General features: G+C 43.1%; 1 protein-coding gene across 1 annotated transcript; it reads left to right on the forward strand.

Moving 5' to 3' along the window:
• Positions 1–2,608: 2,608 nt before the first annotated feature.
• Positions 2,609–39,969, forward strand: SULT4A1 (sulfotransferase family 4A member 1). The gene is given in 8 exon segments (XM_032181460.1): positions 2,609–2,905; positions 27,579–27,709; positions 29,179–29,223; positions 29,225–29,260; positions 29,377–29,503; positions 32,011–32,105; positions 33,116–33,254; positions 38,275–39,969. Coding segments are annotated over 8 exon segments (855 nt in total). The 5' UTR covers positions 2,609–2,736; the 3' UTR covers positions 38,388–39,969.
• Positions 39,970–72,089: the final 32,120 nt, after the last annotated feature.

Raw genomic sequence — 72,089 nt, forward strand, 5'->3', positions numbered from 1 at the left:
CATTGCTCTCACTCAGATATGGGCTGGGACTGTAAGAAACATTACTGGAAGTTCATGTGTATTCCCTGAACAAGCAAACATCTCTCAGAAAGCAAGGTATTATAAACATCACATGCTTGTGATAGCATTTATAGGTTTCAGGTCTAAAACTAAACAGTAGTTGGCACCTCAACATGTGGGAGTGGTCTAGCTTCCTCTGAACCCTTTCCTTCTGAATAAGCTTGTCTCTCCAACCCTGATGCAGGTTGCTATTACAATGCTTTAATAAAAAGGTAAGGCAGAACATTGCCAAGTTTATCTTTTCATCAGATAGATTTTTGAAAGAACTATTTGTGTCTGCAACAGTACACATACACATCTCAAGACAGGAATGTTCTTTACCATAGCTTCATCTGATAAGCAGGCAAATCTGGTAGCAAAGACAAGGACATCTAACTCTTCAGGAGCACAAAGGTTATAGAAGTGCTTTTTGTAGTGACAGAATACAAAAATACAGACATACCTAAACAGCATAGGAACAGTTAATCTGTTTCCAGGCTTGAATCCTGCTTCCACTGATCTTAAAATGAAAACTTTTCCCCAAAGTCAATATTTCATTTTTTCTTCTAGGATCTCCTTTTCCGAGTCTTATCCAAGTTTTATACAGAGGGTGGTCCAGTGGCTTCTAGTAACAGTCTTTCAAACATCCTGTAGTCCAGCAGTCTGAATTCCCAGCAAGTATGGTGCACATCTCATACATCAGACCTTGGTAAGTGCTGGGCAGGTGATCTGTATACCTGCAGCAAATCCAGTATGTTGAATATTCACATGCATACATCAGCTGTGCAATTGGTGCACTATAGGTCCAATGTGCTTATATTAGGATTCACCATACCTGATCTTTCCAAGGACAGTTAATCCATGACAGCCAATTTCTCATCTCCATTGGGCTCCAACTGCTCTTTCATTCAAAACAGAAGGTAAATGAAAGCATTCACTGCTAGAAGGATGCTCCAATTATTACTGTACCCCTTGTGCTAATGTCTGCCTGGCTTTTTTCCCTATATAAAGAAATTCCAACCCAAGACACGTTTGGACAACTCCTATTAACTTAAAAGGAAAATAGAAATAGAGTTTTCCTATTGTCAGGATGGCTCCCTCCTCATGATATACGCAGCAAGGTCTGTGTGCACACCTGAGGGCTAAGTTAGGAATTCTAGAAGCAAAATTAAATCAATAAATAGCAGCTGAGACTAGAATTCAAGTCTTTGTCTATTTTGTTGTGGTTTGAAGTTATCACTGATACAATTTAATGATTTTAAGCATCAGAAAACATTAACAAATCTTGTCTTGATGGTTATCTAGAAAACCCCACAATTCAGCTTCCCATAGAAAATCGCAGCTTTGAACTATTTTTTTATTTTTATTTTTTTTTAAGCAATGGAAGAATAAAAAGAAAACAGACCTCTTGAAACACCAATGGGAAGAAAATAAGAAGCACCAGCCCCAGAATACCAGTCATTTCTAAGTTCACAATATTATCTTGAAATATAGAATGCCAACCACACAGATCCTTGGATTCTCCAATCTTGTTAACCCACCTTTCAGAAATATGTATTTCTTTATTTAAGCTGCAAAAGTTCTTCTAGATTTCTAGAGAGAATTTTGACTTTGGTATCTTGAAGGAACAGGTTCAAAACTAACCCTGGCATCACAGGGATTTAAACACGTATTCTCAACTTCTACAGCAGTTCTTACTAGTCAAAACACTCCAGGGTGAATTGCTCTAAGTGTATATGTGTGTGTATATATATACATATTAAGCTGACCCACTTCTACAAATTATTTTCATTCAAGGGAGATATATATATTAATATATATATATATAGTAGCTTTTGGTGAACTCTTCCTACCTGTTCCAACTACAGTTTTAATGCCTGTAGTTTAGTAGTGGACCAAGAACAAGTAAACTACAGTAAAGATACTGATTTCTACTAAATAACAGATAGAACTGTAAAGGCTCAAAGTTGTTACTGCTCTGAGCTGTTTGTATTGTTGTTTTCCTTGAGGTTGCTGAGGTTGTAGTAGGGACAGTTTGACAACTTCCATCTGGTCGTTCTTCACAATTTAATACATTAACCTGAAGTTAGCTATATTTTACTCCCTCAGAACTGCATTTGTTTATGCAATTGCCCCCTCCTCCCCAAATTTCCTGTTTATGTGTTGTTGTTTTTTTTTTTTTTTTGAAGTTTATATTTATTGTAGACACCTTGTATTTGAAACTTTCAAAGAATGTTATACTTTAATATCACTTTAGAAGCATACACACAGCCAAACAACCATTAAAAGAAGCAAATAAAAATTCTTTTCTAACCTTCCTGGAACTAACAGAGGCCTAAGTGTATTGAACTGCTGGCTTTTCATCTATAACAGACGAAACAGCTAAAATTATCCTGATTTCTTTAATATAGAGTTTAACCGATGGGTAGACCTTTCATACTTTTCTGTCAGGTGCCAGCAGGCCTTAAATACCCTGAACAGCAGCGCCTGGGTGCTCACCCACAGGCGTTTGGCGGCTGTTGGCGGCGCCGCGCATGACATCACCGCGCGCGCTCCCTCTTCGCCGGGCGGGCGCGCGGGCGGAGGCGTGTTGGGGGTCCGAGGCTGATCCTCGCTTCACCCGCTGCAACCGGGCGCTCCCGCACCTCCCCCCTCCCCCCCCTCCGGTCTCTTCCCTCTCCGTCGGCTAGGCCGAGGATGGCGGAGAGTGAGGCCGAGACCCCCAGCACGCCGGGGGAGTTCGAGAGCAAGTACTTCGAATACAATGGGGTGCGGCTGCCGCCCTTCTGCCGGGGGAAGATGGAGGAGATCGCTAACTTCCCGGTGAGGGACAGCGACGTCTGGATCGTCACCTATCCTAAGTCAGGTAGGCGGGCGGCAGTCCCCCGGGGACGTGTGCCCGGGCACTCTGCGCTGCCGCCGGCACGGCCTTACGCCGCCGGGGTGTCTGCTGCCAGCTCCGGGATTCCTGTGCAGAAACGCCTAAAAGTGGCGCGGGGGGATGCGGTGCTGACCGCACGGAGACGGCAGTATGGTAGCTCGGCGAGGCGGCCAAGCAAACCAGCAGCAAACACAAAGGATTCTTGCGGAAGCCCTTTCTGGAGTGAGGTTCTTTCCAGGTAACAGGATGATCGCTTTCTAGAAAATTCAAAGTCCAGTGGAGATCACAGATATTAGCTCTGTAATTGCCCTTGTGAAATGTTTCAGTATCACAGCTTACTGACTAGCTCTTATTTCGCTGTATTAAGGGTTCTTTGCTCTTTCTCCTCAGTCTGCACAAATACATTTTCAAAAAAGCAGCATCTGTTGTGACGCCATTTCTCAAGGAGTTTTAAATATATATATATATATATATATATATATATTTTAACATTTAGTTAAAAATTATGCTATTAAAGACAACCTAGAGCTTGACAAATGCATGTATTAGGGAGGATAGGGCTAGTTTGTAAGCTGGCAAATGGCCCCGAGAATGCTAGGATTAGGACCAGGCAGCTGCATTCTTATTGTTCTTGTAAAGACTTATATAGCATACAGGAAGCACACAATTTAATTATTTCAGTTTTAAGGTTTTATTTTTGTGAATCTGGGCACCTCTGTTAGTACAGCACCCCAGCCTTGCACTGACAGATTGCTAAATATCCTCACCTAACCTTAGTTTCTAGCAGCCAGGCACAAAATAGCTGTTAATACGTCACCTGGGAATAGTTTAGTTTTGGTGGCTATACAGTTGGCCATGGAAAGCCAACTTGCATAATCATATGTAATTTGCTATTATTTTGTGAATATAGGTCTCTCATAGCCCCAGCTAAGGTCAGTGACAAGTAACTGCTCACTTAACAAAGCTAGTGGTGGTGCTTTACTATAGGAGGGTTTACTAACAGTGTGAAAGCTGACAAAAAGGGAGATGCAGAACTGGACCACCAAAGCTGGAGGTACAGGGTTGTGTGGAGGAACTGGAGGGGCAGCCTCACCTCACAATAAAATAGGTGCCGTAGTATTTTACTTGCTAGGACAGATTATATTTAGGATGGGTCTTGAGTCTGTTCTTGTCACGGCAATAGACTTTAAAACACAGTCATAATGTCTGCAAGCTCCAGGAGACAACAGACCACCTTTGGGTGGCCTGAGGTCTTCTGAAACCCTTGGAACTTGCTTTGTCCACTGATCCTACCTGGCTTATGGCTTGGTGCCTTATTTAGGGTTTCTGAATCAACTGTGAAAGGGTCTGCTAACTAGGGACAGGCCTTTCACTAGAAATTAGACAACCTGAATATGGTTTCCATTGATTTACCCAAGGTCACAGAGGAAGTCTACATCAAAGCCAGAAATTGAATCCAGAACCACATGCTCTTCTCCATTACCTTAACTACAGCTTCATCCTCCTGTCTCTCAGCAGCATTGACAGATTTTTCTGTTAACTGGAGCTGATCAGAATTCTCATAATGGAAAAAAGTAGTTTTACAAAACGTGTTTTGTGCACAAAATGTAGTTAACAGGGATGAAATACCTTGGCATTCTTGGGGAATCTTCAGATGTAAAACATGCTTGGGACCTAGTTTCCTAGTTTCTGTTAATAAACTACATTTGAACAAAATTTCAAGAGTATTTTCAACAACAGAAATTTAGGAAGAGAAAAATACACTAATTTCAGATAGGTCTAATGGAAAACTTTTATGAAAGGAAATCATGTTCATTGTTTCACCACCTTTCCATCTGTACAAATTGTGGAAGAAATATACAAACAAGCCCTTCTGCTAGATGTGAGAGGCAAGTGTTTCTAGCTCCTACTGAGACCTGTACCATATTTTAGTATCAGAAGGCTCCATCAGTAGCTTTTGACCATGTGTTGGTTTATCTGGCAAAGAAAATACACAAGTGGCTTACGGTCTGTGTTTCCGGGAGGTGGGGGTATCACAACTGCTTCAGTATTCCTAGTGACTGATGTAGAAGTATGTATGCCATTTTGAAGACATGCTCTGCACTAGGTGATGCTTCTTCTCTAAACATGAGATGGAGACATTGCTTGGAAATAGTTATGGATATTTACAAATTGGGAGCGATCCAGGAAAAGGCTGGTCCATTAATGGTTGAAAACTGAATGTACCAGTGGCCTTACTGGGAGTAAAGCCTAATGGAAGATGACTCTGCTTTAATGTGATTTCCACTGATAGATGCTTAAATAATGATACTCCTTACATCTTTAATCCTAACTCCTGCATCCAATCAATGGTAACAACTTTGGTAGCTGCTGGACTAGGATGAGTTTGTGCCTAAAACCCAGAGACTCATTTAAACAGATATGTAAATATGTCAGTGTGCATGTATGCTTTTATGTATGTATATTATTAGGACTAATTACAGAAACCCTTTTTGTCATGGTACATAATTTAAAATCAGGTGGGCTTCTGCTCTGTTGAAAAGATCAAGTCATTGATCAAGTCAAAGACCAAGATCATTTCATCTTTCATGCAAGTTTGTAGTGTAAAATGGGCAGGCTGAGCAGAATCACAGAATTGTCTAGGTTGGAAGAGACCTCAAGATCATCGAGTACAACCTCTGACTTAATACTAACAAGTCCTCCACTAAACCATATTGTTAAGGTCAACATCTAAACGTCTTTTAAAGACCTGCAGGGATGGTGACTCCACCATTTCCCTGGGCAGCCCATTCCAATGCCTCACAACCCTCTCAGTAAAGTTCTTCCTAATATCCAAACTTTAGCCTGTTCCCCCTCATCCTGTTGCTAGGCACGTGGGAGAACAGACCAACCCCCACCTCACTACAGCCTCCTTTAATGTACTTATAAAGAGCGATAAGGTCACCCCTGAGCCTCCTTTTCTCCAGGCTGAACAATCCCAGCTCCCTCAGCCGCTCCTTGTAGGACTTGTTCTCCAGACCCCTCACCAGCTTCTTGCCCTTCTCTGGACTCGCTTGAGCACCTCCATGTCCTTCTTGTAGCGAGGGGCCCAAAACTGAACACAGTACCCGAGGTGCAGCCTCACCAGAGCCAAGTACAGAGGGACAATCACTTCCCTAGCCCTACTGGCCACACTGTTTCTTATGCAAGCCAGGATGCTGTTGGCCTTCTTGGCCACCTGAGCACACTGCTGGCTCATTTTCAGCTGACTATCCACCATTACTCCTAGGTCCTTCTCCGCCTGGCAGCTTTCCAACCACTCATGTCCCAGCCTGTAGTGCTGCTTGGGGTTATTGTGCCCCAGGTGCAGGACCCGACACTTGGCCTTGTTGAACTTCATACAGTTGGCCTCAACCCATCGGTCCAGCCTATCCAGATCCTCCTGCAGAGCCTTCCTAACCTCGAGCAGATTGACACACGCACCTAACTTGGTGTCATCTGCAAACTTACTGAGGGTGCACTTGATCCCCTCATCCAGATCATCGATAAAGATATTAAAGAGGACTGAGCCCTGGGGAACGTCACTAGTGACTGGCCTCCAACTGGATTTGACTCCATTCACCATGACTCTTTGGGCCTGGCTACCCAGCCAGTTTTTAACCCAATGAAGCATACGCCAGTATGCTTAAGACCCCTCAATGAGCCCCACCAGCTCTTGGCCTAGGATGCGTTTTTCCCTTAGAGATAGGGACCCATCTGTGGCCATCAGGCTGGGTGCTGAGTAAAGCGCCCCATGGTCGAAATAACCAAAATTTCTGTGTTGGCACCAGCCTCTGAGCCATGTGTTTATCAGGTGGACTTTCCGTGTCCTCTCTGTACCCCTCCCTGCCACCATAGGGATTGACGAAAACACCACCTGTACTCCCGCTCCATCCACTAGCTGTCCCAGTCCCCTAAAGTCCCGTTTGATGATCTTCAGGCTTCTCTCTTCAATGTCATCACTGCTAGCCTGGACTATTAAAAGAGGATAATAGCCAGAGGGGCAAACCAGGTTGGGAAGCTTTCTGGCAATGCCCCTGACCCTGGCCCCAGGGAGGCAGCAGACTTCCCTATGGGTAGGGTCAGGCTGACAAATAGGTTCCTCTGTTCCCCTGAGAAGGGAGTTGCCCACAACAATAACCCTTCTGCCTTTCTTGGTGGAGGCAGTCCTGAGGTGTGGAGTCAACTTCCTCACCCTAGGCATCCTCCTGGGTAGACTTTGTACCTCTTCCTCAGCTACTGGTCTCTCAAGCTCCAGGGCCTCAAACCTGTTGTGTAAGGGCACCTGGGAAGGTAGGGCCAGTGTGGGGGGGTGCATCGCCTGCGATGTCGAGCAGGGACCTGTTTCCAGTCCTCCTCAACTCCTAGGTCCCCTCCCTCTGCCCAACAGCAACAGGGCAGGGGGTCAACCCCCATTTGGGGTGTCTCAGCCTGGCACCTGTCCTTCAGGCCATGCAGGGAGTTGCTCCACAAGTCTATCTCCCGCTCACACTCCCTGGTATCCCTCAACCTCTTGACCTCCTCCTTGAGTTCTGCCACGAGGCGAACCAGGTCGTCCACCTGCTCGCACCTCACGCACACAGTCTCTCTGCCCCCCGCAGGTGGTAGCAACAGGCTCAGGCACTTCCTGCACCGGGAGACCTGAACTGCTGCATTTTTGAGCGGGCAGTCAGTCTGGGTGTGTACAGACTTGAAGAGAGCGCTGTGCCTGGTGTACACCATTGCAGCTGAGCTAGTGGTAGACCACTGTTAGAGGAGGTGTTCGTATGGGCAGGGGGGAACGGTCTGCCCTTCCTGCGCGAAGTGCCGCGCTAGCTGCTGTGCCGCTCCCTTCTGACGTGCCACGCCCTGTTTGCCCGTCCTGGTCGCCGCACTGCCTAGGGGCAGCTTTTGAACAGCCGGGGAGGGGGCGCTGCTGGCTCCGCCTACGCCCCATTCTCGCCTCATTCACCTCCCTCGCGAGGGCTGCCGGGTCCTGGTGGCTCTCTCGAGCGGGCTCGGTGCCGGATAAATTAGCCCTGCCTGTCCGATCTCCCGCTCTACTGCAGAATGCTTCTGCCCCGGAGCCGTTCGCCTCGGCAAGCAGGGTGCAATGAGATTTATGGTAACTACAAGTGTATAGTAATACTATTCCATATAGCATTAAGTAATTGGAGCCCACACAACAGTTTGGTTCACAGGTAAGATGCAGTGTTAGGGAAGAAGCACGTTCTACCTCTGTAATAACTTTCCTGGAACCCTCTCATACTGTGGGGGTTTTGTACCCTAGTTGGAAATTGGAATTCTTTATGAACGTAATAAACTGCAGAATTAATGAACAAGCAAATTCTTCCATGCTATTTCCCCAGTCACCATGCCAAGAGTTAGACTATCTGTCTGCTAAGGTCAACGATTTCAGTGGAATTAATTCAGCACCTAAAGTATAGTACTGACTCCAGGTTCACTTACGTATTTTGCTGTGGCTTATGATGCTAACCCTTGGCTGTAGATCTTTCTGTTTGCTTTAATCATAACTGATGTGCAGTGGCAAGCTTTCTTAATACCCTCTTGTACCTGTTCTGCATCAGTGTGCATTTAATATTCCTGGGTCAAAGCCCACAAATTAATACCTTTTTGCAAAACTGTTAATTTGTTAAAGTGAGCTATTTACATTAATAGCAGAGCTGTCTCTCCAATTTCAATTATTTTGCCAAATAATGTTCTGGACTTCTGTGTGGGAAAATGTCAGTTGCTGGGCAAATATCAGCTTTAAGTCCAGTCAGTTTATGAGAACTCTTGCTCTCTGACCTGTTGTTCACTGTGAAATGGAGTGCTGGATATGGCCTTCAGCTGTCTGTAGGCCTGTCTTTTTATAGACAACATTTTGGATTTTTCTTGCAGCATCGGATTTCAGTAACTACCCAATAGCTTGTAGGGAATATGATGGCTGACTTTAGGCCTTAGGCTTAATGAAGTACCAACAGTAAATTTGCACATCAGTTCAAGGACAGTTTTCCTGTGTGTACATTCATTGAGTTCTCATCTTTCAAATTCTTTCTTAACACTTCAGTCTTGTATGAAATGAACTGGAGAAGGTTTGTTTGAGCTTGCCATTATTTTATTTGCATAAAAGATTCTGTACGTACAGAAAAAAGTCTTGCTTCCTGTTGTGCCTGCTGATAAAAGCGCATTGCATGCATCATGGGTTTTGTGCCTCCTCCTGTTGTGTATACCTCTCCCACTGCAAGCATGCCAGTCTCTTATCTTCTTCTATTTCCAGTGCTCCTGAATCTAACACCTCTTGCTGGGACAGTGGTATCCCTCCCATCCTCCCTCCCTGGCTGGAAGGAGCTTTGTTTATTGTTCTGTCCGTCCCCTTTCCCTGCCATGTCCTGGGGCTCTGTCTACATTCTTCCATTTCCCTTGTACTGTAATCTGTTATTCCTTGCATGTACCTCGTGTTTCTTCTTTTGTTGTAAGGAAAACAGTTCTTTGATCCTTAGACAGTTAGAGCAGTGGAAGAAGCTTCTGGGTTGTGAACCAGACATAGAAGTTTCAGTGTAATCCTCACTTTCCTTTGCTTGTCTGATTATCCTCTTAAAATCAACAGACTTCTGTTCATCAACATCTAGAATATTATTTGTATCAGACTCAGCACTCACGCAAAGGGAGTGCTTCAGGCAAAAGGAGGCTTGAGCCACTGGGGATTGAGATGCATGTGCTTTTCTTTGACTGTGAAATTTATTCAAGGACTTCTTATTTCTAGGCAGTTGTTTCTTCCCCTTCACCTTCTGATCAGTTTCAATTGTCTGTGGGACTGTATTATAAAATACAGGGGAAAAATGTCTGTAGTAAATATACTGTAAAAGTTATACCAAATGACTGTGGAAATTGTGCATTGTCTTCTCCAATCCCATCCTTCTTGTTGTCCTCAGATTATGTGATTTCTTGGCAGGGACGTTACACTTAACTAGCAAGGCTGGTTTCTGTTTCAGGCCTTTGAACGTTACTGTACTGCATAATAATACCCTTCAATATAAAGAGCATTATCGCTTGGCTAAGTTTACATAGCTGCACGTGAGCTGTGCTTGTAGGGGTGTCCTGCACTCTGTGGACATCTAGCTCACTAGCTAATGTATCTGCACTGACCTGACATAGCAATCAGTGAGTAGGTGGCAGGTCTGCACAAAGCTGCAGTGATTGTATTATGTCAGGGAATCAGCGTGTTTGTGTCCTCTTAGCATATCCCATTAGCATATCCCAGATGTGGCTTGGTAAGCTGTACTTTTTTGAGGTACCTGTGAGGTATGCGTTCCAGTTGCCCCTGCATGGTGTGGCAGACTGATAAGCATGGGCACAAGGAATCAGATTCTTCACACTGACCCAGACATACACAGGGCCAACACTGCTGACAGTCCTGATTTGTGCAGACAAAAACAAGACGAGAATCAGGCTGAAAGGATATGCCCAGTCTGTGGGAGTTTCTGGGCTGAGAGCTGTCAGACAGCGATGTGTCAGCTGCAGTGGGTAGCAGAGGTTTACCCTGGTTAATAGCAGGTTTAAGAAAGCCTTATGCTGTTGGAGTAGGGCTCCTCAGGGAACAAGGGCATCCACATGGATGTTTTGTGTGTTAAGTTGATTGATTTGGCTTAATTTCCAGTGTTCTCATAAGGAACTCTTGGGAAGAGTTTTGTTGTTACATTTTTTTGACAACAGTTTCTTATCTTGCAGAATAGCCATATTCTGCTATTCTGGATTTATAGTCCTATTCTCTATGCAGGATTTTGGTCACTTGAGTTTAATCAATTTGTTTTTAATTGGTTTATCTTTTAAGAGTGAATTCAAGTGTTACTGGCCCAGAGACATGCCTTGAGAAATCATGAGGTTGGCTTAAAAATTGAGAGATTTTTTACACAAAATACATTTGGGATTTTTTTTTTCCTTTGTCCTCTGTTTTGTGAGGCAATATTATGCATGCTTACAAGCTCTTCCCTGTGATTTACAACGATACCATACCTGTTAGTTTCATGAACAAGTTAATATTTTGGAAGTAAGAATGGTGGTACTTAACTTTTTCTCTTTTCCAATCCTGTCATTTTTTCAGTTTCTCCCTATCTTAAGTAATTTGTAAAACTCAGATATCCAACCTTTTTAATGTGGTATGAGTGTGCTTCAGTTCTACTTCAGCTAGTCAGAAAGAATGGACTTCTTGCACAAACAAAAAGGAGTCAGCAAACTGCACTGTGTGATGGAGAAGTGTTCTGTGAGCTGTCATAGGGACTGATATATAGGGTACATTTGAATTTGATTTCATGCTCTTGGTTTTTGGTGACTGAAGCCTTATTCTTTCCAACAATTAAAAGAGTAAATACACTGCTTCTTAAGTGCACTCCATTGAGGACCACCCAGGTACAGGAAAGCAAGACCTATAAACAATTATTTGTAGGGGTCAGGGCCATTGGGTTCCTGTGCTTTGAAAACCCTTTTGAAATGGGATTATCTTTTGTTTTATTTATGTATAGCTCAAAATATCATCTGGTATTGACTCAATCCTAACTATTACTAGGCAAAGAAATGATAAATAAAAATGTCAAATAACAAGGAATTGAAGACAATGAGATGTTTGCCACTGATGCGTTTGACTTGATTTCAGTGGGAGTAGAATTGAATATGTCCTTACATGCATAAAGCAGGAACTAAAGGTGGTGAGGAAAGATCTGTCATTAGGAAAACTTGTTTTTGTTATCTAGCTAGCAGTGTTTTTCTCATTTTTCTCTCATGAGTCATTTATCAAGACAGTGAAGAGGTCTTACTAGAGAAAGAACAAGTGGTTCAGAAGAGGAAGAATTCTCTAGTTACCTAATACCTGTTAGGTATTTCTGGGTCTCTAGCATAATTGCTTCCCTACTGTGAAGTAGTGCAAAACTCAAGTGACTTGCTTTGTGAAAGAAGACTCAGGGAAGAGGAAGAAAACTTGCATGCATCCAGCTGGAGCAGCAGATCCTGCACAAGATTGGGGCTCGTTGGGAGTTTATCATTCCTGCAATCGTGGTCCTACTGTTATAAGTTGCCCCCTTAATTAATTTTCAGAGAGCATTGCATTAATAATAGAAAGGAATTTATTGAGTAAGCAACAGCAAGCAAAACAGCGCTGGGCGGCCGGGGAGTCTCGGCTCCACCAACGGTGCGCACCTCACCCCCGCCAGGGTCCTTTTTTATATCTTGGTAATTCTGGGATTACGCAGCACATCCTGGTATATTCTGCGACTGCGCGCACTGTTGCTAGGGGGTCGTCTCTGTCCCTCTGGTGGTCGTGAAGATGAAGGCCGTAGTCTTCCTCCGCGTTGTGGCTCAACTTCTTTATTTGGTCATGTTGGCCCAGCGTGAGACAGGAAGGCAAGATGTTGATACACTAGTTTAACAACTTATCAGGAGATGGTTACATGAACTTTGCAGCAGTGTTTTTTTAACAAAAGAGGCTACTGAGATGCAGAAGGAGAGAAGGGGAGGGGGTTCTCTATTTTGTTACATTAAGCAAAAGAATTTTCATAGTGTCTAGCAAAGCATTATACAGCTCCTTACTTCAGCAGGGAGTTTTCACAACTCCCGTTCCTCAAACAGAACTCCTTGTTTTTATAATACAAAAGACAATGAACAAACATTTATTGTGTATTACACTACCATCATTGGTACCGGAGACAGAAGTGAAGAAGACATTAAATGTCTCTGCCTTGTCTATGTCCCTGTTTGTGAGGTGACCATTTTTATCAAGTAATAGACCAATGTTATCTCTGCTCCTCCTTTTACTGTTAACATATTTTAAAAAGCTCTTTTTATTGTCCTCCACGATACTGGCCAACTTCAACTCTGAGCTTTGGCTGTGTGAATTTTTTCTCTACAATGCAAGCAGCATCCCTGTAGTCCTCCCATGTCTCCTGACCTTGTTTCCAGTGGCCATACACTTTCTTTTTTCTGCCTAAGCTCTAGAAAAAGATCCCTGCTAGGCCAAGCCAGTCTTGTGCCCCACCTACTTGACTTTGATATTTTGGAATTGTCTGTTCCTGTGCTCTCAAGGAGTTGTACTTAGAAAGTGACCATCATTGGTGGATCTCAATAGTTTCAAAAGCAGTTGCCTGTGGGATGTTACTAACTAGTTCCATGCAGAGCCTGAAGTCTGCTCTTCCCATGTCCAGGGTTCAAGTTTTCATGGCAGTTTTCTTCCTATCACCAAAGATTTTAAACTCAACTACTTCATGGTCACTACAGCCAAGACAGCCTCTTCACCCATGAGACCCTCTCTTTTTATAAGCAACAAATCAAGGAGGACACCTTTCCTGGTTGGCTCCCTTAGTACCTGTGCCAAGAAGTTATCATCAGGGTGTTTTAGGAATCTCCTGGATGTTTGTATCAGCTGTGCAGTATTCCCAGCTAATATCTGCCAAGTTAAAGTCACTCATAAGGACAAGGGTGGCTGATCTAGAGGTGTCATTAAAGAATAATTCATCAGTGTTGTCATCCTGGCAGGGTGGTCTGTAGTAGACTTCCACAGTGACATCTGCCTTACTTTTTTGTCCCTTAATTCTTACCCTGAGGCTCTCAACTATGTTGTCATCACCAATGGCAAGCTCTGTACAGCCCAGCCCTCCATTACATATAGTGCCAGCCCCCTGCCTCTTCTGCCCTGCCTGTCCTGTCTGAAGAGCCTGTAACTGTCTGTTGTAACACACCAGTCACATGACTTCCCACCAGGTTTGGGACAGAGCCAAGGCTTCTATCTGCGTGCATTTGTGTAGAATTATTTCAAATGTGCTTCACTGTACCCCACACTTTGTTTTGTTTAAGCTGTACTGTAGTTTATCACCAGAAGCCTGTTTTTGTCCATTTCCCCTTTCAAAACTAGTTTAAGCTCAGCCCTGCTGACTGTTGAGTAAACATCCTTTTCACCCTCTTAGCAGGGTGTGTCCTGTCAGGCACCAGCAGGCCTGGTGTTATGCAGACTATCACATGATCAAAAACTCCCCAAATTCTGATGGTGACACCAGCCGTGGATCTACATATTAGGTCTGCCTAATCCTTTTAATCTTGCTCTCTGGTACTGGAGGGATAGAAGAAAACACTAGCTGTGTGCCTGATCCTTTAACTAATTGCCTCAAGGCCCTAAGTCCCTTATGATTGTCCTTGGTCTTCTTTTTGCTACATGAAAAAACTTCTCGTTGCTGACATGAAAAAAACTATAATGGATAGTAATCAGAGGGCCATACCAGCCTAGCATTTTCCAGTAATGTCTCTTACGCAGGCCCTGGGGAGGCAGCAGACTTCCCTATGGGTCGGGTCCAGTTGGCATATGGGGCCGTCTGTTCCCCTCATAAGGGGGTTGTTGTCACCTATGACAACAACCTTTCTTTTTCTTGTGACAGAGGTGGTCATGATACTGGGGGTAGGCTGACTTGCCCTAGGTGATCCCTCTAACCTGGATTGACCTTCATCCACATCATCATTTGCCTGTCCTAATACCTTGTAGAGTAAAAGCACCTGGGAAGGTGAGGTAGCGGAGAGGGGTTCACCAGCCACCCAGAACAGAAACCTGCTTCCATTTCCCCATCTCATAAGTCCCCTTCTACTGCATGGTGGTCAGAGAGTAGGAGATCCTTAATTTCTTTTGCTGTCACTTCTGTCTCAGGGATGGTAAGAGAGTGATCCCACCAGCTGACCTCCTTCTCCGAATCCCTAATGCTCCTCAGCCTGCTCACCTTCTCCCCATATGTGAAATCAGTATTGACTGGGTTAGATAGATGATATGACCTCAAAGACTAAAGAATTAGAAAATTATGTAAATCAGCTAAACCCAACTCATTCTCATTTCATGTTAATGTTCATCTTTCATAGTGAAGATGTTAATGCAGTAAAGCAAAATGCTTGAACATTAGACTGAATTAGATTAAGCACATGTGATTCTTCATTCTTATTATGCAGTCTTTTATTAAACGACTTATTTCTTCTTTAAATTCCTACTAAACTGAACACCCTATATCGGAGAGAAGAAACTACTGCCTGCATTGTCCCATCAGTGCTGCTTCAGAAGTGATGCAAGTTTTTGTACGCTGGACATTTGGTATGATTTCTTTGCTACAGATACTCTGATCTTGGACAAGTTATTTAAGCATTTTGTCTGCATTTTCCATTGAAGGCATATGGATGTATTTCATCTCTGACAGAATTTGTTTAATGTATAATGACTAGAAATTCTCTTAGAGAAAAGGTATCATCTACCATCTATATTTTTGTAGATAAACTAGCAAATTATAGCTCTAAATTTGAATCAAGCATCTAGGAATTAGAGCTGAGCACATAATAATACCTTTATATGGGAATGTTTTTGTTTTTTAGCTTGGTGGAAGGGAGCAGCAAACAAAGGATTAATAACATGAAGCACCCAGCATCTAATCACTTTCAGCCCATGCAAAATTTCAGTAACACTTTGGAGAATCTGGAGAGATGTGGCTTAAGAGCTGAAATAATTAGGGTTCTCTATACCAAAGTCCTTTACAAACTGATACAGACCAAATAAACCATTTATGTTATATGTTAATCCTGTAACACATTGCAGATTCAGTAGCAAGAAGAATGTTTTGCTCTATATGTGCACAGACACACATGGCATGTCAGAGGAAACATTTGGAAACATTCATTTATAACATTTTGGTCAGATGAGACTATAGGCTTATGAGACCCATTGCGAGGAAAATGCATGGTACTGAGAAATGGCAGAAAGGAAGCATATCAGAGGCAGAAAGTGTGTAAGAAATGTTTAGCTAGCTAAGTCTGAGGCAGTGGCTGAGATAGCAGAGGATATAAAGTGAAAGGAGGAGCAGTGGAGAACCAACTACCGAGAGGTTTTTATTACTAAATGCCAAAGTACATCTATAATTTAAAAAAATGCAAGCTAATTTCATGTGCTTTTACCCACCCACCATTTATAGTGCAGGATGTGAAGGCCATCATCCTATATAAGGCTGCAAGTTCTGTATAATGTGTAATAACATTAGATCACCATATGGGATACAGACAAGGGTGCGGAATTAGCCCTTCACTGTGTCCAAATATGTGAGTAATAAATTCATCCAAGCCAACAAAATGAGACAAATGTGAAGCAGGTGAGATGAGACACATGTTCAGAAGATACACACAGCAGTACAGATTTGCTAGTACAGTGGCTGCTTTTGCAATGTCCTGCTGATGCAAGGCAATCATAAACCCAGGTTAACTATCCAGTTAAAAGCCTATTTACTGCTGATCAGGGTTGCCAGAGTAGCACAGAACTGCTACAGGCATTGCTAAAATTGGATTGCTTTATGCATATGTAGTTGAAGTGCACATTAATAATGATCAATGTGAGTGCTTCTGTTGGATCAGCAGCACTTCCTATCAGAAATAGTGTGCTCTCTTCAAGGATTTTGCAGCAATACTGAGAAAACCCATGGTGATAGATTGGAAGATCCCCTTTTGTACTCCCGATTAGATCTTTATCCTTCTTGTGATTTAACCACCTAATATATGCAAATATACATTAATGTGTAGACAAGCTTTGTCCAACAATTTTCCTGGAAGGGATTGAAACCGAGGCATAGAATTGCATTTCTGTTCACAACTGTCCTGGTTTCAGTTAAGAGAGAGTTAATTTTTTCCTAGTAGCTGGTAGAATGCTATGTTTTGGCTGAAGATGAGAAGAGTGCTGATAACACTCCGATGTTTTAATTGTTTACACCAAGCCAAGGACGTCTCAGCTTCTTGCTCTGTCCTGCCAATGGACAGGCTGGGGGTGCAGCAGGATCTGGGAGGGGACAGACCCAGGACAGGTGACCCAAACTAGCCAAAGGGGTATTCCATACCATCTGACGTCATGCTAAACAATATATAGGGGTGGCTAGCCGGGGGAGGGGGCCGGACTGCTCGGGGTTGGGCTGGGCATCGGTCAGCAGGTGGTGAGCAATTGCATTGTGCATCACTTGTTTGTACACATTGTTGTTATTATTATTATTATTATTATTATTATTATTATTATTATTATTATTATTATTATTATTATTATTATTATTATTATTTTCCTCTTAATAAACTATCTTTATCTCAACTCACGGGCTTCGCTTTCCTGTTTCTCTCCCCCATCCCAGAGAGGGAGGGGGGAGAGTGAGCGAACAGCTCTGTGGTGTTTAGCTGCCGGCGGGGTTAAACCATGACAACAACACAAGTCTGAATGCCAACCAAAGCACTTCAAGTGGTGACAGGCATCCTCCACGATATGTTTACCATAGGGGAAGTGAAACAGGTTCACCACTAATGGTATGAGAACAACCTCAACACAAGTTTCTGATACAGAAGCCCTGTTGTCTCCTGCCTTCACTGCATTTAGCTGCAGTCTGTATTACAACATTGTAGTACAAGACAAAGTGATATAGTTGTCCTAGAAAACAGTGGCGCTAAGGGTAATTAAAGACTTCCCATTAACATGATGAAGTCCTTCAGGGTGATTTAAAAAACAAACAAACAATGACTTGTCGTTACAGCAGTGTTCTTTTCTGCCTTATCCTTGGTACAGTGTTGTGTCACCTGTGTAAAAATGGAGGTGAATTCGATGCCATGGGGGAACTTTTTGCTGGAGATTAAGTTGAGCTCTTGCTGGGGTAATGAGTGCTGCAGTTCGGTCATCTTTTTCATGTAGGCCTTAAAAGACTGTGGGAGTGGGACTGCAGAGAAAGCAGGGGTTGGGATACAGTTGAGGTTAGACTGAGGTAACTGCATGTATCTTATGTATGCTCCAGGGATAAAGTAGGATTTGAAAGTCTAGTAGTACACCATTGGCACATCATTGTGAAGAATTATCATTGATAGTTTATATGTACAAAGTTTGCCAGATAATTTCCAGATGTTTGAGACAGAATCTGCCCAGTAGCATAAAATTAAAGCAATAAAAGCAGTCTTTCCTCCATGAATTACTTTCCTGGTGGCCTACCCTTTGTCATGACTGCATGATCCTGTGCTCACATTGCAGTTACGAAAGGGCTCTTTTCTCTGAATTGTGTCATGAGGATGCCCAAAGTAGGATGTTCAGAGAGAAGTCCAGGGAAAGAAGGTGACAACTGAATGGACTAGGTTTACTTCAGGCCTAGTCAACCTTGAATAAGTGTGGAAAGGGCAAAGAGGGATGTAATTCTGTCTGTCAGATAGTAAGGCACCAAGCAAGACCGCAGCTTTAATTGATCTAGATGTTATTTCCATGTTCCCAACATGTAATATTCCTTCCAGAGATGTTATACCATAATTTTTTTTTTTCTTTTTGTTTTAACGAGGTGGGTGTTGTGCTATCTTATGCCATGGCAGCATATTTTATTTGGTGAGTGGAAACAGGAAGAGAGGATTAATTAAGGATATGGGTAGACAACCTCTTTTAAAAGCATCTGCAGTAGTGCAGGGTTTTAGTGTCCTTAGGCTGCTGTTTGTCTTAAAGAACTGTCTGCAGAGCATTTTGTGTGAATGCATTCTCATTTGTCATTTGTCTCAAGGAGAATTAGGTTGGTGAGTTTATGCCAAAAAGATAAACTCCTTAAGTTAATTTAGCTGATGTGGTTTCACGTGAATTGGAACAACTTCACACAAGCTACTCCATTGGTGATGTCATCTGGTACTGACATCAGGAGCATCCATGGACAGGGACATATTTTACCAGACCAGCTAAGGCCTAAAGAGAACGGCCATGAGTAAAGTCCTTCGCCCCTCTCAGCTACCAACCAGTATCAGCTGTCAGTAAAGAACCTGTAACAAATTCTGGAACACCTAGGTACGATAAAATCATGGATGTGGGAACAAGCTACAGAGCATAAATCCTGACTCATCATTCAAAAGGCAAAGAGACAAACCAGTGTTGTCTTGTTACTCAAAATCTAGGGATAAAAAACAATCTGTGGATCTGGACCTGTCTCTTGGTTTGTAGTGCTGGTAGTATGCACCTACTCCGTGCTGTAGTTCAGAGGCTGAGAGGATATTATGGCTTGTTTGAGAGGGATAGAGAAATATTTTTTTGCCCCAACTGTCCCCAGCAAGAGGCCTTTGCCTTGTGGTCTACAGCCTGTTAGAGTGGATTGGCATAACCATGGTTTGTGTTATATATGGAGTGGTAATTCGTGTTGAGAAAATGGTTAGTATTAATAAAGAAGGGGGAGGTTTGGGAGTGTGGCCATGGGGGTCGGAAAGCCCCGTGGTTGATGGTAACATCAGACTCTTAACGATGAGGCCATCAGGAATGTAAAAGAGTTTAGAGGGAACAAAGAAGGGTGATTCAGGAGACTCCATGCAGTCTCGGGTTGCTTATTCTCCAGCCGTTAAGGCATGGAAGTTTCTGGGTGTTTGCTGTTGCTGTTATTTGCAAAGTTGTTTGACCAATGAAAAGTTGTTTTTTGAAAAGGACTGCTGTGGGGAGAAGGGTATAAAAGGGTATAAGAGGGGAGCCTGCCCTCAAGATAAAAAAAAAAAGAAAAAAGGAAACTTGATGAAGTTATGTCATCAATTATGAAATAGAAAGAAGGAATGAAGGAATGAAAATGAACAAGCAAGCAGGACAGAGACCAGGACGGGAACAGGCACACTGATCACCTCATGAAGATGGGTTCGGCCAGTCAGCAAACCGCTCAACGAAGCTCGTACTGAAAGTTGCTGGAAATTAGGTGCACCAGAGCTGGAAAGAAGCTCAAGCTGAGAGAAGCGGACCCGCGCACACAACTGCCCCTCGCTGGTAAGCAGTTGCGCATTATGGGGAAATACATCCTTAGGAACAAAGACTGTCCTGGTAACCTTTCAGCTTATTGTCCTTATTAACAATCAGACAGTTTATGCTCCTGAAATATGGGACCAAACTGAGGTCAAGGTGTGGGACTCTGCAACTAAAAGCGACAAGGTTGCAGTGGGATTGCTCAGCACCTGTCGAGCAATCTCTGAGGCCTTGAAGAGCTATGTGGGGCCACAATCACAAACGTGTGGTTTACCAGACAGTGAGGGAGCTGCGGGCTCCTTTACTGATCCGACTGCTACGCCATCGGCCCCTCTGCTGCTACAGCCATCGAAGGCTTTTGCTGTTATGCCCCCTGTTGACCTGAACGTGCCTTTTGACCCAGGCCCTATTGGCCTCGAAAAGGAGACTGATACGTTTTTTGTCGATCCAGGAAGAATAGGATACATAAGGCCCGAAGACCGAGTTGCTTGACAACTTAAAGCAAGACTTATTGTTCAAAAGGAATGGAAAATGGAGACTGTTAAGTCATGGAATTTAAAGGATTGTTCGTTACCTTTTCTTATTGTATAGGCATATTCGGGTTTAGTAAGTAAAATCAATGTTCTATATATTTAGAATGTTTGATGCTCCTGTGTGCGTGTTGGTGGAGCGTAGACTCCCTGCATACCCAGCGCTGTTTACTTGCCTTTTATACTTTTTATAAATATTTCTTTTATAAATATTACTAAATTCAGATTAGTTGAGACTTCATTTATAACAGGTTGGATAGAGATTTTAGGGAGCTTGTGACCCAAGCTGTTTTTCTTCTGGTTTTATGAAGTCTAAAGTAGTGAACATAGACAATCTAGTTTTCTGCTCTCCATGTCTACACTGGTAAACTGAAGACAGGGTCCACCAGGGGCAGGCTGTCATCAACATAGCTTTGTTGCTAGCCTGTTCCCTGGTGCAGTTTGCCCTTTCCCAGACTGCAGGCTCCCTAGCATGGGGTGGGAAGTAGCTGGAGCCGGGGAACGGTTCCAGGAAGCTACGGATGGGGCTGTCTTGTTTTGGGAAATTCATCTCTATGAATGCGAGTTTGGCTGCCCAGCATGTCCTCCCAGAGAACAGGCCCTGGCATGTTTCAGTTACTAGTGTAAGGAAGCCTTTTTCTGAGCTGTTCCTGTTGCTGTTGTTAGGAGTGGAACACACTGCATCATCTGCCTTGCTTTTGGCAATGGTGAAGCCTTTACAGTTGGTGCCTGGTCTGGGATGCACCTTGATTCATTCTGCATTTCTCATCCCACACTTGCTTGAGTAGTTAGTGCCCTAACGTAAGGGAGCATTAGGACTTGGGCCATCTTTTAAAAATAGTGCTACTGCATGAACTGAAAATAACACTGTTTTGTAACTGTTTATTGTTATTTTAGGATATGGTCTTATACATGGTAGTGTGAGAAACACTCCGTAGCCAGTAACTTAGGCTCAGGCGAGGATCTCAGTGAAGTAGTAATTTATTCGCGATTGCAATGGCGGGCACCCCACAAGCAGGAGAGAGCGCATCTACTAGTTCCAAAACACAGTTTATATACCTTTTGATGGCAGGACCCTCCCCTGTTTCCCCACTGAGTGGGTAATCCAGATTCACAATCTATCTGATGCTTCACAAACAATGCATGGCCTTCAGTCGCCGGCCTGTTAAATTTCAAATTTCTTTTGACATTTTTACTGCTTGAAGTGGTAATGTTTCTTCACTTATCTGACTTGACTTGACACCATGATTTTCACCTAATTGTCCTAAGGAGTCTGATTGTCTGCATTTTACAAGGTCGCCTGCTAAACTTTCTTATCACTGTAAGCATATCTCAGTACAACATTCCCTCCTTCTAAACAATGTAACTCTGCAAAAACAACATTTCTATTCCCACAGTAGTAATGCTTCTAAGGATAATAGATGTGTGTAAACAGTTCAGCAATAGCTTTTTTTTTAACCAAACAAAAGTACCTCTTAGCTCCAAATAGAATACACTTTTTATAGAATACAGTTTACAGCCTCTGGTGCTGTATATTCAAAATACAGCTCAGACCTTATGGACCCAGTTCTGTATTTTCTGATATAAGTCTAGCGAAAGACAAGTAGAGTTTAGCCTATTAGTTCTGTTTTTAAAAGCCATTAGCTTAAATGAAAACTAAACTGATTAATAAGTCCAAAAAGCTAAGACCCTACTTACTGAATGTTATTGGAAATCATACAGTTAACATTTGTTTTAAATCCAAATATGTTTAAGCTGTTGCTATCAGTTTCGGGATCTGGATTCAGTTTCCTCATGTTCCACAGATTCCTTGGACAAGTGAATACTGAATTTAGAGTCATTTAGGCCAAGTAAAGGGGACATTAATCTCAGCATAAGTATTCAGTTCCTTCTGAAAATCAGCACCATAATGAGGCAGTCAAAAATATTGGCAATATAAACATCATAATTTCAGCCTTCATTCTGAATCATGAGTCTCATCTAGGAACAGAAGAATTGGAATATCAAGGTCTACATATAATTTTTATTATTAAAACCTTAAGTGATAAAAATAAAAATCCGTGTTCTTAGGACAGTTGGAATTCCAAGGTGTAGGAGAACAAGGACATATGGACTTGAAGAAGAGAGATTTTTATGGTTTGTTTTTATGGTTTTTATTCATTTTCCTCTAATGGAAAAATTTGATTTTCCCTCCCCTGCTATAGGACAAAGATGAATTTGCCATACTTACCTGCAGATGTACACTGAAATTAGTGAAAGGGGAATGAGCTTGCAGGCAATTATAATTGTGTGGGAGAATTGTTTTACAGCACTTGCTAGACCAATCTGTAACAGCTTTGCAGCCCTCATTTTTAATGAGCACTCTATGTCTACCAATGCTATAAAAAAATCCACATATGAGTCATAATGGGTCTGTTACATTGTATTTGTTGAAACTTGATCAAGCACTGGTAGATCAAATGAGGTGCAACCAATTGGGAGTACTACAAAATTGTTAATATTAGCATTAGTATTTATTATGTTTTTCAGTATGACTTTCCTTACAAGGGATGAATAGAAAGAATATACAAAAGACCTTCACATCTTTGAGTTGCAGGCTTGTCCCATGTTAGTGGGGGGGAGAAAACTAAAATAAACTACAATAGAAACAATGGAGGGAAGGAAAATTTCACTGGAGGCATCCGTCTTTGTGTCTGCCACTTCACTTGGAAGAAATCTGTGAGGTGCAATAGCTGCATGTGAGTGTGCCAGTGACCAGAAGGTACTTAGAGGAGCCAGAGAACATCTGTGCAAAAAAATAATGCTCTTTCTTACAGAGGCTGTATTTGATGTTGAAAATAACATATAGAAACAGAAAGGAATAACTGGGAGGTGTTTCAAAGTCCTGGTTATCTTGCTATGCTGTCTGGTTGCTGCTGGAGCAGTTAGACTTACTGATAAGCAGAGACATTATGGTTGTGAACTAACCTTGCTAGTGTTGCTGAGGCACTGGCCTTGCAAGAGGGTTCCCATTCATTGCAGGGGTTTCTGTAGGGGTGTTTGTGGGGTGGAAGGATTCTTAGTGAGTCCTGATTCTGTATATCATTAGGCTGCAAAGGACAGCACAGCCCAACTAGCACAGTTTCAAACTGGTGTGATGTACAGTTTCTTTTGTACATGCCCTTATACAGAGTAGAAATGTAGTTTCATAGGTAACTTAAAAGGATCTCTTAAAAACCTGCAGGTTCTGGCAGTAGCTTATTATTGCTGTTTTCCCATCCCATCTCTTTCCAGATATTATATGATAAATTGGAACACTGCTTCTCCTGTGGCATTGTATAGACATAACGAAAAAGCTTGTCAGGGAAGAGTGTTTCTTGGGTACAGCACTTTGAAGTTCCTCTGCTGATTAGGTTCATTTTAGTTGAAATTGGATAGGCATTAATGAGTTCTGTTTTGGCAATATGACCTTGGAGTTAGCAGGGACAGTATTCTTCTTCTAGGATGAAATGTGGATTTGCAACAGTTAGAAGAAGGCAGGATAGAATCACTGGGTACTTATGAATGTTGCATCTGGTGCCTCAAGCCCAAAGGCTGACAGATTTATCCTGTTTGTCTGTGACTGTTCACTCTTTCTGTACCATGCCAGGTGAGGCATGCAAGTACAAGTGCATGCATTCATAAACACAAGGAGAAGGTGATGAAAAATACTAGAGAATTCACAAGATCCCCTGATTGGCTCCAAGAAAAAACTTTGGCTTTATATACATCAATGATAGCTTTTCCACTTAGTGACCTGCTCCTTTAATTTCACTTAAAAAGTGAGGAGCCCTCAAGTGACAATGCATCATGGTTGGCAGCCAGGCCAGAAATCTGGAGAGTATAAAGGTAAGCTCTGCACTTTTTTTTTTTTTTCTCTTTAGCTTCCTTTATTTTATTTTCTTTAATTTTCTTTAGCTTTCCTCTTCTCTCCAACAAGTGTCATTATTGCCCCTTTTACTAAGAAATTTTCTGTAACATTTCAATCTGCCCAGGTTTTGTGATAAACAGGGATTATCAGAGGGATTAAATCAGCTTTAATACCCAATTCACATAATTTCTTTTGAAAACCTAATTTTCAGCAATTTACTCTAGGTCCAACCCCATAAAATGGCAGTTCTCATACTTCACAGACATCAGTTTATGTCAGTTGGTTTAAACAGACAATTTCTATATACTTTATACCCAGATGGGAAGTCAGGGGCAACAACAGAAGACTCACATTCACCTTCCACAGTGGCAAATTTAATAAACTTTGCTAGCCCCAGTGTAGGCTCGGGCATCTAGAAAATGGAGTAGAAAATCCTGCCCTAGGATTTAGGTCTGGAATTTGGGCTGCCATTTGTCTCTTGCTAGGCTAAGCCAACATTTCTAAAGCAAACGAATGTTCAGCTTTGTTGGTATCTGTAATTGCGATCTGAGTTGTTCTTAATCCTAATAGAGATGTGAAGAGGTTGTATATATATAATTTTATATAAATGTTTCTAGTTATTTTTTCTTTTTAAACAAGTTTTTTTTTTTTTTTTTTTACATGGAGGAAATCAGGTTGATAATTTTGTACATGAGGCTTGTGTATGTGGTGAGGATAAATGAAAAGGAGGACAAGTACAAAAAAATCAGAGTTCTCAAAAGTTAAATCACTGCTTTTGATTGGCATTAAGACATGATATAAAATGATTTTTATGGTATAAAAATCATAAGCAGGATAAATTGAGTACTAATGTGGAAGAAAATCAGGCTAATATATTTGGTGTCAAAAGCGAAAACTAGCACAGAGTTCATGGGTGGGAGAATTCAGGATCAGAGATCATAATGCATCTGTAGGGAGGAGAAACTAACCTGCTGGCTGGCCAGAAGCCAAGTATCTATGCTATCAGTTTACAGTCCTCCCTGTTGTAGAAGAGTTTGCAGAAATATTTATCACTATATGAATTAGAATAGGATACTAGAGTATGTGCAGCATCCTACTGAATCATAGAATCATGCGTAGCTATAGTAGTTTATGTGTATGTGTGTATGAATACTTATTATTAGCACTGAGGTTCATAGATTCAAAGTACTGTCTTAAGATCAAGATTATTTTGTCTGCCATGTGCCCAGCATTACTCTTAATGAATAATTATTTTTGATGGAAGCACATTTAGATGAAAACAGTGAAGACTTCTGAGCTTCCAGAGGCTCATTTTCCTCCAAATCAGAAACCTTCTTCCCCATTCCTCCTACAAACTATGTGGATTATAAGACATTTAGTAGGTCTTTTCCTATCTCTCCAGTGCTTCGTGGATCTTGCTGGCAAACAAGGCAAGTCTAGTACATGGCCACAGGTCTGAGCAGAACTAGGTAAGGCCATGGGGAATGTTCTTCTCAGCCTTTACCTCCTAGTTACCTGGTTGACTTGGTGAAGAGCTGTGAGGGAACATGCTGCTTTCCTGAATTTTTCAGCATAGTCCTGCCTCAACCCAGCATCCATCCTGTATTCAGAGGCACAGTGGAAATGGTGTCTTTTTGTCTAGAGAGCAGCTAAGAGGAGATAGATTGAGACTTAGAAAGTCCTGGTGTTGGAGTTTATCCCTACACAGTTATTCCTTTTCCTTTCATGGAACAAGGTTGCTGTAATAGCTTTTTTTTTTTTTCAAGCAGAATTAGAAATACAGAAATAAATTACAGAGAACCAGGATGTCTTCTGTCAGAATAAATATTTAATGAGAACAAGGGTTGTGCTTATTCAGAGTCACAAGGACTGATACTGAAGTACCCTATGTATCTTAATTTTAATACATAAAATATGTGCTTGGACTTAAAAATGCAGAGTGGACAGCCTCAAAGGCAAGTGTGTATTAAGTCTGTGACAGCTGTCTCTGGGTGATGATAATGTAAAAGTTTATTTTTTTTCAAGCAATTTTAATTTACTCACCAATCAGTCAGGAAACAGAAGTCTTGAAGTACTTATTTTCCAAAGCAATTTTTAGAGAGGTGTGTGCTTTCATATTTCATCCAGACTGTGTTCACTCTAACCAGCCTCTACAGTATGTGAAACTTTTTTTTCTTACTCCTAGCACAGATTTAAAAAAAAATAATAATATGAATAATGATACAACAATTTTCTTTTTGTTGGAAGAACATACAGGAATTTGTGCTTTGTTCATGTATCTTTGTTCATGTGTACAGTCATAATATCTAACATGAATTACTTAATGAATTTACAAATTACTTGCAACTTGCAAATTATTTTCAACATAAATGGGACCAAAAGGCATGATTTCTAAATTTGCAGCTAGTTTTTCCAAGGTCATGAAGCAGATAGGTTTGGGTTATTTGGTCCTTTAGGTAACAAGAGAATAAATCCTGGTTTAGTTTTCCTTACTACTCAAAATTGTTAAAGAATTGGTAAGTCTGTCACAGTATCCAGGATTTCCCACATCCACATGACTTGTCTTTTTAAACCATGGGGTCCCTTGACTGTTAGATCAACTTGATCTTGTCTCATTCTGTTTCTCCATCTCACCAAAAGCCCATGCTTTTCTCTTTTTAAGGCCCTGGTGAATATCTCTGAATTCTGTTAGTCTGTTTAGAGTGTTTCCGGCTTTCCAGTCGTACCTGCCTGAAGGTGAAATCAGTTGAAATAGTTTCCCTGTTCAAACTTACGTTTGGAATACCTTTTAACTTTCCAATGTGCAGTCATTAAGGCTATATTATTTATTGGTTGCTTTTTAAGTGTCTTCAGACTGGAGAAAGGTACATAATTAGGGCTTCTAAAGCTTATGACTAACTCACTACACATTGATGTGGTCAGTGGTTTATCCAATCCATAAAATGGAAGTATAAATAGACTCAAATAAGTATGTAACAGTAGAACTGCCTACAGTTTAGAATAGAGGACACTGTGGCTGTTTCCCGGTATGGTCACTATAATGCAACTTGGTCACTATAATGAACTTGGATGACCTCTGTCAGCTTCATTTTTTTTTAATTTCTAAAAGTGAGATAGTAGTATTTACATAACTAACATTCATAGGGTAAGACTCAGTATATATAAAATGCTTTCCAGTTCAGGAAAAATACTTTTCCAAGTCAGGTAAAAGGACCGGGAAACAAAAACATAGTCATATTTAAGTTACTACCAAAGATAAACCTCAGATATTCTATGTGAAAGGAGATATTCACGTGTTAAAAGAACAAAACAAAGGGAGCAGACATACTACATGAAAACAGTAGCTATACACTGAGTTCAGAGCAGACTTGTAAGGACAAAAGTTATCATTATTTGTATGTCTAGGTCTCCCTTCATATGCTTCTGTTTAGATAAGAACTGTAATGCAATCTGTTCTCTTTCATTGTTTGGTTTATGCAGGCACAGGCTTGCTACAGGAAGTGGTTTATCTAGTGAGTCAGGGAGCTGATCCAGATGAGATTGGACTAATGAATATAGATGAACAACTTCCAGTCCTAGAGTATCCTCAGCCTGGTCTGGACATCATCAAGGTACAATGTATTGCAAAGAAAGTCTTTCAGCATTTGGATATCTTTTTTTTGTAGAATCCATATTTATCACTTCATCTCATCCTGTGTCCTTGTCCTTTTCATCACTGGACTTGCTCAGTTTGTTGAAATGATTCAGAATATTACTGGGTTATTTTGAAGTTGCTTTTATTAAGCTTGTTTATACTCTATGTAAAGTCTTAAAACATGTTTCTCAACATCCTAAATATCTTGAGAATGGATTTCTTGAATAAGAGAGTTCTAAGCCTCCTTTCCTTGGAAGCTCCCCAAATAAGACTGATTTGCTTTGATCCCTTTCTTGAATTTGCAAAAGAACTATACAGAGATCTGTGGATCTATAGACCCTGTACTTTGGATTTGCATGTCTAGATCCTTAGAGACCTAGAGTCTGTGAATCTGTAGACTCTGTAATGTACCTAGAGGAGTTTGGAATATTCTGCCTGTAATGATTTCCATGTTATTAAGAATCACTCAGACTAGTGGCATGGCATGTGTGATTTTATTATTGCTGTAACTACTTTAAATACAGTCATACCTTGGAATGATTGGCCAAAATACTAGGCTCCATTCTAGAACTTCTACAGTGCTTAATGAATTGCGCTAGCTAAGGCTGGCATGGATAGATCTAAGCTAGTTCTGGTCACTGACAACTGCAGCATCAGTCTGCTTTTAAGCTGAGAGCATTTAGAGGTCAGAGGTTGCTTTTCTTTTTCACTGTGTGACCCTATTCCAGTGAAACCTCAGTGCTACTTCAGTGCAAATATGTGGTGGCAGTAGTGAGAGGTTTAGTTTGAGGCTACACTCAAACTAAACTCAAGTTGGTATATGCTACCAACTTGATCTAATACTAGTTTATGCAGCTTTCAACTCCTGACAGATTGTGTCATAAGACATTTTTTTCTGAAATTATGACAGAAAAATGCTTTCTGTTTTGAAAAGTGTTATTATACTCAAGATAAACCTCTCGATTGTCTAGGCCTATTTTTGAGGAAAAAATAAATTGCAGGGTTATAATTTATAAGTTAAGAAGTTAAGGATTTTCTGAAGCTCCTCATTTAGAGCTTCTTTTTTTTTTTTTTTTTTTTTTTTTTTTTTTTCCCACAGAATTTTAGTGGAAGTATTGGAGGAAACAAAGTTAGTGTTACAACAATAATGCTATCGTTACACTTTTCTTGAGAAGGTCCTACAAATGGAAGTAGTTTCAAAACAAAACAAAAACCACACACAACAATTTCTACAATTTCTGCATATACACATTATCCATCCTTTTGATTTAAAAAACAGATGCAATTCCCTGACCTAATATCTAGTTGCAGACCCCTATTAATTTAATAAGTGACTTAGTGAATGTAACTCAGGACAGTAAAGGACATCAAGTGTGACGGCTCAGGACAGCTCAGGATGTACCAAAACTAATACACAATAAGAAACATTTCTTTGCTTTATTTTAGGAACTAACATCTCCTCGCCTCATAAAAAGCCACCTACCATATCGTTTTTTTGCCTTCAGACCTCCATAATGGCAATTCAAAGGTAAAAATTAATTCATGTTTATTTAACTGAACTAGCAGCAGTTGTTTACATGCTTTCGGAAATGGGGGGGAGGGGGGGGAAACTTTCATTAAGATGATTTTCGCTCACTGTTGTAGGTAATATACATGGCTCGCAACCCCAAAGACCTGGTGGTGTCCTATTACCAGTTTCACCGCTCCCTAAGAACCATGAGCTACAGAGGAACATTTCAAGAGTTCTGCAGAAGGTTTATGAATGACAAGTGTAAGGAGCATGTGCACATGCTGTTACACATGTATTTTCATCTCTGCATTCCCTCTGCAAGTACAGAAATGAAGTGAATAAAGGTGCAGTTGTTTTGTTTATAGAGCAGGGAGGTTGCTACAGATACAGTACTGCATGGACTTAAATTTGTCTATGTGAACTGTGGCGATGCCTTCTTAATAATTGCCTTACAATTACTCACGCCATGGGCTTGATACCATTTTACTTCACTCAGGCAAATTCTGGTCTACTCTATTTTTTAAAATTCAGTTTGCAAGGCAGTGGGTACCCTGTGAAAAGTGGTGAATGTGCCTGGCACCGGTTGCTTTCAGTTCTCTATGCTTACCTACTTCTGAGTAGTCTTTCTGCTCCTCAAGAAACATTTGCTATGGTAATTCCTTTAGTATTCTTATTTAATTCTGGAACTTGAAATTTGTTGCTAGCAAGATATCTGTTATGCACAAATATTTCTAGTTTGCATGAGACTGAGCTCATGGAGTACATCTGTAGAAATATATCAGTAAGCTGAAGTGAGCCCCTGTAAGAAAGCAGCTGTAGGCTGCTACTGTCTGAATATATACAACCTGAAATGAGAATACAGTACCCTGCATTACAGCAGCTCAGTAGATGGATACCAAGTAACTACTTTGAGCAAGGGCTATATTGCAACACACCCACCAACTGTTCCCATTCCAATTGCACTACCGTAAGTAGTTCTGTTGCACCAAATCAGTAAACTTAGGGGAGAGGGCAAGCCCTATATTCTCATGTAACTGGCTATCATTGGGCTTTTTGCTAGCGGATTGCTACATGTTGTAGCTAGTGAGATTAAAAAATAAATTATTAGCAATTTTTTTACTGCTTTATTTGTCTACAAAATCTTCTCTGTGATACCCTAATGTGATGCTAAGAAGCCACCCAACACCTTGTGATCTGCTCTGAGACCAGGATCTCTTCTAGATCCAAACTTCCTTAAAATTGGTGTATGGAGGGCTTGATGCTAAAGAATCAATATAATACTAAAGGGAATTAAAAAGTAAAAGCCTGCCAGTGGAGGTTAGTTAACAGGCTTTATAACCTTTGTCATTTTCTTTTGTGCAGGCAGGGTGAATGATCTCCTTCTGTTCTAATTCTGTTCTGTTCAGTTTTTTCTTCTACATTCCCCAGGAATGGGAATCTTGTCTGTAGCCTGTGAGCATGAACTACTAGACTGGAAACATATGAAACATATATTAAAAGACCTAATATAGAAGGGAAGTTCTGTATTCTTTTTCATATGAAACTGACTTCTGTGCATTGAAAACTTTTCATATACTGAAATGATATTGTTCTTTTTCAAAGGGAAAAGGTGGCTTCAAAAATACAAAGCTAAAATGTTAAATGTTTTCTAGTGCTGTTTACTATAAACGTGACTAAAAATACTGAGAAAATGTGTAAAACTGCTCACCATATTTGCTTGGCTCCTGCCTTGATTATATGACATACTTTTCGGGAATTTATCACTGGTAAGAAAGGAATATCCAGAATGCATTTCTCCTCCAGTTTTCATTTTGGTAATATTAGCAGTAAAAGATACTCTTTGGGTAATAAATGCTAGTGTCTGTAACTCTGCTACACACATGTAGACGGACTGAAATCAGCACAAATATGGACTTTATCAGAGAACTGGAAAATAAAGAAAGAATGTGTGTGTGTGTGTGTGTGTGTGTGTGTGTGTGTGTTAGAATTTCTAGTAACCACTGCTGGAGCAGAACTAGGAACGTAGGCCTTCCCAGTGTAGCACCTTGGCTACTTGGAATACTTCCTGAGACCATGTTCTGGCGTAACTGTGTCAGTTTGCATGGGAAGTACTAAGAAAGTTATAACAGAAGAGAATAGGCCTTAAATTTTAGAGGGTACAAAAGATGTAATGATAAATAGAATACTCTGTCAGTATATCTTCAGTTTTCTGAGAATGACAGTGGAGAAAACATATAGGTCTCTTTCCTCAATACTTATCTAATTAAGAAATGATGATAGCTGTTAGCAGGTTTTTTGTCCATCATAAAAGATGCTCTATGGAACTTTCCACTAGTGAATATCTAGCTTCAAAATGATGGAAGGTGCAGTGTGATAATGCTAATTGCAGAAATTAACACAGGTTAAAGCCACTGAAAATTTGCCTTCTGCAAAACTATCTATATAATTTATGTTTATGTTGGCTCCACTTCTGTGCAGTAGTCAGGCATTACTAATACTGAGCTCTAGAGTGGTTCATAGTGAAATATAGTTACATTTTCTGTTGAACATTTTTTCTTTGACAGATTAGCTCTTTTGAGTATTCCAAACTGATAGCAACACTCTTTTTCAATTAAATTCATTGATGTGCATGGCAGTGGGTCAAAACTAGGTGGTTCTCTTGTGAGCTATGAACCTCTCCAATTATTTTATTTCTTTCCTTTTTTTGAAGAGGAATTAATAACTTTTTTTTTTTTATATGCCTATCATAATATCTTCTGTACCTGTAGTAGGATATGGTTCTTGGTTTGAACATGTCCAAGAGTTTTGGGAACATCACATGGATGCCAACGTGCTTTTCCTCAAGTATGAAGATATGCACAAGGTAGGTTACATGTAGGCAAAGAGGTATTTTAATTGGTTTTTAGCATTGCAGCATTTAAAACATATGAAGGGAAAAAAATGGTTCATGTTTCCATAGTTGGGCTTCCTAATGTCTGATAGCATTTTTAAAGTGCTGGCATTCAATTCATTTCATGGACTGTCAGCACTTTTGTAAAAGCAGTAATTTACTCAGGAATACACCTGCATGTTTAGGTGCTCCATTGCTCACACAGAAGGCAGAGAGGTGTAACTGCTCAATGCTTGCTACCCTCAACATTTGGTGTTCACTTAAAATGTCTTACAGTGTGTGTTGTATCAATGAGGTATCACTCTCTCATCAGGGGGTTTATCCTATGTATTCAGCATTTATTCTGATTATTGGGTTGTTCTTACTATCATATAGTGAGCTATCTGAATAACGATTGGGGATGATCATGTAGCATAAGGTGAACATAATTCTAACGTCCTTACAGTGTGTTGGATAACAAATCCACTGTATTTTAAATCAGAAATGTAATGGAAATACTACATAGAACATCAATTTCCATTTCCTATTGCAATAATATATTTTTGAGAATTAGTGAAAATATTTCAAAATGCACATCTATATAATTTCAGCTTGTATTTTTTCTTAAACCTTCTCATGGAGTTGGATGCTAAAAGTTGTAATATAATCAGAATAATGTTAATAATTCAGTAATGATGATTTCAAACCCATTATTTTGAATAACAGTATATTCCTAACCCCTCATTGAGGGATGCTGCTGAAAGCTGGTAGCATCACAGCATCACTCTGTTTCCTATCTCTTCTCCCCTATTTACTTGGAATATGTGGGTTTACTTTCAGCAAATAGGAAGATGGGAAAATTTTTATGGTAATGTTTCTGCAACTTTTTCATTGATATTTTTTGCACTCATCAGGATGTAATTCACTTTGAAGTATTTACACTCATACAAAAAAATCATTTAAAATACTGTAAAATAAACTCATCTTTAAATGCTCTCTTACAGGACCTAGCAACAATGGTTGAACAACTCGTGAGGTTCTTGGGAGTTTCTTATGACAAAGCACAGCTGGAATCCATGGTGGAACACTGCCATCAACTCATCGATCAGTGCTGTAATGCAGAAGCCCTTCCTGTTGGCAGGGGTATGTTTAAAACCCACAGTAAAACTTAAGAGTGGAAGTTGAAAGAAGCATTTGACAGCTTAGTAACATCCAAGATATGCTAAGATGTTTGCAAAATATTGCTCTATAAATGATGTGAGGAAACTGGTACAATTTTGAGGTTTGTTTCGGAATAAAGTCAGGTGGAAGTGATTTAAAAGAATGGAAACATTCAAGATCAACAGTGCATATTGAGCATCATCCAAACTGCTCTGTTGGAGAAGACAAGATGTCTTTGGCTTACTTCAGCTGATTGAGCTGTTGATGCTGGGAAGATTGCTTGGCTCCTTCTGACATTTGGCACTCCAAAGCCCATACAATTCCATTTGTCCTGGCCTAAACCCTTGTGTTTTGTTTTATCAGATTTTCTAGAATAGCAAATCATTCTAGTTTCAAGGCATCAAATGACAAGAACTTCTAGTTTTCCTTATGTCCTTTTTTCATTGTCTGTCTCAGCTGTTTAAAATGTGTGTAGCTTATAGACGTTTATTCTTTTGAGGTCTTTCTCTAGGAACCCGAAGTGTCCTTTGATCTGTTTATACATCTGTATTTCAACAATGCCAAGAGATCAAGTCCTTTCTCAGTCTTCTTTCTTATAAGCATAGGAAAGTGGACTCAGGAAGTCTCCCTCTACATATTTTCTGTGGGCTGCTTTACAACACTTAAAGACAAGAGCATAAAGAATGAGACGGATTTCCTATGTCATTGTCACAAGTGCCTTGTTCAGGATAAAAATCACTTTATGCACTAATTTAATTCATTTTTAAGTTTAACTTTGTTTCCCTCTCCCTTTTTTGTCTATCTGTGGCCACATTAGCACATTTTGCTACAGCATCAAACATGAAGCTCATGCTTATTGTGACCACACAGTCTTTTCAGAGGAACTGATTAAAAGGTTATTGTCCCTTATTCAGGGAGCATGACCTGAATGTTTTGTTCTTAAGTTTCTGTGTAGGAGTCCCTTCCATATTACTTCTCTCAGCCAATCTTGTTATGTGCAAATTTTATTAGCTGTAATTTTTATAATTCTCAAATCTCTGATAATCGCTATCAAATCTCTATCAAATATCATTTGACTGCTAATTTTGAGTAAGCCAATTGTTTACTCATTTATCATGCATTTTACTGACTGTGGGGGGGCAGTGTTAACCTTGGCTGGCTGCCAGATACCTGCCAAGCTGCTCTCTCACTCCCCTTTCTCAGCGATACAGGAGGAGAAAAAAGGATGAAAAAACTGAGTCAAGATAAAGTTGGGGAGTTTGCTCACCAGTTACCATCATGGGCAAAACAGACTTGGCCTGGAGAAGATACAGTCCTTCACAAATTGGTCCAACATGGTTCCTTCCAGTGGGCTGCAGTTCTTCAAGAACTGCTCAAGCATGGGTCCTATCCATTGGGTACAGTCCTTTAGGAAGAGCCTGGGTGCCAGTGGGCTGCAGCGTGGATTTCTGTTCCGACATGGTCCTCCCGTGGCTGTGGGGGAACAACCTGTTTCACCACAGTATTCTACATGGCCTGCAAGGGAATCTCTGCTCTGGCATGTGGAGCATCTCCACCCCCTTCTTTTTCACTGACTTTGTTGTGTGCAGGGGTGGTTCTCTCGCATTTTTTTTCTAACTTTTTTTCACAGCTGCTTCACAGCAGTTTTTTGTCCCTTTTAAAATATGTTAGCACAAGAGGTACCACCAGCTAATGGTGCTCAGCTTTGGCCAACAGTGCTTTGGAGACAACTGGAACTGACTCTGTCCAACATGGGCAGCTCCTTATCTCTTCTCACAGAGGCCACCCTTGCAGTCCCCCTTCACCCTCCCCAAACCTTTCCACGTAAATCCAATACAATGTTATGTAATTGCATTAAAAAACACTAACATCACGTGCCTTACAGAAGTCCATTGTATCTTTGCGTTTACCTTTACTCAGTCAGACTGTAATCTTATGAACATGCAGTCAGGTTTGTTTGAGAGGATCTGTTTCCCATGGAAGCAGCTCTCTGCTATTCTATATGACCTTTATTGTCTTGGCAGGCCTTATGCCAGTTTTCATTTCCCTGCACAGACTCTGGTCAGGGTAACTGCCCCTCAGTAACTTACGCTGTTTGTATGTTGGCACAAACGTTTCAGAGTGTCACACTTTACAAAAGCTATTGCTCAGACTTCCTTGCTTTTATCTGTGACTTTGTAAAAATCTATCTAAAGTTTGCTGGCTTGAGGTAAAATTTTGGTAAAGACAAAGAAGTTTGTAGTTTTTCTGGAAAACGTAATCTCTGTAGTCTTTGGTAGTCTCCAGTGCATAGTGTGTTTTTCTGCTCTTAGATATCTTACTTTCAACTCTCATCCTGCCCTCCTCCTGCTTGTTCAAACTGAAAAATCCAACATGTAATACAGGTTGTATCTTGTGTAAAAAAACAGAGACCATCTAATTTGCCATAGAATTTTACAGCAGATAACCAAACTCATATTATCAGCTTACTTCTCTACTGTGAAGGCAAGATCAAAAAATGAGTCTGGTAAGACATCTTGAATGCCTCAGAGAAAGTGTTGGATGTAAGTTTAAGATCTTACAAACAACAGAGCCACGTTTTCTTCAGTTCAATTGTATGAAGTAACACAAAAACTTAGATTTGTATCTAACCTCTGTTACCTGGAGATCTGTGGAGCAGCAGCACAGCCAAAATCCCTCCTTTTTTCCCAGTGAAAGTCAGCAAGGCAGTTGTGAGAGAGAGGTGAAGCTGTAATATCAGAGAAAACAGAGAGAAGGGAACACAGCTGCTGTTGAGTCCTTCAACAGGCAGAAAGGTCAACAACTGCCCCTGCTGCCCAGGTCATCTCCATTCAGATAAACAGGGTGATGCCCACTTTTGCATGTACCATTCTGTGCATGGTGTTAGTATTCATTGTTCTGTAGTGGAGCCTGCAAGCCCCAGTCAAGGGTCAGAGCCTCTTACTGCTCTCTTCTAACAAACCTTTCAAAAAGATGTTTCTGTTTTGTAATAAAGAAGGGAGCTACAACAGCTGATTTAATATTTTGTCATTTGTTCACTGTGTGCTTTTTAGAAAATAAATCCTTATTTTGAATTTATTTTGTTCACTTGTGTCTGACTTTTACAATATTTTGTTGCTTTAGAATGTAGCTTCATTGACAGTGCTTTGTTCTTCTGTTCATTTCTGTGACAGAATTGTGGCAGTTACATGACAGCTTATTGTAATTTGTTTCAAATATTTTTAATTTGTCATTAGTTACATTTACATTATTTTGCTTTATTTTAGTTCTTCATTTTTTTTCTTTTAGCACATTCATCTATACTCTGAAGATAACCCTGAGCTGCTGTGAAAGCAGAGCAATGATTAGATATATTATTTACATTTGACTCATATCACATCATAACTTACACAGTTGCATGATTCAAATCATAAACCAGGTGGGTGACTTTTTTTGACAACCTATAAATTCATGTGGTTAAAAAAATATATTTCAAATAATCCACTGCATATGTGTTTTGTAAAAGTTGTTATTTGTTCATATGTGCGGTTAGGGAGATTCAGAAAAAAAATATTTATCTTTCTGAAGTAGAGGAAGGAAATACTTCTTAACATTATTGAAAGATAAATACAGGCTTTTATGTTTTATACTGCACTTCATGCAATTAGAGTTACCAGAATAAAACTGATTATCAGATGTTTCTGATTGCAAGAAATTTCTTCATGTTTGATACAGGACAAACTTGGCAAAAACAAAATGATACATTTTTAGTCAGTTTCAGGTTCTTTAGACTCTTTTGATCCTAAAGCAAACTGCAACACTATCATACCTTCAGGAGTTATAGGAAAATCCTGATTTCATTAAATGGCCCTTGTCACACATACTGTATCATCATGTTAATGCGTAATTTATAGAAGTTTCAAACAGTTTTATCTTTGGATTCAATTATAGAGTTGCCGCATAAAAACAATGGTAATTAAATACGTACTCTTCATATGCATCAGATGCTTAATTAAGTTACCTGCACGTAGTTTTGTTCTTGCTGTTATGATTAAACTCTGTGGTAGCATAGTCTTAGTTTTCCTTTCATTTATTCCAGCTGAACTAGCCTGGATTTTGTCTTTATTTACACCCAGTATAAATGAGAAGATAATTGTTTATCTCATTCTGGTTACTCCATGGGGCTTATTCATCAATAAGTAACCCAACAAGAATACAAGTTAAAATTTGTTGCAGAGTAACTGTTGATAAGGGGACTGTAGCCTTTGACTGGTGACTTCAGCAGTGTCATCAGGTTGTATCACTAGTTGGGTTCAGTAAAATAGAAGAATACTCCATACAAGGTAGAAGTGTTCAGTGTTCATACTGTATCCACCAAAAGATTTGTCTTCCTCGTGTATAAAATTAAACTTAAATGTCATAAGCTGGTTGCATGGCACACGTTCTTGTCAATATCTTGTCAATAGATACAATCTGGGCATTCACTGGTGTTTTACAAATCGTTTCTTTCCATTCTAAGAAACATAAATTCATCTGTTGAACTTATCTTTAAACGTAAAATACTAGAAATCAGCTATGCTAAAATCTCAGTGATCAAAATTCAACAATCAGCTTAATGCTCTGTGTTTCATGTTTCTGAATTGTTTTCCAATGAGTATATGGTAAAGGCACGGTCATTTTGAAATGTATTGTTGTTATCTGACGGCATTATTAAGCATCCATACTTTGAACTGACACCAGAAATTAACTTGTAAGTTAATATCCAAAACAAAATCTGTATTTATAGTTAATTAAAGCTGGAGCAGTATCTCATAAAAATCTGAATTTTTCTTTTATAATACTCTTCCAGTGCAGATGACAAGGCGATTGGGGAAGATAATGAATAGTATCAGGTCTCATTGGGGTTTCAGTGAAAGTTAAGATCGATCAGCTTCTTACAAATTATTCTTGGTGCCCTGTACAATTAGACTGTAAAAATTTGGTGTTCTCTCCACTGTCTGACTGTTCCCTCTCTGTGTTTCAGGTCGAGTTGGGCTATGGAAAGACATCTTCACTGTTTCTATGAATGAGAAATTTGATTTAGTCTATAAACAGAAGATGGGAAAATGTGACCTCACATTTGATTTTTATTTATAAAAATGCATGCTTATGATATCCAAATATAGAAGTGCTTTATGCATTCATTTATTACCTGCTGGACAAACTACTGTAGCTATTATGTGTAACCAGATTTAAAGAAAGAAAAACAATCGAAGTAAACCATAGATCAAGTAAGCAATCTAAGAAAACCTTAAACAATTTAAGTGTAAACCAGATACGATTATCTTTGATCCTAAACAGCTGTTCATTTTCTGGTATTTTGATTATTTGTCCACATGCAAGAACTTCCTAGACAATACTAGAACATTCAGTTGTTAAGGAATTGTATTATATACGTATAAGGTATGTATCAAATGTGCAACTAGAATGTACACCTTTTCAGGCCCATCTTGCTTATTTAATGTTTTATAATGCTTTTCACTAGGACCTAAATAAATGTCCATGAACCAAATAAATTATTTCAGAGGGGAACAAGTAACAGGCCAAAACTGTATGCTAGAATGATCTCAGGGGTTAATCATCACATTTATTTTTATAACTGGTAAATCAAGTATAAATCAATCCCATTCCAAAATAAATTATCAAAGTGGGATTCACATTAAGTTCTGCACACCCTTATCTCTGTAATTTCTGAGTAGATTCTGTGTACTGGCACACTCTGCAAGACAGGCCTTGTTATGAAATATAGCTGTGATTGTCACTAATCCCCAAACCCATGCATGCTTTCATGGATGACTGCACACAGCAGTCTTCTTGATGGAAGAAGTTCAGCTCCATGCAGAAGGTCAGCAAACAAGCTTTCAGCCTGCAGCTCTAGCTTAGTCCCTCAAAATGGGGACCAAGACATCTGGTGCAGAGGTCTTTCTTCAGGAATTAGTCTCTAACTCATGTTGGTTTACTGTGCAGATCTGAATTTCACCTATTAGATACAATCAGAGAAGATAGGGTGCTGGATATCCTCCTGTTCCATCAAAACTTAAGGACACTCAGCACTGTTCTCTGTGCTGCTGGACTCCCTCAGATCTAAGATAAAGTGGATATGTGTGGCAATGTTAGCAGGCAGAGGAAGTGGCTGCAATGAAGGAAGAGAGTTTAAAAATACACCACCAGGTGAGAGTATTGTACAAATATTCATGCAGAACGGTTTCAGTAATTGTTAGTCATGGCTAGTTGGTCTGGATTATGATCAGGATGCAAGTTGATTTTTTTTTTATTTTCTATGACAGGTACACAAACAGCCTGAAGCAGGCTCCTATCACTGTAAAACTCTCCAGAATTATTTCATTCTGTTAGGTAATTACATCAATGCCTTTTAGGTTCTCAGCTGCAGGAGGGTCATTTTTGCTAGTTAAATATTCAGTCTCACCAAAAGCCATGAGGAAAGACTAGCAGATTTTGGGTGTTTCAGTTCTGTTGGAAAACAAACTGTCAGTTTAACTGGCAAATGGTGTAGCATGATGTGGCTTGACAGCACTTTTCCTTGTATATTTGTGGGTGAAAATGCTTTCAGTGAAATTTTATTTCTATTTTTATATTTTTAGTAATGTATGAATATTAAGCAGTACACATTATACTTCTGTGCTTGCTTGCTTATTGAATAAAAGATGTGTTCCATGCATTATGGTTTGCTCATTTTGGAGACCTCCAATTCAAGCCTTGTAGTCTTCAGATACAGATCTGCTTCACTACCCACACCTCCTAATTTAGGACAGAACTGCAGCTAGATGGCATTAAATCAAACCACTGTCTGACCCAGTGAGCTGTTTCTGACAGCAGCCTATAACAAATCACAGATTCACACAGAATCACAGAATTGTAGGGGTTGGAAAGGACCTCAAGAGATCATCGGGTCCAACCCCCCCTGCCAAAGCAGCTTCCTTAGAGCAGGCTGCCTAGGTAGGCGTCCAGACAGGCCTTGAATATCTCCAGAGAAGGAGACTCCACAAACACACTGGCCAGCCTGTTCCAGGCCTTTTCTCACCGTGAAGAAGTTCTTTTGCATGTAGGTGCAGAACTTCCTGTGCTCCATTTTGTGGCCATTACCCCTTGTTCTGTCCCCACAAACCACTGAAAAGAGGTTGGCCAAATCCTTCTGTCTCCCATACCTCAGGTATTTATAAACATTGATAAGATCCCCTCTCAGTCTTCTTTTCTCCAGGGTGAACAGATCCAGGTCTCACTCTTTCGTCATAGGGAAGATGCTCCAGGCCCTGTATCAACTTTGTTGCCCTCCACTGGACTCTTTCCAGGAGATCCCTGTCTTTTTTGTACCGGGGAGCCCAGAACTGGACCCAGTACTCCAGGTGAGGCCTGACCAGGGCAGAGTAGAGGGGGAATAGTAGAAATGCTTGTGCAAGAATACAATTGAGAGTACAGGACTATGTATCTTGTTGTTTAGTAGTACGTTTTTTTTTTTTTTTATTCCCCTGTGCTGGTATTGACACCATCCTATGACCGTAAGTTCATCATCTAAATACCCACTGTGTGACAAAGGACTCTTTTTGTCTTAGAGACTGCCAACAGATAGTGTAATGTGATGTTCCTTTGTTCTCGCATTGCAACAGATGATACAGTCACTCTTCCATCCACTGTTCACTTGGAATTTTGTAGACTTGTATCTTACAGGTCTCAGCAGCTCCATGCTGAGGAGTCCTAGTCTGTCATACAGAAAACTACAACCTACAAAATGTGATGAGCCACAAGAAGACACAACTAAAGAGAGTAGACGTCTGCAGTGGAAGTTTTGCAGAGGAAGACAAAATTTTCCCACCATTCCTGTGAATGTGAGTCAGAAGAAAACATCATTGGCACCAAAAATCCACTGAAGTTGTTTAATCCTGAGGGCATAAGAGCAATACATCCTTACCACCTGCTCAAAAGGCTTCTAAAGTTTCAAAAGACAGCAGTGAATCCTACTCGCATTCCTAGACACAGTCTGTCTCCTTTGCTGCATGAGAAAACAATTGCCAGCCCCCAAAGGCAAACCTGTTGGGTTCTAAGGCCATTTTTTTTAACATCGAAGTGTATACACATGCCAATGCTGAATCTAGCTGAATGAGAGCAAGCAGTTACCAACCTGGAGGAGGAACAACTAGTACAAACCAAAAAACTTTACTTAATATAACAGGAATAACCTCTGTGATAATCTATTGTGTATCTACAGCTATGCTGGAGCTCCTTATTTTAGACTTGTTGCTGTGTGCTAGGAATCTGCTTTCTAGACCTGGAAGGATTGCCTTCACCTAGAGTTAATCTTTCCTATCCCTTGATCACATTGCTTTTGGCTGTTATGTGGAGGAGTCAAATGCCTGGTCAAAGCCCATTCCTACAGACACCATGCTGAAATTCTGACTTTGGCTATCTGATCTTTGCAAACATTTTATTCCAATACAACATGACACCAATAGTTCTGGCAATAATAATGATTCATAGGCTTGAGTCACCATTATCATGCTATTCAGTCTTTCCTTGGTTATACACAATGCCACTGAGCAGTTATAAGCACAGGTTTAGAGGGAGCATGAAATAACAGAGACTTAGCTAAATCAAATAATATTAACAAAACATCCCAAACCCAAGGACCACACCCATGGAAAGGACACAGTACAGAAATTATTATGTGTAATCTCAATACATCCTGTCACATCCTGTCAGTGTGATCACTAAATAACGCATTCTTCTTTACCACAGGATCTGCAGACTGGTGTTCCCTAGTGTCTGAATTACGAAACATGCAGATGAGTATTTCTGCTACATGTGGTGTTGTATATGTGTATCAAATAGATAAGACAAATAATTGCAACCAATTATGTGCTTTATTGTGATGATGGAAAGGGTGTCTGCAAAAATGAATGCCTTCATTGAAAAACAGAACTTGGACAGATATCAGCGTAATGTGGTTTAGACCTCAAATGCTGAGTCGTACTTCAGTGAAAATTGCTGTTCTCTCTTCAGGGAGTGGCTAGGACGTCAACAACTCCAATTCCACTCTGTTCTAGTTTATCTGTATATAAATTATCCTTAGCAAAGATGGAAGAATGATGGCAGATTCTGTAGGCAGACTGGAACAAAGCCTCTTTTCAGATATCAGGCTCAACTTATACACAGGTGTGTATAATATCCAGTGTCTTGATAACATCTGAGCTGTGTGGACTTGCAAGAATACATGAATGCAAGAAAAGTGTATGAAAATGCAGGGTGATTCTCTGTACTTTATGACTCCAGTGTGTGGGAATTACTGTTTTTTAGTAGCTTAGGACTCTATACTATAAACTGACTTCAGAAACAGTGAAGCTGTTTAAACCAGTGGAGTAGAGAAAAGGGAGGAGAAGCCTCTGTACTCCCTGCTAATGCAGGGACCTAGATGAGATTCTTGTAACAAACTGCCAGAGTTGTTTTTCTGGATTTTGCCACTTGATCAGTGAGTAGAATTGTTATGCCATGCAACAACTTTTGCTGGAGTTCTCCCTGTGCACAGATGACAAACCCTGGCAATGCACATAGAGCAATTTTAGAAGCCACAACCTCCAGCTGCCCTCTGCCTCCCTGCTAGAAATGGCCACCATAGAGGAGTGACAGCAGACACAAATGTGTGCTGCCTCCTCAGCTGCTATGATGTACAGGTTGACATATTAACAGAGACTGATAAGGATGGTGGTTTTGACTTGTGGAAAACACACTCCACAAACAGTAAGATTGTAAAGTAGGTTTGTTTATTCAGTGCTGGGCAACATGGGCGGTAGTCCCACCAAAGTCATGCACACCTGATGTGGCAACTTACCATGGTTATATGCAGTAAAGTGTTACATATGTATGAAGTTTCACAATGTGCCTATACATAGGCATAACCTATCCCCACTTCATATTAAAATCAGTTCAAGAAGTCATTTCCATAAGCTCCTCCCCTCTGCAGTTGCACATTGTCTCCTGGTGGTGGTTGCTGGCGGTCGTGGGGATGAAGGTTGGTGACTCTTCCTCGTCACCGCTAGTTGACCTCTTGTTTTTGCGCAGACTCAGTTGCTTCTTGGCTCTTGTCCATCCGTAGGACCAGTTTCTGACAGTTTCTTAAGATAGGCTCACACTCTTATCAAGAGACTAACCTTGGTAAGGGGCCCAAGGCTTCTTGCTTTAATTAATTTGCAGAATGCACACTAGTTGGCAAAGACACTAAGTAGCATCCACTAGTTTGATACCGTCAGCGCTCTATCTCTATTTGCTAAGATTCTCCTAACTCCCTCTCTCAGTCAGACATGGTATGTGACATCAGGTTACAGGTTAATTTGAAAATGTCCAAATATAATAAGATCATGACACTGATGGACAGGTTTTTGTGACTCAGTTTGTGGAATAAATAAGTCTAGGTTTTCCATAGTCATACCTCTACATCTTCCCCAATTAAAAAAAGTATTTTGATGCTGTTCCACCCTATCTGATTTTTAAGGAGCCTGAGCTCTCAGGTGGATGAATAATTTTAAGAGTACAAAATGGTTAAAATACTATGCTTGTGATGTGACTGAATGTTTTATACCAGCCTTGCAAAGAGCTAAATGATTTCAGGAATTGTACTGGTGTGGAGAATCTAGTTTCTTGTATAAAACAAGCATTGTTACTCAAGCCACAAGCATCTAGTAACGAAGAAATAGAATCACGGTAGGACTATGCCAGTCCTATGCCAGAGATTTGTTATGAGACTGCTTGAAAGAGAAGAGTACTTAGCTTTTTGATGCTAAAAAGGGATTCATAGCATAGATTAGAGAGAGGAGACTTAAAACACTTCGTACTTTAGCATGATAATAACAAAAACAACACTTTAAGCATACCTATATGACAAGATCTTTATAATGCAACAACAGGGTAACATCCATTTATGCACATTACTAAATTGATAGCAATAGATCAAGAGCACCATCTACTTATTATCTGAAGTGACCTACGATACCAGCACGTGGTTTGTGCTATCACCTTGGTCAACATACTTTCTCCTTGAGCAGTAATTCCAGCTGCCTTAATGTCGTTGTCTGGCAACCTTGGCTGTTTGATCTGAAAACACAGAAAAAGTATAGATGAACATGAACCACAATAGTACTGTTGAAGACCACTGTAGGGACACGAATGGGGGAGCTTTGGCTTGGCATGCAAAGAACTACAAATGCAAGAAAGTGGCTTGATCCTACCTTCGTTCTAGCTGTTCCTCACAACTTTGCACTGCTCGTAAACAAAATCACTACTTTGGATCCCTGAGCAGAACAGAGATGTGGCAGCTGTCCCTCTTCTACCAGTGTGATGACTTAGTGTAGAATATTTTTTGTTCAAGGATATATCTATACGTATATGCTGCTGTATTTGGCCCTTGGAATGATACAGAGTCCCAAGGTCAAGAAAGCTATAGTGCTAGTTCTCCCTTCTACTTATAGTGCTAGTTCTCCCTTCTACTTATAGTGCTAATTCTCTCTCATCAAGTGTCCCTCAGAACTATAAACATGCCTCCTCCCCTTCTCTCCAAGCACAAATGAAATCTATTTGTACCTGTTGGTCACCAGTAACTTTGAAAATTTGAAAAAATCTTTTTGAAAATAAATAAATAATAATAATAATAAAAAGATGTATTACCTTGCTTTAATTCCATTTCCTCATCCCATTGACTTGCAACAGGCCAGCCAAGTCTACTTTCTACAGCTGGCTCTACATGTGCAAAATTCTAATGTCTGCATATTTGTCTTCGGTTTCAGCCTTAAGTAACTGGTTCTGAAAAGCTTTGCACAATGTTATTCATATCTGGTTTTGTGGCATGGAGTCCTGAAAGCTAACTTTTGCCATATTTTCAGCCTCTGAATTCAGTGGAATTGCTCGAGTTTTAAACAGGAAAAGTATCTCATAATTCATCCCATCATAACTTCTGGAAAACAGCACCTGTACTGCCCTCCAGTGGTGGAAGTATAGATATGTTTCTGATAGCTTTCACAATCCTACCGTTATGTTTACTTCTCTACACTGCACACAGTTTCAGAAAAGATCTCTAGGTGGCCAAAAAAACAAATCTTTAATGATCTGTTCCAAATGTTAGTGAGTTTAAAAGGAAATCAAGAGTAACATCTTATTCTCCTTGAATGTTAGAGGAAAATCCAACCCTAAGTGTATAAGAAGATTTACCAATTTACTATGTCCCATGTAATAAAGAAAAGATTAAACTTTTATTCCAGAAAAGACCCCACATTTGTATTTTAATTAGTTTTCACTAATTAATTAGGATTTTTAAGCTCCTCTGTCTCTCTAGGAAGAAGTCCCTCCTTTTTTTTCTACTTTTCTTTTGCTGCTCCTCTTCTTCCTCCTGCCTCCTTTCAAAGTCTTAATCCTATTTTTGTATCCCTGGTATTACACGCCTTCATTCTTTCTTTGTCTGAGAGTTTTCTTAGCTTTGCACTTGCTGGGAATAAAGTTGGACTGGAATTTACAAAAATTTTTTTGGAGGAAGAACAATTTCCTTGCAGATCCCTTTTCAAAATTACATTCTTTATATTTCACTGGGGGGGAGTAGCAAGGGGTGGTGGTGAAAAAACATTAGTGCTCCACTAATAAAGCTGCTGTGAGAGCACCTTTCTTTTTTATAATATTTTTATTATTATTTTTATGTAGAATATGGATCTACCTTTCATTTTTGAATCCTTATGAAACTGCATTGACTATGATTTCTTTAATACACAATAATTTACAATGTTAATTTAGTTAACAGGCTGATTAGTGCCAAAGACTCATATTTTCCCAGTAGCAGATCAGTGGCTTAGAAGACCATTCCTTTCCCTTTAGCAATTAGTCAACATTCCTATGGCAACTATGGCAATTACATATACAAGAAAAACATTTCTAGAAAAGAACTAATTGTATGTCTACCTTACTAGATGCTCACATCAGCAGCTAGACCCTGCTTTGAGAGCTAGAAAACTCACAAGTGATTTGTGACTAGAAGTCAGGAGCAATTTGACTGCATAATATGGAACACTTACCTTTTTAGCACGCTGCAACTTTCTGCAACTTTAGTGAACAGGAAGTCAAGATAGGGCACAGTAACTTTGCCAATACTTGGAATCTATATTTCAAAATACATAGATCAGTACATGCATAAATACATGAGTAAGTGCTATAGTGATACCAGATATTTTTAAATACTTCATTTGCATTACTAATTTATTCTTTTCCTTAAGAAAAATAAGTATCTTATAATTGTGCTTTTGTTCTGTATATTTTGCATGACTGCTTCTCAGCAAGTTGTCTACAATTAAGCAGAGCTTGGTAACCCTCTCCCCCCAACATGAAAGTCCGCAAGTTTTTTCATAGTATGAAATAGAGATTTCTCAAGTCTCTAGCTCTTATCTTCCATGTGCGTATATGAAAGCATATTCATTCTCATCAGCACCTTCTCTTGATCCAAAATAGTATTTAAAGTGTTTCAGGTGCATATGTCATCCTAATGGCTTTTTAGGGACTATATCATCAAAGAATTTAACATCAAGCTTAGCCGAAATGTGCTTAGCCTTTTACAGACTGATTGGTTTAATGTGGGTGAGGTGAGCTGTTATGTTTACATTTTAAACTACAAAAAACAAAGGAGACAGACTGGGGGTGGGGAAGATTACAGTTTCCTACATTTTCAATACAAAAATGTAGGTGTGCAATAACACTGGTGCAGATTGTGCATGAGAATCCTCCCCATTTTTCAATGTGTCAGTTACATTACCATATAAATGCCCAACACTCCTTCAAGTCCTACCTCTGCCTATGGCTTATAAATTCACAAGTGTGAGAAGTGTGCTGAGAACCCCTCCCCCCACCACCATTGAGACAAAAAGCAGCTGGTACATCTCGGAGTTCACAACTTAATCTATGCACACTCATAACACTGCATGTTTGTGACTAAGCTTTGAGTAGTGTCCTTGTTTTTAATTGCAAAATCTGGTAGTAAATGGCAACTTTTTCAACTAGAGTGACAAGCCACAGATAAAGAACAAAATTTTAGAATTTAGTTCATATTACTTTTGCAAGTTCTCTATTACTTTCACTTCAGCTACTCATATAAGATTTCAACCATATCTAACATCTTTTAAATAATATTTGTCTTGAATCTGCTCCCATTGAAACATAGGGAAATTTTGCACCTAAGAAGTAGGAAGTGTCCCTAAATTATTATAAACAGCAATGACTTAGCATACCTCTGCCAGCTCAGCATCAAATTGCGCTTCTGTTAGACAGATTAGAAAGATTTCAATCACACTCCTGAATTCATCCTTTCTGACTGTTAGGGTCTGAGCAACATCAAGCATTTAAAATGGTTTTTTTCACTTCATCTTCTTTTACGTCTTCTTGCACGTCTTTTGAAGTAAGATCTGCCCAAAGTCCCAGGAGAATAATGTAGGATCTGGGACAGAACTCACAGACATAGCTGTAAAATATATTAGGTAATCATATTCTCCTAAGCCTGGCAAAGTCACACCTTTTTTCTGAGAATTCAACACAATCAGTTTATTTGCAGATACATAAGCAAATCAGCTGCTGCTTGTCCACTTATCTGAAGGCAGTAAATAAACAAACACAATTGTAATGGCTTACTAAGAGATCTTTCATCCCTGAAAGTACAGTCTTCTGGTTTTGTTTGTTTTCCAACAGAATAAAAATGTTTCTGGACATTTCTATTATAAAATCATCATATTCTAAGAAAATCATCAGATTCCATGGTCTGTCTTTCTGCAGCTACAACCAAAATAGTAAGGGTTTAAAACTTAAGTTTTAAAAGTTAAAAATCTATAAAGTACAACACATAGGTGTGTCCTGCCATCTCAGACATGATCGCTTTGCCCTGTATTTTATTTGGTTACTGAGATTTGGGTACACCTATCACATACTAGTGGGTTTAGCATTTGTTGTTCATATGTGGAGCCTACAGTCAACATGTATATTAGTGCACATCAGCCTCTTTCCTTCAAAAAACAGGCCAAGCAACAGAATGAGTAGATGTACAGTGCAGCACAGCTTACAGAGATACCTTGTGTTACACCTCCCATTCTTGCTGGGCCCGAATGAGAACTACACAAGGCCCAGAAGGTTTTGCCTGTTTCTTTTGGATTCATGAGCCAAGTTCAGCCACAGCTGTGAGCATTTAATTACCTCCCAGTTGAATCAATGGAGGTTCTGTGCACAAATCTAAACCTAGAGGCCAGCTCATATGCATTTATGTTTTTTTTCCAAAGTTTAATCTAGGATCTGCCATCAAACAAAACATAACTGCCTTCAAAAGAAGATTTGTTTACAAGAAGCAAGATGGCAAAATACAGCTTCTTGTTATTTACAGCTTTGATGCAGTTTTATGGGATTTTTTTTAATGCTCATCCCTTTCTTGCACAGAAAGGATACAGTCTTGTACATTTCGACTCCAAGACTTTTTGACACAAGAAGGTATTCAAATGCACACCGGATACAGCTTTGGTGAATTCAACAGAGCTGTCACAGCTTACCCCTGCTGTGACTAACCCTAAATCTTAAGCTGTATGGCAAGGAGAAGAAGAAAAGTGACATGAGCCATGAAGCTTTGAATGATAATAATTAAAAATTACTTGCAAGAGGAATGTCCACTTTGGGATTAACAGCAAATTCATACTTGATTGGCACAAACTATAAATCTTAGTACTCCAGAAAATGAATTTTCAGTGGTAAGTGTACAGTCATTAAAAATGAGTTCCCAAACAACAAGACGTATCGAGTATGGTAATATGATTTAACTGGCAACAGCGAACTTGCAGTGATTTCAGAATATAAATGAGACAATAGTCCAAGGAACCAATGAACTTCAGAGAAGGGAATAAAATTAAGACCCTCTCCCTACAAACAGGTGGAATAAGTGTGGGGTGGGGTGAGAAGAGACAATGCTTCCTCTTCCACCCTCAGTTAAAAAAAAAAAAAATAAAAAAAAAAATCTGGATCTAATGTCTACAGGATCCAGCAAATATGGCATACTTGTGTGGGGTGACTTCTTTCAAAGTGCTGAAGGAACTGTGTCCCAAATGCCAAATGGCACAAGTGTTCCTTGGCTATTGCAGCTTGCTACACTAAAATGCACCACTGACTCTGATGCAAATACGGCAGAAAGCACTGAGTGAACAAGGCTACCTATGAGTTACAAAGATTTTGTCCTCTAAATCAAAATCCTTTTGTTGTTCAGAGTCCCAGGACTATGAAAATTTAGATTTCAGTAGAAATCTGCAGCTGATTTAATTGAATGCTGCTTGCTGCCACACACCAATGCTCTGTTTTGCGTAGACTGAGGTCCTGAGGTAACTGTGATTCCTTGACAGGAAGAGCGTAAGTTACTGAAGTCTTCTGCATTTGTCACTCTGGCCATGACTTGGTTTAAAACAGAATCATCAGAATAAAACAGAATATAGGACATGAAAGGAAGCAGCGTGGCTGGCAACAACAATGATAGGAAAACACATATATATATACACACACACATTACGTACATATAAATATATTCTTGACACAAGACCTAATTCACTGATGTTTTGACTGAGGCAGTATCTGGTACCACTGCAGAGGTTTTGGACACTTTTCATCTGGTTGCTACTAGTCAGCAAGATCTCTCTCCTACACTACCACTTACAAATATGCAGTTTAGTCTATCACTCTAGTGAGCTATTCTAGTGTCCAAATAACAGAGAATTTTATCAGTAAGTCTTTTTAGCCCTCATCTTGAAGTGCATATTAATGCATATTACAGCATTCTCAAAGTCTTAAAAAGCAAACAAAACACAATAACCTTTTAGTTAAAGCCTGCTATTCTATTAAACAGTTCAGTTGCTTAGATGTTTAGACTTTTAGGCTTTTGCATGTCAAAAATGCATGTACCAGACACCAGTTCATTACACAAATTACTCTGTCTTATGAAAAGCTATTATGAATTTTCCACACCAGAAAATCTGAGGCAAACTATACTGTAAGTATAAACAGAAAAGCTAACCCGGAATATAACAATCAGAGAGTGCAGCATGGCATATTCAACAGTTTCATAAGCGTGGCTCACTGGTGACCTGCTAGGCAATGTTAAGTAGTCTGTATCTGCTCTGTGCAACCACACAGCTCAAACAGTATTTGCAGTTACAACAGTATTTGCAGTTGCAAGCTCTGTTATGTGAGCTCCTGTCAGAAGTTCTGAGAACTGACGATGTTCTAATGCTCAAAGTTTTGAGAGCTGTTGCTCTGTGGCACATTCTGACATGAAGAATCTGTCTTTGCCTGTTTCTGATGTATTTTACATGCTACTGCGTCCAGTTTTGGCATCTACAGCGGCTAGTTACAGGCCCCACTGTACAAGACAGATAGTGAAGAGTCCAACACAGAGCCACAAAGATGACTGAGGAACTGAAGCATCTCTCCTATGAAGAAAGGCTTATAAGAGCTAGGACTGTTCAGCCTAGAAGAGAGAAGGCTCGGCGGAATCTCAGTGTGTACAAATACCTGAAGGAAGGTTGCAAAGAGGACAGAGCCAGACTCTTTTCTGTGGTGCCCAGTGCCAGGACAAGAGGCAGTGGGCACAAACTGGAAGACAGGAGGGTCCCTCTGAATATCAGCAACCCCTCTGTGCTGTGTGGGTGACAGAGCACTGGCGCAGGTTGCCCAGAGAAGTCATGCAGTCTCCTCCGTGAAGATCTTCAGAAGCCACCACGTGGTCCTGGGCAGCCTGTTCTGGGTGGCCCTGCTGGAGCAGGGGATTGGGCCAGGTGATCTCCAGAGGTCTCTTCCACCCTCAACTGTTCTGTGGTTCATCTGCTTAACAGTCTTTAAATCACACATACTATCAAGTACAGCCTGTCTCATGCAGCAGACCACAGGGTGATTCTACTTACATAGTTCTCCCAATTCGACACTTCAAAGGAAGTGTTTTAGAAGTCTGAGGTCACGTTTTCCTTTTGGCACATATAAGTTAGAAGTGTGCTTTCTTCCCAAATAGAATGACAGAGTACAATATATTTCTTCCTCTTTCTGTCATGCACCAATCAACCAATTGCACCTTGCTCCTGCCATTCAGTTAACACAGTATAGAAATCAAATATTAGCAATGGGAATTCTGTGACTTCTGTAGCTTCTCAAAAACTTAGCATGCTATGTACAAAGTAAGACACAATGTACGGATTCTCCGTAAAATTAAAAAAAAATAGAGCAGACATTACAAGGCAAAGTGGAAATGCACTTGGTTTTCCTCTTGTCCTGCTAAGCCCTCTAGCAAAAATGCAGAGCTAAACAGCATTTCACACAGGTATAAGAGCCCTTAGTACCCAAAAAAAGAATAAACAAACGAAACCACTGCAGTCCCAAAGCGTGATTCTATTTCTAAATTTTTCCATTATGTAGCTCAGTGTTTCAGAAAATTAGGGAGAATGGTAAAGTAGACAGGCAAGGAGACAGACAGTGAAGGACAGAAGAAAGGGAAAGAAAAAAAGATGTGAGAAGAGATAAAAGAGAAGATCAGGGAGGAGAACAGAAGGTTGGAGAAAAGTCAGAAAACACAAGGAAAAAGGTCAAAAGAGAAGTCAGAGAAGCCCAGTGGAAGTGAAAGATGAAAAAACAAGTTAGAGACAAAGTTTGAGGAGACAGAGGAGAAGGGCAATGAAGGTCAACATTAAAGGAAAAAGGTCTTAGAGAAGGATCAAAATAGAAAGGAAGGGAAGATGAGAGAGGAGGAATACAGGAATGGAGTCGGTCACAGAAAATAAGGTTAAAAAGAAGTAAGCAAGCAAAGGGAAATAAAAGAAGATCAGACAACCTGTGGAAAAAAGCTCACACAAGATTAGAGGGAAGATGGTCTGAGAAAAGGTCAGGCAACTGAGGTGATATGGGTGACCCATTCGGCGATAGACTAGAGCTGATTGATACGGCAGTGCACTAAAGGTAACCAGGCTAGAATAAGAGGAAGTGGGAACCAATCGGAAGAAGTTGTTAGGCTCGGACAGGCCTATAGAGAGCTACATGTGATCAACAGGAATGCACCAATCAGAAGCCTGTAACTATGCCTGCTAGCCACATGCAGCGTGTGTAGCTGGCTCAGAAGAGACATAATGTCTTGCATTGGAAAAATAAAGGGTCTCCAGTTCTCGACAATCCTGGAATTCGTGTTGTCATTCCCTTCAAATGATGGCCCCGGTGTGAAAAGGGGTAGAGCAACGCTGCACAAGCGTCCAGAGGGAACCTTGCTGAACGAATCAAGCTTGCAGCTGGACTGCAGTTTTAACTGCAGGACATCACCTGAAGGACAGGTGAGCAGCTGGGCATTAACAATGGGAGCAAATCTTTCAGCAGCAGCAGAAGCTATAGTAAAATGATTAACACAACTATGAATGAAAGCCAGGGATCCCGGGCTCAGAAGATAGCTGTGCTAATTTTAACGCCAACACAAAAATTACTCTGGGAGCAAAAATGTAAAGAAGTGTGCGAATTAGCTGCCCTGGGTAACACAGAATGGCAGCCTGGCGACCCCCTCTGGGTAGTCGGGATGCCACAGTTGATGGGGACTGAGCCATTACTTGAACGCAGGGTCCAGTGCCACCTGCACCCCCGCTGTCACCTAAAAGCACCCGTCCTTCCACCCGCCCTGCCACTGGCTGCTGCGTTTCTCAGGTTTGAGCGCCCGCCCGCACGCCCCAGTCGCTGCCATGTTCCGCCTGCTGCTGCGCCCAGGCTCAGGCCCCCCCCCGGGCCCCCACTCGCCGCCGACTGCCGCCGCTCACCCCCCTTCTCCTCCCCCCCCCCGGCGGTCCTCTGAAAAGGGCAGCCACAGATCTCAGCAGTGCAAACAAGAAACTCAATAAATCCCAGCAGCTGAAAAAAACTTTTCAAAGGATGTGGTGATGTAGGGGTTTCATTCCACATTGGAATTTCATCAGTATCTCTACCTGTCTGTGTCAAGTGGTGTGGATATGACTGCGGTTCTCTGCAAACTTGGTTTCAGTGAATCCTCACTGCAATCTAAAAGGGCTGCTGGTACACGAACATTTCTGTTGGCATATGCTATTCACAAATTGTTTGCTCCAGAACGAATAATTTGTGTGGCAGCGACACAGATGGCAATGTTTAACAAAAGGGAAACATTACATTGTTCCTTACCCAGCTAAATTAGCCAGCTAAGTACCTAAACATGCAACTGGTATGGTTGGATTGCCTACTTACTGATAGCCGTGTTAGAGCCTCAGGAGCTAGACATCTTACGGAGTATTAAAGCACTTGCCTGCCTAAAATTCAATTATACTGAGAAAAATATCACAAGAATCAACACAATGGCTAACATTCACATTTTAAAGAAAATGGACGGCATTGGAGAGGCTTTTAGGGTAGGGCATAGCTGCATTACCTGAGCGTTCCCTAGGCTTCCAACCTTAGAGGCTATCGTTCTGGGAAAACCTGGTGTGCCAGCTCTAAGGAACAGTACGGAGCGTAGAGTGGAGTGGAGACACCACGGCGAGGCTCTGTAACCAGGTGGGGACTCAATTGTTCTTGCGCACACCCTTCTTGCGCTCTGCCCTTCCTGCTCGCCCTGCCTGCGCGAACTGCCGCGCCACTCCCTTCTGACGCGCCACGCCCTGTTTGCCCGCCCTGTTCACCGCGCTCCTGATCGCTCAGGGGAGATACCATCCTGAGAGAATACATCCTTAGGACCTCCTGACTCCTGGGACCAGTCGACGGGCTGAGCCTCTCTTGTCCCCCATTGGGACGCCTTTGGGTGAGATTTGAACATTTGGTTATAAATCCTTCTAGAGTCTTTGAGCCTTTCAACGTGTTAATTACCAGGCTGCGCACCTGTAACACCTGTGTATTTCGTCCATGCTAGCTTGCTTTTGCAGACAGTCACTGTCGTCGGCAACCCAAAGAACCTATGTACCTGTTGCTGTAATAAATCACACTTGATTGCATTGTCATTGCTCTCATTAAGTGCAACTAGGGTAAGGATGGGTATACATTATTGGTGAATCCGGGACCGTGATAGTTCAGTGTTCTGAATCCAACCAGACCCCTAACGGTTAATGCGTTATTGGTGAATATCCGACTGGACCCCTAACGGTTGATGAAATCAAATTGGTGAAATCTGTGATTGTGATAGTTCAGTACCCTGAATCCGACCGGGCCCAAAAAGATTAATCAGCTACACCCTTTAACGTGACACCACATTGAAATGTTTGCGGCCTTAATTAAGAAAGGCAGAGAACGAACTGTAGAGATAGCCGGAGAGGAACCAAAAAGCGTTGTTATTCCGATAGTTAAGGACTACCTTGACTGATGCCGCCAGAATAGCCTTGAGCTACAGGCAGCCCTGTCGGGCTTTGATGGTCAACCAGATATACACCTCCCAGCTCATAAAATGTTCACCTTTTATAATAGTGTGCTACTCGAGGTTAATACCGTATAGAGATGCCACCCTGTCCAAGGACAAACTGATTGTTCAGGGCAAACAGGATAAGCTGTTGTTCCATGGGAACAAGAAGGCCAGTGCCATCATACACTACAGAGCATTCTAGGTTCCCCCAGACAGTGGAATTACATGCCATAATAATGGCATTTAAATAATGGCATCAGGTCCCAGTTAATTTTGTGTTAGATTCACTTTATGCGGTGGGATTGGTACAACGAATTGAACGATCTCAAATCAGGCACATTCAGAATGAGACACTATTCGCAAAATTCAAGCGTCGAGCCATCCATACTGCATAATTCCTATTAGGAGGCATATCACCTTACAGGGTTCTTTTGTGGAAGGGAATGCCCGAGCTGACCAGCTAGCTAACATAGCATTGCACGTCCCGGTAACAAATACACTATCTCAGGCTCGTTTGTCCCACCAATTCTTTCACCAGGAAGCGAACGTAGTATCCAGACAATTTGTCCTCCCTATAACGGAGGCAAAACTTATATTTCAAACCTGTCCTGATTGTCAACAGCAGTCAGGCCCGCTGACTACCGTCAATCCCAGGGACCTCTCCTCCGTCCGGATTTTGCAAACCGACATTACTAACATTCCCCAATTCGGAAGGTTAAAATATGTTCACGAATCCTTTTCACATGCAATCTGGGCCACGGCAATGGCAGGCGAGACTAGCCACCATGTCCAAGCACACTTTCAGGCAGCTCTTGCAACCCCTGATATGCCAAAAGAAAGAAAAACAGATAACGGCCCTGCATATGTCAGCCACTCTACAACGTCATTTTTTCACACTCTGGGTATCACGCACAAGACAGGCATGCCACACTCACCCACAGTATGAGCCGCAGTAGAACAAGTCCTTCGCACAGCAAAGAACCTGCTAGCAAAAAAAAAGGGGGGGACTCAAGAGACACCATAGGATAGACTAGCTAATCTATGTTAGGAATCTCATATAACACTACCTTTTCAACGCGAAGATGTACCACCCATTATTAAGCATCTTATGACAATGGAGTCAGGAGTAACGTCAGTTAAAACAGGAAAAGCAAGGGTGATGCTGCGAAACTTGGATACTGGGGGATGGGGTGGGGCACAGGGGGTGTGGTGGGAAGGACCGTACCAGCTGCTAACATGAGGGCAAGGGCGTGCTTGTATTTCCACTGAACACGGACCATGATGAGCAGCAGCCTGTGGTGTGCAGCCTTGGTTGGGACCACCACCCTCCTCCACCTCTGCACTTCCAGCGCCGCATGGGTCGCAATACAGCCCAGACGAAACGTTTGGGTCACCCTCGCAAGCGTGACGGGACAGGACCACATGTCTCTCGATGGCCAGCGCAGACAATCCATTCACCACCTGCTTGGTCGGGATTCCGCTATCAGATAAGGAGCTTACAACTTCGGTCAACAGTACAGGAATAGGGACGGGGTGGAAGGCCTCTAATACGAGAAACACCTCTAGGGAGGCAACGAACAACTGGTATGGTTGGATTGCCTACTTACTGATAGCCCTGTTAGAGCCTCAGGAGCTAGACATCTTACGGAGTATTAAAGCACTTGCCTGCCTAAAATTCAATTATACTGAGAAAAATATCACAAGAGTCAACATAATGGCTAGTCTATCTGTATACCAGAATGAATCAGAATGATGCAATTGCACGACACCTATTATACCGAGGGCTTCAAATGCACCCTTGGCCTTGCCAACCGGAGTGTTCCGTATCTGTGGAGATGGGGCCTGGCAAGGCATTCCATCTCATATTGCAGGACAAGCTGCCAGCAACTGACCCATCGGAGAGCGTCTTCGGAACCCGGGATCGCCGGCTCCTACCCACCGGAGGCCGTCTCATTACCCCGTAATTGTGGAGTCCTGACCAAACAGAGACTATCTTTGCAACCCGGGATTGCTGGCTCCGGACTCACCGGAGACCATGTTTGGAACTCGGGATCGACAGGTCCAGATCCACCGGAGACCATCTTCTATCCCCGGGATCACGGGCTGCCGACCCTTCGGAAACTATATTTGGGACTCAGTATCGCCAGACCTCCAGCCAACCGTGACTATCTTGCTGCCCCGGTTTAGCCGGCAACCGACCCATCGGAGAGCGTCTTCGGAACCCGGGATGGTTATGGGTAAGGTTGTCCTGCCATATGAGAGGGAATGCCTTTCCGTAGATGGTCTCCGGTGGGACGCTTGTCTTGCTAAGCCGGGGCCGCAAGATAGTCACGGTTGGCTGGGGAGCCGGCGATACCAAGTCCCGAACACAGTCTCCGGAGGTTCGGCAGCACGCGATCCCGGGGATAGAAGCTATTCTCCGGTAGGTCGGGAGCCGGCAATCCCGCGTTCCGAACATGGTCTCTGGTAGGTCAGGAGCCGGTAATCACGCGTTCCAAACACGGTCTCCGGTGAGTCCGGAGCCGGCAATCCCGGGTTGCAAAGATAGTCTCCGGTTGGTCGGGACTCCAAAATTACTGGGTAAGAAGACGGCCTCCGGTGGGAAGCAGCCGGCGATCCCGGGTTCCCAACGCGGTCTCCGATGGGTCGGTTGCCGGCTCAACCGGGGCAGCAAGATAGTCACGGTAGGCTGGGGAACCGGCGATACCGAGTCCCGAATACAGTCTCCGGAGGGCCGGGAGCCAGGGATCCCGGGGGCAGAAGTAGGCCTCCGGTAGTTGGAGCCGGAGATCCCGGGGTCAGAAGAGGGTTTACTGTGGATCTGAACCAGTCGATCCCGAGTTCCAACGATGGTGTCCGGTGGGCCAGGAGCCAGCTATCCCGGGTTCCAAACATGGTCCACTGTGGATCTGGACCTGTCGATTCCGAGTTCCTAACATGGTCTCCGGTGGGCCAGGAGCCGGAGGTCGCGGGGTCCCGGACGAAGTGTTTGGTAGCCGCACTGCGGTCATGGTGGCAAGGGAGTCCGTGCCATGGCTTGCATGATCCCTTCATAATCAGCGTCAATAACTCCAGGCAGTACAAAAACTCCTGTTAGGGTGGCGCTTGACCATCTCTGGCAGTTTTACTCGGGTGGGCAGCCAAACTCCACCACAACTCAATCCCCCTCTACTCAAAGAGGAAGGGGGAGAAAATATGTATGTATTTAAGTACAATTGTCAAAAATACGCTAACGAATGTACTTAAATACCTACATTAAAAAAAAACTGAAAAACAAATATTTAGCAGCCTAAGACACATTCACAATGCAATTTCTCCATCATTTATGGTTTTTATCTCTAACACAAGAGGACGCAGGTCTGAAAATCTGCATCTATTAAGCTATCACAGAGCACGGAAAAATATATGAAAATATCTACTAGCATTTGGCACAATGCAAATATTCTACGCCGAGAGAGAACCAGTATAATCTTTTGAGCTATACATATTGTTTTTCACTCAAATTGTGATGTTACAACAGAAACTTTTCTTTTAGTTGGAAAAACCCAAAGGTGGTGAGCAGGGGACAAGGTGGTTTGTGAGAAAGCATGTTTAGGAACTTAGCTGGCTAATTTAGCTGGGTATGGAACAATGTAATGTTCCGGGTGTTCTACCCTGTGCGGAGCGGCGGCTGTCCGTCCCGAACCCCTGGGCTCCGGTCCTGAGTGGCATCTGTGCTCGCCGCACCGTCCCGTCTCGGGCGGCTCGGGGACACCGATCCCCCTACACTGTTGTCCAGCCGCGAGCGGCATGGCTGCCAGCCGTGTAGTGAAGCTGCAGGCTGTGGTCAATCAACTCGGGGGCTGGCCGTCCCGGGCCCGGGGGTTCTGTCCTGTCCGGAGCGGCGGCCGTCCGTACCAAGCCCCTGGGCTCCGGTCCCGGACGAAGTGTTTGCTAGCCGCACTGCGGTCAGGGTCGGATCTCCGGCGGCTCTGGTATGGCGATCCGCAATTACGAGGTAAGAAGACGGCCTCCTGTGGGAAGTAGCCGGTTATCCCGGGGTCAGAAGACAGCCTCCGTTGGGTTGGGAGCCGGCAATCCCGAGTTCCAAACATGGTCACCGGTGGGTCCGGAGCCTACAATCCGGTAGGTTGGAGCTGGCATAGCCGGTGTCAGAAGACAGCCTCCGATGGGTCGGTTGCCGGCTAAACCAGGGTCGCAAGAGAGTCACGGTAGGCAGGTGTGTCGGCTATGCCGAGACCCGAGTACGGTCTCCGGAAAGTCGAGAGGTAGTGATCGCTGTGTCCGAAGATACTTCTCAAGTAGGTCTTGACCCGGTATACCGTGGGGTCAGAAGAAAACTTCGGAACCCAGTGATGGATCCGTCAAGAACTACATGAGAGCTTCTTTGGACCCTGGGTTGCTGGCCCCCGAAACACCGGACGCTGTTCGATAACCTCGGGTTCGCCTGTCGACGAGACACCAGTTCAGATTTTTGAACACCTGGACTCTCTGTTCCGGATCATGTTTGGTCGAGAGATGCTCCTTGGCATTCAGGATCGACGGGTCCTAATCCACAGTAGACATCTTTGGAACCCAGGATCTCCGGCTCCTGACCCACCGGACACCAACTGATAAGCTGAACTTTTTGCTACCCTGCGCCGAGGACCTGTCATGTTTTAACAAATGCTGTAGCCTAGTGTACTTTTTGCTCATTATAATATCAGTATAATACCAAAACACACCTCTATCCCAAAAGCTACCCGCCTCCAAGGTGCGACCACCCCTCACTGAGCATGCGCTCTGAATTTCTCGGAGCCTATTACTTTAAACGGAGACGGGAGAACTTTTCACCAAGCACAACTAAGAGATGCTTGACTAGAGCCACTCAAGCTCCACCTAAAAGATAGAAAATAATACAAATTGGCCCAAGAGAGAGGGGATGTTAGGGAAGATACCACCGTCAGGGGAGATACCATCCCGAGAGAATACATCCTTAGGACCTCCTGACTCCTGGGACCAGTCGACGGGCTGAGCCTCTCTTGTCCCCCATTGGGACGCCTTTGGGTGAGATTTGAACATTTGGTTATAAATCCTTCTAGAGTCTTTGAGCCTTTCAACGTGTTAATTACCAGGCTGCGCACCTGTAACACCTGTGTATTTCGTCCATGCTAGCTTGCTTTTGCAGACAGTCACTGTCGTCGGCAACCCAAAGAACCTATGTACCTGTTGCTGTAATAAATCACACTTGATTGCATTGTCATTGCTCTCATTAAGTGCAACTAGGGTAAGGATGGGTATACATTATTGGTGAATCCGGGACCGTGATAGTTCAGTGTTCTGAATCCAACCAGACCCCTAACGGTTAATGCGTTATTGGTGAATATCCGACTGGACCCCTAACGGTTGATGAAATCAAATTGGTGAAATCTGTGATTGTGATAGTTCAGTACCCTGAATCCGACCGGGCCCAAAAAGATTAATCAGCTACACCCTTTAACGTGACACCACATTGAAATGTTTGCGGCCTTAATTAAGAAAGGCAGAGAACGAACTGTAGAGATAGCCGGAGAGGAACCAAAAAGCGTTGTTATTCCGATAGTTAAGGACTACCTTGACTGATGCCGCCAGAATAGCCTTGAGCTACAGGCAGCCCTGTCGGGCTTTGATGGTCAACCAGATATACACCTCCCAGCTCATAAAATGTTCACCTTTTATAATAGTGTGCTACTCGAGGTTAATACCGTATAGAGATGCCACCCTGTCCAAGGACAAACTGATTGTTCAGGGCAAACAGGATAAGCTGTTGTTCCATGGGAACAAGAAGGCCAGTGCCATCATACACTACAGAGCATTCTAGGTTCCCCCAGACAGTGGAATTACATGCCATAATAATGGCATTTAAATAATGGCATCAGGTCCCAGTTAATTTTGTGTTAGATTCACTTTATGCGGTGGGATTGGTACAACGAATTGAACGATCTCAAATCAGGCACATTCAGAATGAGACACTATTCGCAAAACTCAAGCGTCGAGCCATCCATACTGCATAATTCCTATTAGGAGGCATATCACCTTACAGGGTTCTTTTGTGGAAGGGAATGCCCGAGCTGACCAGCTAGCTAACATAGCATTGCAAGTCCCGGTAACAAATACACTATCTCAGGCTCGTTTGTCCCACCAATTCTTTCACCAGGAAGCGAACGTAGTATCCAGACAATTTGTCCTCCCTATAACGGAGGCAAAACTTATATTTCAAACCTGTCCTGATTGTCAACAGCAGTCAGGCCCGCTGACTACCGTCAATCCCAGGGACCTCTCCTCCGTCCGGATTTTGCAAACCGACATTACTAACATTCCCCAATTCGGAAGGTTAAAATATGTTCACGAATCCTTTTCACATGCAATCTGGGCCACGGCAATGGCAGGCGAGACTAGCCACCATGTCCAAGCACACTTTCAGGCAGCTCTTGCAACCCCTGATATGCCAAAAGAAAGAAAAACAGATAACGGCCCTGCATATGTCAGCCACTCTACAACGTCATTTTTTCACACTCTGGGTATCACGCACAAGACAGGCATGCCACACTCACCCACAGTGCAAGCCGCAGTAGAACAAGTCCTTCGCACAGCAAAGAACCTGCTAGCAAAAAAAAAGGGGGGGACTCAAGAGACACCATAGGATAGACTAGCTAATCTATGTTAGGAATCTCATATAACACTACCTTTTCAACGCGAAGATGTACCACCCATTATTAAGCATCTTATGACAATGGAGTCAGGAGTAACGTCAGTTAAAACAGGAAAAGCAAGGGTGATGCTGCGAAACTTGGATACTGGGGGATGGGGTGGGGCACAGGGGGTGTGGTGGGAAGGACCGTACCAGCTGCTAACATGAGGGCAAGGGCGTGCTTGTATTTCCACTGAACACGGACCATGAGGAGCAGCAGCCTGTGGTGTGCAGCCTTGGTTGGGACCACCACCCTCCTCCACCTCTGCACTTCCAGCGCCGCATGGGTCGCAATACAGCCCAGACGAAACGTTTGGGTCACCCTCGCAAGCGTGACGGGACAGGACCACATGTCTCTCGATGGCCAGCGCAGACAATCCATTCACCACCTGCTTGGTCGGGATTCCGCTATCAGATAAGGAGCTTACAACTTCGGTCAACAGTACAGGAATAGGGACGGGGTGGAAGGCCTCTAATACGAGAAACACCTCTAGGGAGGCAACGAACAACTGGTATGGTTGGATTGCCTACTTACTGATAGCCCTGTTAGAGCCTCAGGAGCTAGACATCTTACGGAGTATTAAAGCACTTGCCTGCCTAAAATTCAATTATACTGAGAAAAATATCACAAGAGTCAACATAATGGCTAGTCTATCTGTATACCAGAATGAATCAGAATGATGCAATTGCACGACACCTATTATACCGAGGGCTTCAAATGCACCCTTGGCCTTGCCAACCGGAGTGTTCCGTATCTGTGGAGATGGGGCCTGGCAAGGCATTCCATCTCATATTGCAGGACAAGCTGCCAGCAACTGACCCATCGGAGAGCGTCTTCGGAACCCGGGATCGCCGGCTCCTACCCACCGGAGGCCGTCTCATTACCCCGTAATTGTGGAGTCCTGACCAAACAGAGACTATCTTTGCAACCCGGGATTGCTGGCTCCGGACTCACCGGAGACCATGTTTGGAACTCGGGATCGACAGGTCCAGATCCACCGGAGACCATCTTCTATCCCCGGGATCACCGGCTGCCGACCCTTCGGAAACTATATTTGGGACTCAGTATCGCCAGACCCCCAGCCAACCGTGACTATCTTGCTGCCCCGGTTTAGCCGGCAACCGACCCATCGGAGAGCGTCTTCGGAACCCGGGATGGTTATGGGTAAGGTTGTCCTGCCATATGAGAGGGAATGCCTTTCCGTAGATGGTCTCCGGTGGGACGCTTGCCCGGCTAAGCCGGGGCCGCAAGATAGTCACGGTTGGCTGGGGAGCCGGCGATACCAAGTCCCGAACACAGTCTCCGGAGGTTCGGCAGCACGCGATCCCGGGGATAGAAGCTATTCTCCGGTAGGTCGGGAGCCGGCAATCCCGCGTTCCGAACATGGTCTCTGGTAGGTCAGGAGCCGGTAATCACGCGTTCCAAACACGGTCTCCGGTGAGTCCGGAGCCGGCAATCCCGGGTTGCAAAGATAGTCTCCGGTTGGTCGGGACTCCAAAATTACTGGGTAAGAAGACGGCCTCCGGTGGGAAGCAGCCGGCGATCCCGGGTTCCCAACGCGGTCTCCGATGGGTCGGTTGCCGGCTCAACCGGGGCAGCAAGATAGTCACGGTAGGCTGGGGAACCGGCGATACCGAGTCCCGAATACAGTCTCCGGAGGGCCGGGAGCCAGGGATCCCGGGGGCAGAAGTAGGCCTCCGGTAGTTGGAGCCGGAGATCCCGGGGTCAGAAGAGGGTTTACTGTGGATCTGAACCAGTCGATCCCGAGTTCCAACGATGGTGTCCGGTGGGTCAGGAGCCAGCTATCCCGGGTTCCAAACATGGTCCACTGTGGATCTGGACCTGTCGATTCCGAGTTCCTAACATGGTCTCCGGTGGGCCAGGAGCCGGAGGTCGCGGGGTCCCGGACGAAGTGTTTGGTAGCCGCACTGCGGTCATGGTGGCAAGGGAGTCCGTGCCATGGCTTGCATGATCCCTTCATAATCAGCGTCAATAACTCCAGGCAGTACAAAAACTCCTGTTAGGGTGGCGCTTGACCATCTCTGGCAGTTTTACTCGGGTGGGCAGCCAAACTCCACCACAACTCAATCCCCCTCTACTCAAAGAGGAAGGGGGAGAAAATATGTATGTATTTAAGTACAATTGTCAAAAATACGCTAACGAATGTACTTAAATGCCTACATTAAAAAAAAACTGAAAAACAAATATTTAGCAGCCTAAGACACATTCACAATGCAATTTCTCCATCATTTATGGTTTTTATCTCTAACACAAGAGGACGCAGGTCTGAAAATCTGCATCTATTAAGCTATCACAGAGCACTGGAAAAATATATGAAAATATCTACTAGCATTTGGCACAATGCAAATATTCTACGCCGAGAGAGAACCAGTATAATCTTTTGAGCTATACATATTGTTTTTCACTCAAATTGTGATGTTACAACAGAAACTTTTCTTTTAGTTGGAAAAACCCAAAGGTGGTGAGCAGGGGACAAGGTGGTTTGTGAGAAAGCATGTTTAGGAACTTAGCTGGCTAATTTAGCTGGGTATGGAACAATGTAATGTTCCGGGTGTTCTACCCTGTGCGGAGCGGCGGCTGTCCGTCCCGAACCCCTGGGCTCCGGTCCTGAGTGGCATCTGTGCTCGCCGCACCGTCCCGTCTCGGGCGGCTCGGGGACACCGATCCCCCTACACTGTTGTCCAGCCACGAGCGGCATGGCTGCCAGCCGTGTAGTGAAGCTGCAGGCTGTGGTCAATCAACTCGGGGGCTGGCCGTCCCGGGCCCGGGGGTTCTGTCCTGTCCGGAGCGGCGGCCGTCCGTACCAAGCCCCTGGGCTCCGGTCCCGGACGAAGTGTTTGCTAGCCGCACTGCGGTCAGGGTCGGATCTCCGGCGGCTCTGGTATGGCGATCCGCAATTACGAGGTAAGAAGACGGCCTCCTGTGGGAAGTAGCCGGTTATCCCGGGGTCAGAAGACAGCCTCCGTTGGGTTGGGAGCCGGCAATCCCGAGTTCCAAACATGGTCACCGGTGGGTCCGGAGCCTACAATCCGGTAGGTTGGAGCTGGCATAGCCGGTGTCAGAAGACAGCCTCCGATGGGTCGGTTGCCGGCTAAACCAGGGTCGCAAGAGAGTCACGGTAGGCAGGTGTGTCGGCTATGCCGAGACCCGAGTACGGTCTCCGGAAAGTCGAGAGGTAGTGATCGCTGTGTCCGAAGATATTCTCAAGTAGGTCTTGACCCGGTATACCGTGGGGTCAGAAGAAAACTTCGGAACCCAGTGATGGATCCGTCAAGAACTACATGAGAGCTTCTTTGGACCCTGGGTTGCTGGCCCCCGAAACACCGGACGCTGTTCGATAACCTCGGGTTCGCCTGTCGACGAGACACCAGTTCAGATTTTTGAACACCTGGACTCTCTGTTCCGGATCATGTTTGGTCGAGAGATGCTCCTTGGCATTCAGGATCGACGGGTCCTAATCCACAGTAGACATCTTTGGAACCCAGGATCTCCGGCTCCTGACCCACCGGACACCAACTGATAAGCTGAACTTTTTGCTACCCTGCGCCGAGGACCTGTCATGTTTTAACAAATGCTGTAGCCTAGTGTACTTTTTGCTCATTATAATATCAGTATAATACCAAAACACACCTCTATCCCAAAAGCTACCCGCCTCCAAGGTGCGACCACCCCTCACTGAGCATGCGCTCTGAATTTCTCGGAGCCTATTACTTTAAACGGAGACGGGAGAACTTTTCACCAAGCACAACTAAGAGATGCTTGACTAGAGCCACTCAAGCTCCACCTAAAAGATAGAAAATAATACAAATTGGCCCAAGAGAGAGGGGATGTTAGGGAAGATACCACCGTCAGGGGAGATACCATCCCGAGAGAATACATCCTTAGGACCTCCTGACTCCTGGGACCAGTCGACGGGCTGAGCCTCTCTTGTCCCCCATTGGGACGCCTTTGGGTGAGATTTGAACATTTGGTTATAAATCCTTCTAGAGTCTTTGAGCCTTTCAACGTGTTAATTACCAGGCTGCGCACCTGTAACACCTGTGTATTTCGTCCATGCTAGCTTGCTTTTGCAGACAGTCACTGTCGTCGGCAACCCAAAGAACCTATGTACCTGTTGCTGTAATAAATCACACTTGATTGCATTGTCAGTTGCTCTCATTAAGTGCAACTAGGGTAAGGATGGGTATACATTATTGGTGAATCCGGGACCGTGATAGTTCAGTGTTCTGAATCCAACCAGACCCCTAACGGTTAATGCGTTATTGGTGAATATCCGACTGGACCCCTAACGGTTGATGAAATCAAATTGGTGAAATCTGTGATTGTGATAGTTCAGTACCCTGAATCCGACCGGGCCCAAAAAGATTAATCAGCTACACCCTTTAACGTGACACCACATTGAAATGTTTGCGGCCTTAATTAAGAAAGGCAGAGAACGAACTGTAGAGATAGCCGGAGAGGAACCAAAAAGCGTTGTTATTCCGATAGTTAAGGACTACCTTGACTGATGCCGCCAGAATAGCCTTGAGCTACAGGCAGCCCTGTCGGGCTTTGATGGTCAACCAGATATACACCTCCCAGCTCATAAAATGTTCACCTTTTATAATAGTGTGCTACTCGAGGTTAATACCGTATAGAGATGCCACCCTGTCCAAGGACAAACTGATTGTTCAGGGCAAACAGGATAAGCTGTTGTTCCATGGGAACAAGAAGGCCAGTGCCATCATACACTACAGAGCATTCTAGGTTCCCCCAGACAGTGGAATTACATGCCATAATAATGGCATTTAAATAATGGCATCAGGTCCCAGTTAATTTTGTGTTAGATTCACTTTATGCGGTGGGATTGGTACAACGAATTGAACGATCTCAAATCAGGCACATTCAGAATGAGACACTATTCGCAAAATTCAAGCGTCGAGCCATCCATACTGCATAATTCCTATTAGGAGGCATATCACCTTACAGGGTTCTTTTGTGGAAGGGAATGCCCGAGCTGACCAGCTAGCTAACATAGCATTGCAAGTCCCGGTAACAAATACACTATCTCAGGCTCGTTTGTCCCACCAATTCTTTCACCAGGAAGCGAACGTAGTATCCAGACAATTTGTCCTCCCTATAACGGAGGCAAAACTTATATTTCAAACCTGTCCTGATTGTCAACAGCAGTCAGGCCCGCTGACTACCGTCAATCCCAGGGACCTCTCCTCCGTCCGGATTTTGCAAACCGACATTACTAACATTCCCCAATTCGGAAGGTTAAAATATGTTCACGAATCCTTTTCACATGCAATCTGGGCCACGGCAATGGCAGGCGAGACTAGCCACCATGTCCAAGCACACTTTCAGGCAGCTCTTGCAACCCCTGATATGCCAAAAGAAAGAAAAACAGATAACGGCCCTGCATATGTCAGCCACTCTACAACGTCATTTTTTCACACTCTGGGTATCACGCACAAGACAGGCATGCCACACTCACCCACAGTGCAAGCCGCAGTAGAACAAGTCCTTCGCACAGCAAAGAACCTGCTAGCAAAAAAAAAGGGGGGGACTCAAGAGACACCATAGGATAGACTAGCTAATCTATGTTAGGAATCTCATATAACACTACCTTTTCAACGCGAAGATGTACCACCCATTATTAAGCATCTTATGACAATGGAGTCAGGAGTAACGTCAGTTAAAACAGGAAAAGCAAGGGTGATGCTGCGAAACTTGGATACTGGGGGATGGGGTGGGGCACAGGGGGTGTGGTGGGAAGGACCGTACCAGCTGCTAACATGAGGGCAAGGGCGTGCTTGTATTTCCACTGAACACGGACCATGATGAGCAGCAGCCTGTGGTGTGCAGCCTTGGTTGGGACCACCACCCTCCTCCACCTCTGCACTTCCAGCGCCGCATGGGTCGCAATACAGCCCAGACGAAACGTTTGGGTCACCCTCGCAAGCGTGACGGGACAGGACCACATGTCTCTCGATGGCCAGCGCAGACAATCCATTCACCACCTGCTTGGTCGGGATTCCGCTATCAGATAAGGAGCTTACAACTTCGGTCAACAGTACAGGAATAGGGACGGGGTGGAAGGCCTCTAATACGAGAAACACCTCTAGGGAGGCAACGAACAACTGGTATGGTTGGATTGCCTGCTTACTGATAGCCCTGTTAGAGCCTCAGGAGCTAGACATCTTACGGAGTATTAAAGCACTTGCCTGCCTAAAATTCAATTATACTGAGAAAAATATCACAAGAGTCAACATAATGGCTAGTCTATCTGTATACCAGAATGAATCAGAATGATGCAATTGCACGACACCTATTATACCGAGGGCTTCAAATGCACCCTTGGCCTTGCCAACCGGAGTGTTCCGTATCTGTGGAGATGGGGCCTGGCAAGGCATTCCATCTCATATTGCAGGACAAGCTGCCAGCAACTGACCCATCGGAGAGCGTCTTCGGAACCCGGGATCGCCGGCTCCTACCCACCGGAGGCCGTCTCATTACCCCGTAATTGTGGAGTCCTGACCAAACAGAGACTATCTTTGCAACCCGGGATTGCTGGCTCCGGACTCACCGGAGACCATGTTTGGAACTCGGGATCGACAGGTCCAGATCCACCGGAGACCATCTTCTATCCCCGGGATCACGGGCTGCCGACCCTTCGGAAACTATATTTGGGACTCAGTATCGCCAGACCCCCAGCCAACCGTGACTATCTTGCTGCCCCGGTTTAGCCGGCAACCGACCCATCGGAGAGCGTCTTCGGAACCCGGGATGGTTATGGGTAAGGTTGTCCTGCCATATGAGAGGGAATGCCTTTCCGTAGATGGTCTCCGGTGGGACGCTTGCTGGCTAAGCCGGGGCCGCAAGATAGTCACGGTTGGCTGGGGAGCCGGCGATACCAAGTCCCGAACACAGTCTCCGGAGGTTCGGCAGCACGCGATCCCGGGGATAGAAGCTATTCTCCGGTAGGTCGGGAGCCGGCAATCCCGCGTTCCGAACATGGTCTCTGGTAGGTCAGGAGCCGGTAATCACGCGTTCCAAACACGGTCTCCGGTGAGTCCGGAGCCGGCAATCCCGGGTTGCAAAGATAGTCTCCGGTTGGTCGGGACTCCAAAATTACTGGGTAAGAAGACGGCCTCCGGTGGGAAGCAGCCGGCGATCCCGGGTTCCCAACGCGGTCTCCGATGGGTCGGTTGCCGGCTCAACCGGGGCAGCAAGATAGTCACGGTAGGCTGGGGAACCGGCGATACCGAGTCCCGAATACAGTCTCCGGAGGGCCGGGAGCCAGGGATCCCGGGGGCAGAAGTAGGCCTCCGGTAGTTGGAGCCGGAGATCCCGGGGTCAGAAGAGGGTTTACTGTGGATCTGAACCAGTCGATCCCGAGTTCCAACGATGGTGTCCGGTGGGTCAGGAGCCAGCTATCCCGGGTTCCAAACATGGTCCACTGTGGATCTGGACCTGTCGATTCCGAGTTCCTAACATGGTCTCCGGTGGGCCAGGAGCCAGAGGTCGCGGGGTCCCGGACGAAGTGTTTGGTAGCCGCACTGCGGTCATGGTGGCAAGGGAGTCCGTGCCATGGCTTGCATGATCCCTTCATAATCAGCGTCAATAACTCCAGGCAGTACAAAAACTCCTGTTAGGGTGGCGCTTGACCATCTCTGGCAGTTTTACTCGGGTGGGCAGCCAAACTCCACCACAACTCAATCCCCCTCTACTCAAAGAGGAAGGGGGAGAAAATATGTATGTATTTAAGTACAATTGTCAAAAATACGCTAACGAATGTACTTAAATGCCTACATTAAAAAAAAACTGAAAAACAAATATTTAGCAGCCTAAGACACATTCACAATGCAATTTCTCCATCATTTATGGTTTTTATCTCTAACACAAGAGGACGCAGGTCTGAAAATCTGCATCTATTAAGCTATCACAGAGCACGGAAAAATATATGAAAATATCTACTAGCATTTGGCACAATGCAAATATTCTACGCCGAGAGAGAACCAGTATAATCTTTTGAGCTATACATATTGTTTTTCACTCAAATTGTGATGTTACAACAGAAACTTTTCTTTTAGTTGGAAAAACCCAAAGGTGGTGAGCAGGGGACAAGGTGGTTTGTGAGAAAGCATGTTTAGGAACTTAGCTGGCTAATTTAGCTGGGTATGGAACAATGTAATGTTCCGGGTGTTCTACCCTGTGCGGAGCGGCGGCTGTCCGTCCCGAACCCCTGGGCTCCGGTCCTGAGTGGCATCTGTGCTCGCCGCACCGTCCCGTCTCGGGCGGCTCGGGGACACCGATCCCCCTACACTGTTGTCCAGCCGCGAGCGGCATGGCTGCCAGCCGTGTAGTGAAGCTGCAGGCTGTGGTCAATCAACTCGGGGGCTGGCCGTCCCGGGCCCGGGGGTTCTGTCCTGTCCGGAGCGGCGGCCGTCCGTACCAAGCCCCTGGGCTCCGGTCCCGGACGAAGTGTTTGCTAGCCGCACTGCGGTCAGGGTCGGATCTCCGGCGGCTCTGGTATGGCGATCCGCAATTACGAGGTAAGAAGACGGCCTCCTGTGGGAAGTAGCCGGTTATCCCGGGGTCAGAAGACAGCCTCCGTTGGGTTGGGAGCCGGCAATCCCGAGTTCCAAACATGGTCACCGGTGGGTCCGGAGCCTACAATCCGGTAGGTTGGAGCTGGCATAGCCGGTGTCAGAAGACAGCCTCCGATGGGTCGGTTGCCGGCTAAACCAGGGTCGCAAGAGAGTCACGGTAGGCAGGTGTGTCGGCTATGCCGAGACCCGAGTACGGTCTCCGGAAAGTCGAGAGGTAGTGATCGCTGTGTCCGAAGATATTCTCAAGTAGGTCTTGACCCGGTATACCGTGGGGTCAGAAGAAAACTTCGGAACCCAGTGATGGATCCGTCAAGAACTACATGAGAGCTTCTTTGGACCCTGGGTTGCTGGCCCCCGAAACACCGGACGCTGTTCGATAACCTCGGGTTCGCCTGTCGACGAGACACCAGTTCAGATTTTTGAACACCTGGACTCTCTGTTCCGGATCATGTTTGGTCGAGAGATGCTCCTTGGCATTCAGGATCGACGGGTCCTAATCCACAGTAGACATCTTTGGAACCCAGGATCTCCGGCTCCTGACCCACCGGACACCAACTGATAAGCTGAACTTTTTGCTACCCTGCGCCGAGGACCTGTCATGTTTTAACAAATGCTGTAGCCTAGTGTACTTTTTGCTCATTATAATATCAGTATAATACCAAAACACACCTCTATCCCAAAAGCTACCCGCCTCCAAGGTGCGACCACCCCTCACTGAGCATGCGCTCTGAATTTCTCGGAGCCTATTACTTTAAACGGAGACGGGAGAACTTTTCACCAAGCACAACTAAGAGATGCTTGACTAGAGCCACTCAAGCTCCACCTAAAAGATAGAAAATAATACAAATTGGCCCAAGAGAGAGGGGATGTTAGGGAAGATACCACCGTCAGGGGAGATACCATCCCGAGAGAATACATCCTTAGGACCTCCTGACTCCTGGGACCAGTCGACGGGCTGAGCCTCTCTTGTCCCCCATTGGGACGCCTTTGGGTGAGATTTGAACATTTGGTTATAAATCCTTCTAGAGTCTTTGAGCCTTTCAACGTGTTAATTACCAGGCTGCGCACCTGTAACACCTGTGTATTTCGTCCATGCTAGCTTGCTTTTGCAGACAGTCACTGTCGTCGGCAACCCAAAGAACCTATGTACCTGTTGCTGTAATAAATCACACTTGATTGCATTGTCATTGCTCTCATTAAGTGCAACTAGGGTAAGGATGGGTATACATTATTGGTGAATCCGGGACCGTGATAGTTCAGTGTTCTGAATCCAACCAGACCCCTAACGGTTAATGCGTTATTGGTGAATATCCGACTGGACCCCTAACGGTTGATGAAATCAAATTGGTGAAATCTGTGATTGTGATAGTTCAGTACCCTGAATCCGACCGGGCCCAAAAAGATTAATCAGCTACACCCTTTAACGTGACACCACATTGAAATGTTTGCGGCCTTAATTAAGAAAGGCAGAGAACGAACTGTAGAGATAGCCGGAGAGGAACCAAAAAGCGTTGTTATTCCGATAGTTAAGGACTACCTTGACTGATGCCGCCAGAATAGCCTTGAGCTACAGGCAGCCCTGTCGGGCTTTGATGGTCAACCAGATATACACCTCCCAGCTCATAAAATGTTCACCTTTTATAATAGTGTGCTACTCGAGGTTAATACCGTATAGAGATGCCACCCTGTCCAAGGACAAACTGATTGTTCAGGGCAAACAGGATAAGCTGTTGTTCCATGGGAACAAGAAGGCCAGTGCCATCATACACTACAGAGCATTCTAGGTTCCCCCAGACAGTGGAATTACATGCCATAATAATGGCATTTAAATAATGGCATCAGGTCCCAGTTAATTTTGTGTTAGATTCACTTTATGCGGTGGGATTGGTACAACGAATTGAACGATCTCAAATCAGGCACATTCAGAATGAGACACTATTCGCAAAACTCAAGCGTCGAGCCATCCATACTGCATAATTCCTATTAGGAGGCATATCACCTTACAGGGTTCTTTTGTGGAAGGGAATGCCCGAGCTGACCAGCTAGCTAACATAGCATTGCA

Source organism: Aythya fuligula, chromosome 1, assembly GCF_009819795.1.
Source record: "Aythya fuligula isolate bAytFul2 chromosome 1, bAytFul2.pri, whole genome shotgun sequence".
Taxonomy (NCBI): Eukaryota; Metazoa; Chordata; class Aves; order Anseriformes; family Anatidae; genus Aythya; species Aythya fuligula.